The sequence below is a fragment of the Arvicanthis niloticus genome, chromosome 20 (assembly GCF_011762505.2).
Source record: "Arvicanthis niloticus isolate mArvNil1 chromosome 20, mArvNil1.pat.X, whole genome shotgun sequence".
Taxonomy (NCBI): domain Eukaryota; kingdom Metazoa; phylum Chordata; class Mammalia; order Rodentia; family Muridae; genus Arvicanthis; species Arvicanthis niloticus.
The window spans coordinates 6,214,466-6,286,554 of record NC_047677.1 but is presented as its reverse complement, the minus strand read 5'-3'; the positions used below and the strand labels follow the sequence as shown (position 1 = coordinate 6,286,554).

The 72,089-nt window shown below is 40.1% G+C and overlaps 3 protein-coding genes across 4 annotated transcripts in view; 2 read left to right on the top strand and 1 right to left on the bottom strand.

Moving 5' to 3' along the window:
* Positions 1–472, top strand: part of Dcbld1 (discoidin, CUB and LCCL domain containing 1) — a 97,159-nt gene extending 96,687 nt beyond the window's left edge. The window contains exon 11 of the mRNA XM_034524830.2: positions 1–472. This exon is cut by the window's left edge and continues 1,268 nt beyond it. The gene's annotated coding sequence lies outside the window, so the exon portion shown is untranslated.
* A 20,608-nt stretch (positions 473–21,080) lies between these two features.
* On the bottom strand, positions 21,081–57,455 carry Gopc (golgi associated PDZ and coiled-coil motif containing). 2 transcript variants are annotated; one of them, XM_034524471.2, is made up of 9 exons: positions 56,933–57,455; positions 37,259–37,423; positions 35,846–35,869; positions 33,100–33,275; positions 31,803–31,968; positions 29,010–29,105; positions 27,308–27,472; positions 25,033–25,213; positions 21,081–22,736 (listed from the first exon to the last, which is right to left on the bottom strand). In XM_034524471.2, exons 1-9 carry the CDS (start codon positions 57,218–57,220, stop codon positions 22,606–22,608), a joined length of 1,392 nt encoding a protein of 463 aa, XP_034380362.1. In that variant the 5' UTR covers positions 57,221–57,455; the 3' UTR covers positions 21,081–22,605. The 2 variants fall into 2 exon arrangements, with proteins under 2 accessions (XP_034380362.1, XP_034380363.1); XM_034524472.2 differs by lacking the exon at positions 35,846–35,869.
* Positions 57,456–70,232: 12,777 nt separating this feature from the next.
* The window catches only part of LOC117724890 (nephrocan), an 11,283-nt gene continuing 9,426 nt past the window's right edge, over positions 70,233–72,089 (top strand). The window contains exon 1 of the mRNA XM_034524864.2: positions 70,233–70,421. Coding sequence (XP_034380755.1) covers positions 70,233–70,421 — 189 coding nt within the window. The remainder of the gene's footprint in view (positions 70,422–72,089) is intronic.

Here is a 72,089-nt window from a genome sequence, read left to right as displayed (position 1 = left end):
CAAGGCAAGCCACACTGCCCACCCACACCTTGTAATGAAGGAGGCACAGGAATTGTAGCTTGAGGAATATCAAGTATTTCTAAACCTCAGATTGAAAATACAGCTGAGCCCAGAAGCCCTACTTCTTACAACTTTCTCCAGAAATAATGCATGTGGGTGGCTTCCACTGTCGCTGGAAAACAAATGCTGCTTAAAATGTGTTCGCACGTGTAGAAGCAGAGCGTTTTCAGTGGGGGGCTGGTAACTGTCCTAGTGTAACAAGCAGTTTTCCCCTGAGTATGTGCTTGTACTCATGGAGTAGCCAGGTCTCAGCTGTAACTCCTGTTTTGTGTTGTTTTTCCCTGAGTTTACTTTGCGAATGAACTGGGGGGATTTAACCTCTTTTTGCCAAAGAGGAAAAAATATGTGTCTTGTTTATTAAAAGAAAACATGGACCAAAAACAAACAAATAAAAAAATCATTTCCTTACAAAGTGTATTATAATCCTATTTGTGTGATTGTCATTTTCTGTGAATTCTATCTACGTTAAAATGGGGTGCTGAGAGCTCATGGCAGAGCATCTGCTGGCTATAGTGGAGGTTACACCATTTACGTTATGGAGTTTACATGATTTTGTGTGTATACTAATTGTAATAAACTATGCCAAATCATAGTGTCCCCGAATTCTATTTGGCCCCCACCTGCTGGGCTAGCAAGATGCTCTCATCTTGTCACTGAATTCCCATGATGCAACTTGCAAATTTTTTTTTCTTTTAAATTCAAGCTTTCATATTGCCCGGGCTGTCTGTCAATTCTCAGTGTGTAGGATGGCCTGGGATTTCTTATCCTCCTGCATTTGCCTCTCAAGTGTTGGGATTACAGATGTGCTACCTCACATCTGGTTTTTTTCTCTTGTAAGAGGGTTTGGTCATACTGTAGAACATTTAATGCTTGGTGCCCCGTCACCTTGGTAATGATTGCTTTTCCTAAAGATTTGTAGAAAGTGTGATTTAAACTGTCCCAGGGACAACTTTTGATGCTATTGGCTAAAAATTCCACCTATAATCTTCCAACGGTACAATGCCTAAATAGGCAGCAGTGGTTCACTGCAAGAAAATCAGTGGGGCAGATCCATAAGGAACCAAGGTAATAATATTGCAGACAAGGTGGAAAAGCTTATAGTGAAACCCCAGGCTCTTAGGAAGAGTATTACACCACCACATACACTTCTGGACCCTTGTCCCAGATTGTCCTTATTTCATCGACATGTTCGAAGACAAACTCCTCAGAAGTACAGGAAATACAGGACGAGTCACAGACAGATAAAAGACTTCTATACAAGCTTCCTAAAGTTGAGCAATGAAAACCCCTTAAACACAGAAGACAACCTTTTGTGGAAGGAACATCTTCTAGAACCTGATAGAAGCCACTCTCTCGGGAAAGGTACTTCAGAGAACTGTGAAAAGGTTCAAAGTGGACAAAGTTGTGTACAAAACAACCTCTTCAGCTTATTTTTAAATTTTTATTTTACGTGCATGGGTGTTCTACACACACGTGTTTGTGTATCACATGCACTCAGTGCCCACAGGGGCCAAAGAGCGAGAGGGACAACTTGGATTGGAGTTACAGACCATTGTACCCTACCTCTTCAACTTTGGTTTTGGTTTGGGTTTGTTTTGTTTTGTTTTGTTTTGTTTTGTTTTGTTTTGTTTTGTTTGTGAGACAGGGTCTCTCCATGTAGCCGTAGCTGTTCTGGAACTCTATGTAGACCAGGCTGGCCTCAAATTCATAAAGATCTATCTACCTGCCTCTGCTCCCAGTGCACTGAGTTAAAGACATGCACTTTACTTTTAAAGACTGTCTGATATTAGATTTCTCTACAACAGTAGTTCTTAGCCTGTTGATCCATTGGGGGTGGGGTCAAATGACCCTTTTCATTTCGATTTTTTTGCTTGTGTTTGTTGTATATGCTTTGAAGTTTGTGTTTTCCAGACTCTACCAGTCCAGAGTCAAGCTTCACCCAGAGCAGAGGCTATTCTTCTAATCTCGTTTCCATTAGATCAAATGTCCAAGGATGCTATTCTTACAGTATAGTGACAACAAACCATTCTGCAAACACTTCCAGAAGAGGGACCTCCACCCTTCAACACCCCTAAGAAATAGGGAGGCAGATATCCTTGCATAGAAACTAATACAGAAATTGGGTCCTCATTGGGCTAAGAGAGAATAGATTCTCACATCCTTAATCAAAACTTATTCACCTGTTTGCCGGAACCTCATTTTTCCTTTGACAATGTATGAAATATATATCTCTTATTCCATTTCAGAAGGAAAAAAAAAATAACCCTATGCAGTATAGGAAGACTATAGTATCCCCTAAGGATACTAAGGATAGCAGGTATCTAACATGGTATGCTGGTTTGAATTAATTTGGCCCCCACAGACAATGCTTGGTCCATGGGGATTGCCACTATTGGAAGGTGTGGCCTTATGGGAGTAGGTGTGGCCATGTTGGATGAAGTGTGTCACTGTGACTATGGGCTTTGTGGTCTCCTAATGCTCAAGCTCTGCCCAGTGTGAAAAGAGAGCCTCTTCTTCCCCACCATGATGACGATGGACAGAACCTCTGAACCTGTACGCCAGCCCTAATGAAACATTTGTCTTTGTAAGAGTTGTCTTGGTCATGGTGTCTCTTCACAGCAATAAAACCCTAACTAAGACATATGGGGAAATCTTTTTAAATGTTGAGGGAGAGGATTCTCACATACCATTCACCTAACTCATTTAAGAAGCATGAGAATGCTCCAGCGTCCCCCTAATAGCAGTTCTTTCCTCTGTCATGCAGACAGTCGGGACCTCCCCATGTTGCTCTCATTCCCTAACCTTATTTTTTTTTCTCATTAATATTGTGCCTGACAGTTCATTATTTTAAAAGTATTGTTTACATTATTTTCATTTTATTGAGACAGACTCTCAGGTACCACAAGATGCCCTCTGACCTTCTATGTAGTGGAGGATAACCTTGAACTGGTGATCCCTCTGCCTCAACCTCCCATGTTAGGACAGGTACATGCAACCATGTCCTAAGTTCAAGTGTGTTTCCATTTGTTGTCACTGGAATGAAAGCTATCTCACCTCCGCTGTCACTAACTCTGTTGATCTAAACTAAATAAGACTGCTCTCGACTTTCACATAGGCCCGTCTAGCTTGGCTAGAAGGCTTATCCTCAAACCACGTTTTTGAATTACAGTTAACTAAACAAAGAAACAATAACAAGGGAATCATAGCTTTGTATGTTAACTTAAAATTTTAACTTTACCCAGTGCAGTGGGTAAAGGCACTTGCCGTCAAACTTAGAAAACACCACACCTTTTCTCTCACAAAATAAAAGTTACAATGTGCCAGGAACTTATCCCAGCACCCAGTTTCCCGAGGAAGGCAGGGATAGGTATGGAGTCAATGATCCGGACCATATGATAGGGGCTAAAGCTGTTTTATTTTGGACAATTCCTTACTTTTTGCTATTCTGTGACTAAAGGCTACTTAACTTTTTGGTAATTCTTCTGTCCTTAACTCTGCCATTGTGTGGCCAATAGCTGCTTACTTTTGGTAATGTTTCTCTTCTGTTGACTCTGCTATTCTAAAGCCAGTTGACAGCAGTAGTGGAATTAGAAAGAAGGCTTAGTTTCTCTTTGGCTCAAGGGCCCCTTGCTGGCCAGGTGGGAGGCTTGGAGTTTTTCAGTTGTTTGTGAGACAGAAAAGAAGAGGAAGAAAGGGAGAATTCAATCACACACTTAGACACACACAGACACATAGACACACACACAGACACATACACTTTGGCTAGACCTGAACACCTGTCTCAACAATTCCACAAGTGTTGATGCACGTGAGGAGCAGGTGCAGCGGCACAGCCAGCTAAAATAGTGCCTGCAGAGTTTCAAGCGCCGTTTCTTGACTGTGTGCCACCCTTCTTTTCCTGACAGAGCCACGTCTGCAGACTCGCTGCCACGCAGAATCAGGCCATTTGAAGTGCATCAATGAGGCATGCCCACGTGGCAGGTTCTGAATGGGACAGGCATGGGGATAAGAGGACTGCCGTTAAGGGGATTGGGGCTTCCAGAGAGAAGATTGTAAAGGGTTCCTGAATAAACTGTGTTGAGAAGAACTCCAAGTTGCTTCGTTTCTGTCGCTGGTCGGATACAGAAGCGACAAGTGGTGGCCCATACGGGGAGTTCAGAACTCAGCACAGTCAGAGCAACTAGCTGGTAAGTTCCCAGGTAAGTGGGACAAAAGAAAGCTCTTGGCTCAGAGACTATAAAGTTCCCAGGTAAGCAGGACAAATTAAGTTCTCAGATTGGAGATGATATAAGTTCCTGGTTTTGGGACGAGTTGCACTAGGCTCAAACTGAAAGCGAAAGGAGTAGGGCTTAAGAAAGCTACTGTGGGAAAGTTCTTACAGGCCGTGGATGAGGTGTCGGTTTCCGGAAAGGATCTTAAGACAGCCGAGGAACAAGGGGTACTAGTCACGGGAGTAGGTCAGCAAAAGCTTGAATGTTTTTAAATTGGCTTAAAAATTTACTGGAGTATAAAGACTTTAATATCCAGAAGAAAGGGTAGTGAATTGATGCAATAGAATAGAGTGATAATTTCTTTTCCCCTCTTAATTTTCAGTATTCATATAGTAAAATTTTACAGTATGGAAACTTTGGTATATTCTTATTTGTGTTTGGAAGCTCTGTGTATGTGTGTGTGTGTGTGGGAGAGAGAGAGAGAGAGAGAAAGAGAGAGAGAGAGAGAGAGAGAGAGAGAGAGAGAGAGAATTTTGAAAAATAAAAGGCCCTTGTGCTTCTAATACTTGATTTCTTAACTTTTAAGACAAACATTGCATCAAGCAAGAGAGTGAAAGTTCAGGTCATGTGTTCATTATTAATACATTGTTAAGTCAGACTGTTGTAGTTTGGAAGTCTCACTAGTTTTAGGTTGTAAAATGATAGACAGTTTGTGATTTATCCAAGTTGACTTTAAATAAAGATGGACTAATGAAAACAGGGTCGGACGGGACTGGGTTTTTTCTAGGGGCCACTGAGGAAGCTCTTCCCATATTGTGGAAGTCTGAGGAGCCCATATGGGTTCTTCAGTGGCCACTCCCCTCAGAAAAATTACAAGTTGTACAAGAGCTGGTAAAAGAACAATTATTGTTAGGCCATCTGCAGCCATCTACATCACCTTGGAATACACCCATTTTTGTGATAAAGAAAAAATCTGGGAAATGGAGGCTTCTACATGATTTAAGAGAAATTAATAAACAAATGATTTTAATGGGACTTGTACAACGAGGTCTGCCTTTACCCTCCATATTGCCCCAAAATTGGCCTGTCATAGTTTTAGATATTAAAGATGTTTCTTTTCAATCCCATTGCATCAAAAGGATACGGCTAGGTTTGCTTTTAGAGTCCCTTCCATGAATCATGCAGAGCCAGATCAGCGATATGAATGGGTTGTATTGCCACAAGGCATGGCCAACAGTCCCACTATGTGTCAATTGAATGTTGAAGCCGCCTTGAAAGAAGTCAGACAGAATTTTTTGAAAATCAAATGTTATCATTATATGGATGATATTCTTGTTGCTGCCCCTACCGAGCAGATGCTTGATGAAGCCTATAGAGCCTTTGTGTTAAGTTTAAGAAAGAAACAGTTAGTGATAGCTCCTGAGAAGGTACAAAAGGGCTGTGTGGTTAATTATTTAGGAACAAAAATATCTTTAGGACAAGTAATTCCTCAAAAAATCCAGATTCACACAGATAATTTGCATACCTTGAATGATTTTCAAAGATTGTTGGGAGATATACAGTGGCTTAGACCCTATCTCTCATTGTCTAATAAACAATTACAGCCATTATATGATATTTTACCAGGTGATTCGGACATCAACTCCCCTAGACATTTAACTAATGAAGCTAGAGCGGCATTAACATTAGTCGAAAATGGCATACAAGATGCAGCCTTGAGGCATAGAGATGAATCCCAGGATATTACATTATGCATATTGCCAACTGAATGTCAGCCTACAGGAGTATTATGGCAAGGGGCCCCTTTACTTTGGGTGCATCCGAAAATTTCTCCTGCTCAGACACTCACTCATTATCCAACTGCAGTAGCCCAATTAGCCATGCTGGGAATTCATCAGAGTGTTCAACACTTTGGCATCCAACCTACAAGCCTAATTGTACCATATGCAGACGTTCAACTTGAAGTATTGACGGCCACTGTGGATGATTGGGCAATTTTGAGATGTACTTTTAATGGCACAGTGGATAATCATTTTCCAAAGGACCCTATATTACAATTGATTAATGCTCATCCTGTGGTCTTTCCACGGATCACCCATAGAAAGCCTTTGCTAAATTGCCCTACTATTTTTACAGATGGTTCTAAGACAGGATGTGGAGTGTTTTTGGTTGCAGGATTGTTCCCTGTCACCATCCAATTTCCTCCAGCATCCCCTCAAGTTATAGAAGTACAGATTGTGATAAAGGTTTTTGAACGATTTTCTCATTCCTTTAATTTGATATCTGATAGTCAATATGTAGTAAATGCTATTAAACAATTGGAAATTGTAGGTAAAAATAAACCTAAAGTCCACCATAGGAGAGTTACTTACTCAATTGCAATTTCTTATTTGGAATAGGGAACAACCCTTTTTTGTTCAACATATTCATGCCCATACTGGTTTACCTGGTCCATTGACTGAAGGAAATGATATTGTTGATAAACCTTCAAAGACCTGTTTTAATGTTGCAAATTTTGCACTCTATGATTCCCTAAAGTTAGCAAGAAACTTTCATAGCCAGTTTCATGTAAATTCTAAAACCCTATTATCTTACTTTGGCATTCCTCGTGCTGATGCTAGAGATATAGTGAAAGCTTGTCAAGCTTGTGCCCCATTGTTACCCCAGATAGGAATTGGGGTTAATCCCCGAGGCCTATGCCCCCTACATTTATGGCAAATGGATGTCACCCATTTCCCTGAGTTTGGAAGATTAAAATATATTCATGTATCTATAGATAGTGCTTCTGGAATTATGTTTGCCTCCCTGCATTCTGGGGAGAAGGCTTACCATGTCATTGCTCATTGTTTTGAAGCCTGGGGAGCCTGGGGAGCCTGGGGCATGCCTAAATGTTTAAAGACAGATAATGGACCGTACACGTCTATTTCCTTTGTGTCCTTTTGTAAGACCATGGGAGTTCACCTTAACCATGGTTTGCCTTATAATCCTCAGGGGCAGGGCATTGCTGAACGGGCACACTGCACCCTAAAGGAATGTCTTCTTAAACAAAGAGGGGGAATAGCCTCTGGCCGCACGCCTAGAGAGAGAGTGGCTATAGCCCTCTTTACCCTAAATTTTTTGACTCTGGATAAGCAGGGATGGTCTGCAGCTGATCACCATGCTGATCCCGATGCTACCCATAAAGGCATGGTAATGTGGAAGGACATATTGACAGGAAAATGGAGTGGCCCTGACCCAGTATTGGTGTGGGCGAGAGGGTCTGTTTGTGTGTTTCCTCAGGATCAACATCAGCCAATTTGGGTTCCAGAAAGACTTACCAGGGTTATACAGCAAGAAGACAGGAATGGAGATGCTAAGGAAGACTCTTCTGCTGATGTGGATGCTACCAGCGATAAGGAGCAATGCTAGTTTTTGTTATGGAAGCCTCACCTTTGAAAGCTCAGTACAAATTTTAAGTTCAAGACAAAATATTTCTTTTCAATCCACACCGGTATGTGTGTGTGGCCTCCTTTTACATTTGTAGTATAAAATGATAGTTTTAATGGTAGTGTTTTAATAGTTGTTTTTATTCATTATGTTGGAATGTTTCTAAATATCATTTTGCTATGATTGCCCGTGTGCCTCGATATCTTCCTTGGCCTGCGGAAGCCCCTTCAGCCATGATTTTATTTAGATCTAAAAGAGATTTTGGCATTACTGCAGCAATAGTTACAACCATTGCTGTTTCAGCCACCACAGCTACAGTGGCCGCTATTTCATCAACCACCACAGTCCAGACTGCAGCTGCTTTGAATAATATGTCTTTAGCAGTTGCCGAAGCCTTGGATACTCAAAGAAATATTAATAATCATTTGAAAGTGGGCATTCTATTGCTTTATCAAAGAGTTGATCTTGTTCAGGAACAGGTAGATGTATTGATGGAGTTGGCTCAATTGGGTTGTGTTACCTCCGTGCCTTTTCAGAATATAAGCCATGCTAGTAATCTTTCCAAAAGGCTTTCTCAGTTCCTTACAGGAAATTGGTCAAGAGACTTCGAGGGAATGTTGAGAGAATTACGACAGTCCATTGTTCACATTATCTCGAACAGAGTGGACACCTCCCTGGCCTCCGGATTGACCAGCTGAATTCTTCAAGCAATGTCCCACATCAAGGAGTGGGTGGGAATCGGGGAGGTTGCTATGTGCCTGGTCCTCATCAGTTGCCTTGCCTTTTGGTGCATGCTTCAGATGAAAGCCTGACAGAAACCATCTCAGGCCTTGATTGTACAAGTGTTTGCAGCAGTGGAGACAGGACAGTCTCCTCAAGTGTAGCTTGGCATACTAGAGAGGTGGTCAATGACGGGTAAGACTCCTTGGGCACGTTACCAACCTAAGACAGGGACCAAACCAAAGCTGTTTGACTCCCCATGACGGGTAAGGAGCATTGCTTGAAAGGGGCAACCTAAGACAGGCACTCTCTCTGCCAAAATTAATAAATAAGGGGGAATTGTGAGGGGCAAGTGTGGCCACGCAACCAGCTAAAATGGCACCGGCAGAGTTTCGAGTGCCGTTTTTTGATGGTTTGTGCGCCGCCCTCCTTTCCCTAACAGAGCCATATCTGCAGAACTACTATGCAGACTCGCTGCCACGCAGAATCGGGCCATTTGAGGTGCACCAGTGAGGCATGCCCATGCGGCAGGTTCTGAATGGGACAGGCATGGGGATAAAAAGACTACGGTTAAGGGGATCGGGGGCTTCCAGAGAGAAGATTGTAAAGGGTTCCTGAATAAACTGCGTTGAGAAGAACTCCGAGTTGCATCGTTCCTGTCTGCTGGTCGGATAGAGAAGCGACAGATGCATACTTACATTACAGATGTACACATATACCCACACTTCTATGTACATACATATAGACAGACAAATACATATATACATTTGGTGGATGAGGCTGAGCCTCAAATAAAGCCACACTTTATTTCTTCTCTATGGCCTTATTATAGATTCTTAGACAAAAGTTCTTCATAAAATTACTTCACAGATAAAATGTTACACAAAAGGGGAGTTACAGAAGGATGTTGTTTGTGAATAAGTTCAAAGCAGTGTTTCATTCTATAAGCTCATTATAAGTTCAAAGCAACATTTTCACATGGCCTTGTTTTATCATAGTGCACATCTGTGGCTTCATCCTTGGACCTGAACTAGAATGAATGTTTTTCCTAGCTAACAAATTTGTTTCAAGCCTGCTTTCTTATCCTAGTGCAATTAGTCCATGATGAGTGAATGTTTACATAGCTCTATTTGCAGCTTTATTCTATAGGGGGCTTGGGATCACTTGTATCAATTTAAGAGTTCTATAAAATCATTATCAGGAATTGTGAAATTATCAATTCATCTATACAGCATTATTGCATGAGAGTACATCTTCATGTTGCTCAGCTGAAATTTACCCAATATGATGAGCTGATGACCAAGAATCCTTAGGCTGTGTGATAGTGACAGGGAAGGCAAATCAGCAGTGAAAGGCAATCCTGGGATAAAGTCTCTGGTCACCTTGCCATCACAGAGCTCACCCATTGCAGGCTATGCAAAATGGTGGGCCATCTCCAGAAAACTTATTTGCACGCCTTAGTTTTTCCTAGATGGCTTCTGACATCAATGTAATGAAAAAAAAAAAAAAAAAAAAGCCTAAGCCTAAGGGCAGGAAAGACCTCTTAGTAGTTAATGTGGCTCTCCCTGACCTCGGGGATCAGCAGCCAATATAGTCAAGGAGGGCAAAGGAAGCAGAGGTGACAAACTGGGATGGGGAATAGGGTGGGGTTAGGGGGTTGGAAACCCTGTGAATGATCACAGCCCGACCAGCTGCAGAGAGACACTTACTTGGGGTGATTTAAGGCTTATATAATTTGGGAGACTGATGGTAGGAACATCCTGGATGGGCAAAGGTCATTGGCTGATTGATTAGGGTACTAAAATGCCTCATTAGCATGGGGAAATGCTTCTGAATGAATGTGATATTCCTTAGGTAGAGGCATCTGTGCAGGTTTTGAATTTCCCAGACAAGGTCAGAGAAAGAGAAGCCCTGCCAATGAGGGGAGAACTCCATATTATACCGATCTCAGAGGCTATCCAGTCAGTGGTAGACTTTGACCTTAGTTAGCAAAGTTTTCCCACAGTTAAGAGCACTGGCTGCTTTAGTGGGGAGCCTGAATTTAATTTCTAATACCCATATGGCAGTTCATAACTGTCTATAACTCCAGTTCCAGGTATCTAACGTCCTATTCTGACCTCTCAGGACACCAGGCATGCACATGGTTCATAGATATGCATATGGGCTAAATATTCAAATACACAACACTGAATAAATAAATCTTTCTAAAAAAATGGCCTACGTCATTCCTCGTCCATAGTTAAATGTTTAAAATCAACAAGAACATTCTTTTCAAAGTTACTAGAAGATGCTGAATCTAGATGCACATTAGCGTTACTTTAGTTTGGAGGTGTGCTGGGTAGTTTTATGTAAGCTTGTCATAGGTTAGAGTTATCTGGGAAATGGGAACCTTGACTGAGAAAAGGCCTCCAGAATATTAGGCTGTGGAAAGCCTACAGGGCAGTTTGGTGACTGATGTGGGAAACCCAGCCCATTGTGGATGGTGCCACCCCTAAATTTATGGTCTTGGATTCGGTAAGAAAGCAAGCTGAGCAAACCATGGGTAGCAAGCCAGTAGGCAACACCCCTCCATGGCCTCTGCATCAGCTCCTGCAGTTCCTGCCTTGTTTGAGTTCCTGCCCTGACTTCCTTCAGTGATGAAGTATGATGTGGAAATGTAAGCCAAATAAACTGGTTCCTTTCCAACTTGTTTTCCATCATGGTGTTTCATCACATCAAGTGTAAACCTAACCAAGACAGGGGATTTTATTTGTTTGTTTCATTTCTCATCTTAAGGCCAAGTCTCATTATATATAGCTCAGGGTGGTTTCAAACTTACTATGTAGCCCAGGCTAGCTTCAGACTCTCAGCAGTTGTCCTGACTTAGCTTCCAAGTCCTGGCTTTTTAGGCTTGAGCAACCATGCCTGGCTGATTGTTTATTTCTTTTGAGACAGGGTCTTGCTATGTAGCTTTGGAAGTCCTGGAACCAATCTGTTGAGTAGGCTATCCCCAAACTTGAGAAATCCTCCTGCCTCTGTGTCCCATCTGCTGAGGAATAAGCATTCACTACTAAGCTGTAACTGCAGGCTGTCCATCTATGCCCAAGTTCCCTGAAAGAGTAATTTTGAGACTGAATTGTATATGAAATGAATAAATGCCTAGGCCAATAGTTTTGGCTTGTTCTCCAACTAGCTCATAACTTGTTTACCAGTTTATTCTATTCTAAGTGTGCCATATGGCTTGATACCTCTCTTCAGAGTTCATGTGACCATCTTCCTCAAAGTTCTGGGATGTTTCCTTGATTCTGTTTTCCAGAATTTTTTTTTTCTTTCTCCCAGATGTCTCACTTAAACTTCCTACCTTGGCTCATTGGCCATAGGCTTCTTTCTGACAGGTGAATGATTTATACAGTGTATAAGAGATTCTCTCTATACTGTGAATGTTTAAAGCTGATTTTCACTAGGGATTTGAAGAGAGCCCTGTGTGGCTCAAACTCATTGAAGCCAAGGACTCCCTTACCTGGATCTGCAATGTTGTCTCTTAGACTTCCCACCTCAGATCATGCAAATGCTGCAATTGTCTGATACGGACACTATCACAAACCATCAACAGAGTTCACACATGTACAGACAGTGGATTTCTTGATTAGTGCTCATCTCTGTTACCTTTTCTCACACTCCAGACACCCTGTTTAGTTCATCTCATAACTCCTTTAAGTCTATGGGGCTGAAGAGATGACTCCATGGTTGCGAGCATTGGCTGTTCTTCCAGAGAACCCAGGTTCAATTCCCAGCATCCACATGGTGGGTCATAACTGTCTGTAATTCCAATTCTGGGAAACCTGATGCCCTCTTCCAGCGGTCTCCAGCAATAGGCATGCATGTTGTCCACAGACATGCATACAGACAAAACACTGAAAACATAAAATAAAACTTAAAAAAAAAAAAGTTAAAGAAAAAAAAAAGCCTTAGGGCTGGAGAGATGGCTCAGCAATTAAGAACACTGACTGCTCTTCCGGAAGTCCCGAGTTCAATTCCCAGCAACCACATGGTGGCTCACAACCATCTGTAATGGGGTCTGGTGCCTTCTTCTGGTGTGTCTGAAGAGAGCAATGATGGTGTACTCATATACATTAAAAAAAAAAAGACTCAAGCCCTCTAAGATCAATCCTTATAGAGACAGTTGAGTCCAGCACTCTACCATTTGTATTTTGTGGCTGCATGATGAATTGAACTCTTACATTTGCAAATTTATTTCATGATTAGCTCCTGGGCTGTGAAGGAAGATAAGCCTGGTTCCAATCAATCCCCCGGAAGACGACAAGGTGGTACAGCTTTACACTCTCATCTCACACAGGAGGGAAAATCCTTATCTAGTTACAACACATTGAATACCTAGTTCCTCGGGGTAGAAAAGTGGCCCCCTTTTTCCTGCAAAAGTCTTTGTTACTGTTCTATTGCTGTGAAGAGCACTATGACCAAGGCAACTTATATAGACAAAGCATTTAACTGGGGCTTGCTTACAGTTTCAGGGGGAGAGTCCATGACCATCATGACAGGGAGTGCAGCAGCAGGCAGGCAGGCATGGTACTGGAGCAATAGCTGAGAGTTTACATCTTAACAAGTTGGACAGAAGGAGGGAAGGAGGGAGGGAGAGAGAGAGGGAGGGAAAGAAGGAAGGAGGGAGACTGAGGATGGCATGGGCTTTCAAAAACTCAACAAGACCACACCTACTCTAACAAGGCGACACCTCCAACAAGGTCACATCTCTTCCAAGGCCACTCCTCCTCGAACAAAGCCACACTTCTTCCAAAGCCACATTTTCTCCAACAAGGCCATACCTCCTACTTTCTACAGTCCAATTGGGAACCAAACATTGTAATATATGAGCCTACGGTGGCCGTTCTAATTTTAAACCACCACAGTTACAGATAGGATTCTTTTTGTTTGCTTAGTTTTTTTTTTGAGAAAGGATCTCATTGTATAGTTCCAGCTGATCCAGAACTGTTCTGAAAACCAAGCTGGTCACAAAGAGTCACTTGCCTCTGTCTCCCAGGTTCTGGGATTAACAGCCTACCTCATCATGCATAGCTTCCACAGTCCTCTTTACACAGTACTTTCTTCACCCTTTACATTTCTTCTCTACACATCTCAGCTAATCTAACAAGAGAAAGGAGTTAGTGTTTTAAGATAGCACTTTTCAATGTGGCCTCACTGTTCAGAACAAGATGTGAAGGGTCCAAACTCTGCAAAGGACACACTAAGACCAAGTTCTCAGCAAATAAAAAAAAAAGATTTATTTGCCCCGTAAGGACAAAGAGCAAGACAAGCCAAGCGATAGAGGATGAGACAGAAGAGAAAAGGGGAAGGCTGTATCCAGATGCTTCTGGATAGAGAAACAGATGTGCCCTGTAAAATATAGCAGTTTATAAAGGGAAAGGGGAAACTGTAAGTTAGATGAGTTGCTTTGTTTTGATTGGGCATGTTAATCAGGTGAGTAAAAGGGGGCTTTTGATAGCTTCAATGCTTTGACTTAGGAATCAGGAGGAAGTGGCCAAATGAAAGAATGGACCTCGGCAGCTCAGTATGAAATGTAATCTAATGTTTAGCAAGAAGGAGGGAGAGTTAAGGCTGCAGCCTGCCAGAGACGTGTTTGTCTTGCTTGAACCTACTAGAGCCTTTCAGGGTGTGTGTGTGAACTGTTCTGATAAACTCTTCACAGCTAAGCCTTGACTAGCAAGTGAGCACAGGGAGACAATTTTTCTATGTTCTGAGTATTATCACAAATGATCAGGCAATGAATGGTATGACAAATCTGATTTCACTGGTACTACCTTATCATATGGGAGTATAGATTGCATTCTGTTGCTTATAATTTTGTCTATATGACGTGTGCTTTGATGAGAAACACTGACCCAACAACCTAGGCTATTGGAACCTCTTCCCTCTGGCCTTATTATTGTTGTTGTTTAACCTTTAATTAACACTTGTAATCAGTGTAGAAAATATCTAGAAATGAAATAGTCTAATAACTTCTTCTGGACTCCATAGGCACCAGAGTTCAGTTCAATTCCCAGCAACCACATGGTGGCTCACAACCATCTGTAATGGGATCTGATGCCCTCTTCTGGTGTGTCTGAAGACAGGTACAGTGTACTCATATAAATAAAATAAATAAATCATTAAAAAATGGTCAGGAGACTGGAGAGGTGGCTCAGTGGTTATGAATACTTCTTGCACTTACTATACTTTTAGAAAACATGAGGGAATGAGTTCCATTCCCAACACCCACATCAGATGACTCATAACTCCTATAGCTCCAGGTCCAAGGTATCTGATATGTTCTGGATTCTACCGACACCAACATATACACACATACCTATTCACACAAACATACATATTAATTGAAAAAAGTCCTCAAATCCAACTCAATTGGTATTTGTATATACATGTATTTCAGTATACACGAATGTGTGTGTGTGTGTTTCTTTGATAATGTCTCTCGTATCCCAGGCCTTGGACTTGGCTATTTAGTTGAGGATGACCTAGAACTTCTGATCCTTCTGCTTCCAGATCCCTAGTGCTCAATATGTGACTATGCTGCATATATGTGGTGATGTGTATTGAGCCCCAGTTGTCTTGCATGCTAAGCATATTTTTTGGGGGAGGTGTGGGTAGGGAGCTGGCCAGGGTCACCTACAGCCCAGGCTTGTCTCAAGCTCCCTATGAAGCTGAGATGGCCTTGAACTTCTGATCCTCCTGTTTCCAAGCTCTTCCTAATTCTGAAATTACAGACAAGCAGCACACTCATTGCTTTTGGTTTTGGTTTTATAGAGAGAGTCTCATATAGGTCAGCTGGTAGGGAATTCATCGTGTTTCTGAGGATGCTCTGGAATGCCTGACCATTCTGCCTTTATTTCATCCCCTTTGTAGCTATTGATTACCATTAAAAACATTAGAACTGTTTGAAACCTAGGCTCCGTCAATCCATGTGCCATTCATAAAAAAATGAAAGCATGTATGTTCATCTGTAGTTCCCTTTTCTCTCTTCATGGCTTATTAAAGAATGAAGAGAGGGACCTTAGTCATGACTGACACTGTGTAATCCCGAACAAATGGTATAACTTCTCCAGTCTTCAATTTATTAATCCTTAGAATGAATCTAGTTGTTTTATGCTCAAAAAGCCCTCCAATCTAGTGGGTTAAATGTAACTTTGGGGAGCTCTCTCCCCCTACTGGCGTTTTCTCAAATTGCACCTACCTTTCTACACTTAAAAGAAGTTTTAGTGTCTGTTTTACATTTACCCAAGTTGCCTTGTTACAGACCATTCATCCATCTTCCTAGTTAGAAACTACAGGTCTTTCTTTTATCAAATACAAAAAATAAAGCCATTACTTAAAGTTTGTAGCAAGTCTTTGTTCAAATCTTGATTTCTTCCTGTGTTGTGCTATAATTGCTTACTATGATGGATTTTTATACTTTTTTGTGGTTCTAGCAGCTTTCATAAACTGTACATGAGAAGTTTTTATTATTATTTTATGTGTGTGTGGTGTGTTCCATGATTTTTGTATGGGGATCGGAGTATAGTATCCAAGAGCTGATTGTCTTCCTCTGTTGTAGGTTCCAGATGTCTGCATGGGGTGGTGTGTGTGTGTGTGTGTGTGTGTGTGCGTGTGTGTGTGTTGCCATGTCATGAATTTTGTACGGTGGTTAGAGGATAGCCTTCAGGAGTTGAATGTCTTCCTCCACTGTGCGTTCCAGGGATCAAACTCAAGTCATCGTTCTTGAGGCAAGTGCTTTTACCCACTAAGCCATCTTGGTCCCTCCCTTTATAAATTTTGAGGCTATTTTAAGTAGGTGTATACAAGGTGTGGTGGTTTGCATATATGAGCCCTCAAAGATAGGCTCATATATTTGAGTATTTAGCCCCCAGTTGGTGCAATTGTTTGGGAAGATTTGGAGATGTGGCCTTGTCAGAGGTGTGTAACTGATGGTGGGCTTTGAGGGTTTAAAAGCCCATGCTTGTGAATCAGTGTACAAGCTCTCAGCTACTGCTCTAATGCCATGCTTGCCCGCTGCCATGCTCTCTGCCATGATGGGTACAGCCTCTAACTAAAATTGTAAGCCTCAAATAAACTCTTCTGTTGTCTTGGTCATGATGTCTTTATCACAGCAATAGAAAGTAACTAAGTCACAAGGTTAGAATTATTTTAACTTTGTAGTAAACTGAAAAAGAAAAAAACTATTCCAAATGCTTTTTGTCTTAATCTGTTTATTAGCATATCAGCTTGGGGGGGGGCAAAATTATACCCAGTGTATCTTCCCTTTTTTTCTCCTCTGGGTTTTACATCTTTATGGTTAAGTATGCCTCTCATAAACATCCCTTTTCAGAGTCATTCGATTCCTTCATCTCTGCAACTAGGATTATATATATATTCCTTGATTATATCCTTTCATCTTTGAAGTACCCCATTGGCTCTTGCCAGAAAATATTAAATGAGGCATTGGGTGGTGAGGGGGACAAGGTTTTACTCTCAGGGCTCACAGGCTAGGCTGTCCAGGAACTCACTGTGCAGCCCAGAACTTGTCCTCCCTCCTGCCTTCCTAGTGACGGGCATGCCACCATGCCAGCTTAATCCTTACACTTCCTGTGACTTAGTATTCTCTTACACTGAGTATCTCCAGTTAAGCTTTGTCAGACATTATCCCTAGTTATATGCCCACTACTGTTTCAGAATATGGGGTGGTAATAACAATCTCTAAGTGCAAGGTTTTAATAGGAAGAGTATTAATGTATTTTTAAAATTTTTTAAATGTGCATTGGTGTTTTGCCTGGATATATATGTCTGTGCAGTGATATGGGATCCTTCGGATCCCAGTTATGAACTGCCCTGTTGGCGATAGGAATTGGTCTCAGGTTCTCTGGAAGAGCAGCCAGTGCTCCTAACCCCCGACTCATCTCTCCAGTTCCCAAGGGTGAGTTACTTTTACAAGAGGTTTTAATAGAAGGCATGGACTACTTTACAAGATTGAGCAGTCCAGGAGGATCAGCAGTCACCATCCTCAGGGGCATCCATTCAAAATATCTCCATGTATTTCCAGGCTGTTTCCCCATTGGCTTTAAGGATTAGATGTTCTTTGAAAGCTCAACTGCATGCCTTCTTTTCAGTCCTCTCACTGTAGGAGGGAGGCTTCCTCCAAACTCTGTCCCCTTCCTGAGGAAGCCTTCTCCTGTTAAAGTACTGGCAATCTGGCCACAGCCTCCCCACCTGTCCTTCATCAGAAGTTCACCAACACAACCTAATGGGAACAGCCACCTCTGCTGTTGCGACACTGTCATCATATTTCCCTAACACCCACATTGCTGAATGTCCTAGAGAATTCTTTATGGATCTTTCCCAGTTATACTACCTGAGGAGCCCCCAAGAACACCCTTCAAGCTATTGCAAAAGGGTCACAGGTCCTGAGTATATGAGCTGGCTCATAACTATGATTTAACAGGGAATGACACAAACAAAACCAGTATAGAGAAAAGGCTCCTTATGCTGCTCAACAGGCTTGTACCATTCCACTTGCAAAGCACTGTTCACCAGGGAAGCCTGCCTGAGCCTATGACCAGTTAGGGTTAATACAGATTATTTTAATATGAGCTTAAACAAACAGAAAGTGAGCTGATGACAGATGCACCATACATACAGTATAAGGGGCAGGATCTCAAAAATTTGCTCAGAGCACATTTTATAGGGTCAGCTGGTAGGTACCCAATGCCTAGCATGTACTAAAATTCCAAATGCCCAACAGGTGAGCAACACAAATTCTGTTGTTTATATAGACATTTCCGGTATGTGAACCTCCTAACTTAAACATGGCGGTATCCTCCTGAAACCTGGTTATATACTAACCAGAAGCCACACATAAATGGCCCTTAGAATGACATTGTCGCCCTACTATGCTCATAATTTTCTGTATATGGTCTTGGAAGCATTCAGCAACCAAGCTATGCTCCTGTGTCAGCACTAGAGGTATCCAGCTAAGAGGCCATCTTGCTTCACTTTTGGGGTAGAAGATGAACAGCTCTATTTATTCTTATTATCTTTTATCCTTTTTACAATCTAGTCACTATCCCCCCTTCCTGGTCCACCCTTCTACAGCTCCTCATCCCATTTCTAATCCCCCCATCCCCCTCCCCACCCCATCTCCAAGAGGATGCCCCTACCCACTCCTCCACACTACCAGGCTTCCTTACTTCCTGGGGTTTTTAGTCTCTCCAGGGTTAGGTGCACCTTCTCTCACTGAGGCTAGACCAGGCAGTCCTCTGCTGTACATGTGTTGGGGGACCTCCAACGAGCTAGTGTATGCTGCCTGTTGGTGGCCCAGTGTCTGAGAGAACTCGGGGGTCCAGGTTAGTTGAGACCGCTGGTCTTCCTATGGGGTCACCTTCTTCACCAGCTTCTTTCAGCCTTTCCCTAACTCAACTACAGGGGTCCCCGACTTCAGTCCATTGATTGGGTGTCAGTATCAGTCTGGTCGGCTGCTTGTCCAACAGATGTGTTAGCTGGTGAGAAGAAAACAAGTGAGGAGGGTGGAGGCGAGCAGACCCCAAAGCAGGTGGATACTGGAGGAGGCCGGACTGTGCGAATGCAACTTCAGGTAGAGTTTAGGGAGTCTTCCTGGCAGCCTCGACTCACGGGCTCAGTGGCCAACCATCAAGCCACCCGAAGAGGCACAGCTTCAGCCTGAACACAGACAATCCCAGACAGAGGCAGCTGAGCTAAATGTCCCGCTCGAGACGTCCAGATATGTGTTCTGCTACAAGGGCGGTTATGGCTCAAGACAACCTGAAACACATTTATTGTCAAACAAAATATTTATCACCAACAACACATGGTTATCTGTAATACGTTTATACTTCTTTTTCTTCTTCAAGGTAGACTGTAAGTTCTCTAAAATACAACACTGATCAATAACAAAAATGCAGCTCCCTTTTTATATCTCACAAACCAAGCAACAGCCTAAGGGGATGAATTTTGGAAGAGATTTTTTCCTTAGCTTCAGTTGCCACAGGGCACATAGATTTGAGGACTAAATCACAGCTACCCAGTGGCAGGAGGCAAGTATTTGTAAGTGCTTGTAGTCAAAGGCAGTTTCTGAGCTTACAAATGTTTACCAAAATGATCTCACATGTCATTTAGAAAACTCTAAACTGCATCTATATAGATGTATATGAAAGAATTTCCTTTCAAATACAAGGATTCACATTATATTCCTTTCAATGCTGTCCCCATTATATAACTTTAGCTGTCAAGATCTATAATACAAAACCAAGCCAAAGAGACCAGAGTTTCTGCCATCTGCTAAGTTTAAAACAGACTACCGATCCCAGAGTTGTTCCGACGGTTTCTAACTACCATGTTTCTAACTAACTCAGATGAAACAGTTAAGACTAAACAATTCTTACCCAACCTATAATATTCTTCCTCAGCATCTGGATTCAGCCTTTGGGTATTTCATGACACACTGTTACAAGTCACAGGAGCGACTCAGAACCCATAATAAATCAAAATATTTAATGTGAATGAAAAAGAAAACATTTATTTTCCTTCAAATCTGATCAATACCACTTTAATGGGAAATATGTCATTTTTATTTACAGGCTAATTAAGAATATGAAACTCAACTAGATATAATACAATTATCATAAATCATCTTATATGTGAATCAATATATTTTGTTTTAAAATATGAAAACAATATAAGCCCACTGCTGTGGGGACTATTCCAGCACCATGGACAGGTTGTGTTATTTGTTTAATCCTAATCAACAGACTTGCAAGCTCTTCATCTCTCTTAAATTTAATTAAACAATAATCCCTCACCCAAATGTGTCACTTCTGTCATGTCTAGATCAGAGAACTGCAGAAGACAATTTTGCACAATAAATGTGAATATTCTGCACATACCCCTCTCATGCTCTATTCAACACGTTTCATTGTGATGGCTTTATAACAGCTTCCCCCACCCCCATCTTTTGGCTTTGTTCAAGAAGATTCAGTGTTATATGGGCATCTTTCCTATGAATGTGAAATATAAAAACTACTTTTCACTTAGCACTCTGGGAGAAGTCTGACTACCTTGTTTATCCCTAGAGAATACACATTCTGAAGTGAACTCCCAGCTGGGCCTGGGGGAATACCAGGATGCTCTCAGAGCAGCCACTGTGTTCTCATATGCTTCCAAACCAGAAAGCAGAGCTGTAAAGACTGACCTGCAGAACCATAAACTACTCTTCCTAAATATATTCGGTACCCATCCCACACAGTCCCTCATAGCCAATGCACAAATTGTGCTTCCACATTTGCTGTGAAGATCTTGAAAAAAACTCAAAGGGTTACAGCTTACATTTCCTAGTGATTCAGTCATACTATAGAAGGCATATAATCTCTGAAGAAAAGGGAAAAGAAAATGGCCATGGTCATTCCCAGGCAAGGTTGAAAGCATATAAGCACAACATGGCTTCAGGTCAGAGCAAAAATGTTTTCAGATCTGTTACCATGGATATTTTTTTCTTAAATAAATACACTGGCTACCACCTACTTTGAAGGTCCCAAGTCATGCATTGGGGTATGTGTTTGGAGTGGGAGGAATACATGAGGAAAAACAATTTTTCTTTTAAGAGGCCTAGCCTGTTAGGAGCAAACAGTAATATGTAATGTGTTTATTCGTTTGTACAATACTAACCTTGTTTACAGGCAATGTTACACTACAAGGTATCTCAGCATCAGTAACAATATACATACGAAGTGCACTTCTAGTTACCAGTTACCATGGTGATTCTATGAAGAATGAAACCACCCATAGACCAGAAATGAGCAACAGTTAAAAAGTAAATTTATAAATAGCAAAATCACAAAATAAAGTATATACAATTTATAGATTTAACTTTGAACAAATATATAATGCATCTGGGAAAAACAAGCATACCAAGACAGAAGATACTGCTATTGTAAAAGCCCTATATGTGTAGGCTTTTCCACTTAAGATTCCCTTAGGTATAAACCCTTTAAAACAGTGACTTAGCAAAACTCACACCTCTTTAAATACAGTATTTTGACTTTGCCCAGCAGGGTGCAATGGTCAGGAAAGAAGGGAGCAGGTCCTTTGTGCTTAGTTCTGATACAAGAGAACTAATACACTTACAGAGTCTGCACACGAGTATTGCTTTAAGTCAAACATATACTGATATGAAAATCAATAAGCTCAATGTATCGAAATGTCTTTACCTCAACTTGCCCACCTTGACCCCCCGGCTTTTTGAATGATTGGCAAGTCAGGTACTTAAAGCCACTGCTGTTTGAATACAATGTATTTCATGACATAATAATGTTCCTGATATCACAAGGCAAAGCCTGGGAACAACTCAAACATGTGGATTCCAGATGATTAACCCTTGGGACTAAACACTAACAGTGTAATGCTCCAATACCATGCACACAGATCAACATAATTGAAGACAGGCATTTTCCACTCGTCTGCGTTTCCTTTAAAAATCCAAAGTCAAATGCACAGTAACTCTTCTCAAACCATTTCTAGAGCAGCACTGATTGATGCAGGATTGCCTAAAGAAAACCATTTTGTACTGCAGTTGAGTAAACTGGAGAATGAACTCATCATAATGATTTAGATAGTAATTAATTTAGACATCAGGAATGTACAATACACTTAAAAAAAAAACCTGAAACAAAATTTTCAGTTAAGCAAAAATGTCAACCTAGATTTTTGCAATTCACTGAGTCAAGTTCTGTCATCTGAAATTCCACAGTTATCCTTAGGGAATATATGGTATCATTTACTCTGCTGTATTTAAAGGGTACTTAGAAAATTCCAGTTAGCACGGTCCTGTTAAATAGGAAAAGGAGCCAAATGAAACAGCATCCACTTGGCCTGTAAGAGCCTAGTAATATCCCTTTGGGAAACACATGCTTTGGTGCTTAGATTCCAGGAAACTCAAAATTGCCTTCCATGCAATAGCTAATTAAGGTATACCACAGACAACAGGGGTTTATGCACTTAGAATTGTTCACATGAAGCCCTGAGGTTCCCGCCTTTCTCTAGGCAACACACAGCCTCCCTGATCTTGTGCAGTCTTTGTCACCATCTTCTCTAGTGCCCCACATTCCACGAGTCTGACAAGCAGTGTATCTGGGATAGATTAGTAGGCCTTCTTCTGATGCAGGCTGTGCAGATGAGCCGCTCTCGCAGCAGTGTCGTCCAGAGGGCTCTCACCCGAAGCCCCCACGTCCCCATTCTCATGTGCATCTCTCACTGTCTTCTTGTTATACCCTGGGAACAAGAACAGAAGAAACACCACATATTTCTGGCTGAAAATATATCTAAGTTTTACAATTTTACTAAGAAAAAATGTTCAATGAAATTATTAGCAGTGATATAAGGCAAACTAACACTGCTCTGATCAAATTAATAGTGCTCATAGGAATTCCTTCAGGTTATAGCAGATAGAAAACATCATATACATGTTTAAAGGATTAGCTATTGAAGCTACCTGGAAGTTGTGAAATAAATCTATCCAGTTTTCTAAAAAAATTTAGGGCTGACATACTAGGTTATAAAAATCCAACTGTATTTATACAATTATCTACTGAAATACAAATATTTTAACTTTAAAATTTTGCTTCCATATTGTTTTAACTTTAGTTCATTGAACTATATGCTAGTTGACTACTAAACAATCCACTAGCAAGATAATGTTTAGCTAAATATTAAAATAAATGATGGTTCATTTACCTAACATCTGACAGGGTTGTAGGTGAATACGATTGACTGTGAAGCCCATTAAGTAAGCTTAGGAAGAGCTGTATTAAACAGTCATCAATAGCTGTATTCTAGCCATGTGTGGGGGTACATGTGTGTCATTTCAACGTTTGGGCAGCTGAGGCAGGAAGATCCCGTGTTCAAGGACAGCATGGTCTACTCAGTGAGTTCCTGGCCAGCCGAGGAGTCCTAGGAAGACCTCAAACCTACCAAAAATAAATGTTTCCTTGTCTGACTCACTTAATAGTAATATGCTGCATGACATGCTTTTTTGCTGAGTTATACTTCATGTTTTAAGTGTTTGCAGTTTACATAGGTAAGAAAATTTCTCTAACCTCAGCTATTAAAAAAAAAAGTAAGGAATTTTTTGTTTGTTTGTTTTCCAGAAAGGGTTTCTCTGTGTAGCCGTGGCTGTCCTGCAACTCACTCTGTAGACCAGGCTGGCCTTGAGCAGAGATCCACCTGCCACTGCCTCCTTAATGCTAGGATTAAAGGTTTGTGCTCCTCACCCCTGCCCCACCCCTGCCGCCCCACCACCATCTTGGAACAGGCTTTTTAATACCCACGACAGTAAAATGACAATGGGGCCATGGGAGAGCAGCTCAACACTATAGGGTTCTGACAAAAATGTGACAATAACCCACCCCCCTATCCTCCCCCCTCATCTGAGACAGAATCTCACTGTGTAGTTCTGGCTGTCCCGGAACTCACTTTGTAGACCATGCTAGCCTCAAACTCAGTTTCATCTACCTCTGACTTCTGAGTGCTGCTTGCTATTTATTTTCTGACATACACGTGCTTTGTGCAGTGTGCTGGGTCAGTGACATACACGTGCTTGTATCTCATCAAGTGGAAGAATAAAACAAAATGTACACAATCAACTGGCATTGGGGCGTAGGCAAAGAACACTGAAAACATAAGGATGAAAGAGTGGGCAGGGCCCGTGATGTATGCCTGTGAAGGCAGCACTTGGGACTGAGGCAGGAAGATTTGTAAATTCAAAGCCAGCCCAGGCTATACAGTGGGATCCTATCTCAAAAAAAAAACAAAACAAAACAAAAACAAAAAAAAACCAAAATAAGCAATGTATTTAAAATTTAACATTTAATAATAAAGTATTAAGTTTTATAGCTTTATCCCCAAATGCCAATTTTATCTAAAAATAAGCTGGTACTGTTTCATCATGGTATTACCAGGAAACGCTCCTCACCCCACAGCCTCTCAAAAGGTCCCAGTGACTCCCAGTCACCTATGATAACTTGAAAAACATTGCTCTACCCAAAGGAATTTGGTACTTTTATAAGTACCAAATTAAAAATCTTGAGGGTCCTATATTATAATCTGGGTAATGATCACAGACATCAATTTAACCACTAACCCACAGTTCCTATACTATAACTCCTCGTGATATGAGAGAAGAGTCTTCATTAAGACGTCTGTACTTTAAAGGGATGTTGGGTTTTGTTTCAGAGTATAGAAAATTTGAGTCTTCTTTGTTTTTCAAGCATCTTAGCAAATATTAACTAGAGAACATGTAAACCAGTGGAACACAGTAAAATTGCAGGACTTTTGTTCTATATCATTTAACGTTACTGAAGAACACTGAGGCTTTTACATTAAAATATTATTAGTAAGCCAGGTGGTGGTGACGGCTGTGTATACCTTTAATCCCAGCACTTACGAGGCAGAGGCAGAGACAGGCAAATCTCCAAGTTCAAGGCCAGCCTAGTCCCTGTCTCTAAAAACCAAAGGAAAAAAGACTATTAATAATCAATACATTCATAATAAAATTTGGAGTAATTTTTACCTTGTAACACTTTCATTTCGCCACTGCTGTCTTTGCAACTAGCACCAGAATTACCACTGCCTTCTAACTCGTCAAGATACAGACGGTAGCGGTGTCCACTCTCATCTTCATACTCTACATTTTCATCATCAGAATCCACTTCAGGAGCCACGTAGACTACTTCAAACTCAATCTCTCCTCTCTAAAACAGGATGGACACAGAAAGTCAAGTCACTGTGATCACAACAGAATCCCCAGGCTTTAGGAACAGGCACTGAGAGCAGGAGAGGGCAGGTACTGCTCCTTTTCAGTCAGGCAGGAAATTCTAGACTCTTAAGAGGTGCAGAAAAGGGAGGCCGCATGGGCCAGACCACTTCATGGATCTCTACAAAGAAGTTCCTTCGACTGATCAAGGCATCCACTCAGACAGGTCTGAGGAGACCAGGCTAGCCTTGAACCCGCACATAGCCAAGCATGAGCTTCAGCCCCTCATCTCCCTGCCTCCACCTCTTAAGAGAAGGGATTACAAAGTGTTTAAAAATAAATTTCTTTTTACTGACAACAGTGTTATTAAAGGTATTTATTTAGGAATAACAGTAACTACTATATTTATTGTATAAAAATCATAGCTTTTTTTCCTCTCTGCAGAGCATCCCATTTGTCTCTTTTTAAAAGTGAGAAGCCTTGATGAGCAGGGACGAGAAGAGGCAGCTTTCCCTAGAGCCCGAGCAAGGACAAAGACACTGCTGTGGCCGGACATTCTTTATTCCTTTCACTACACTAGGCTAGATGTAATACTTTTACTGTTAGCTCCACTATGCTCATGCAGCCTTGTCTGTGATAGCCAGAAGCTGGAAACAACCAAGATGTCCCACAACAGAAAATGGACACAGGAAATGTGGTTCATCTACACAATGGAATGCTACTCAGCTATTAAGAATGAGGACATCCTGAGTTTTGCAGGCAAATGGATGGAACTAGAAAATATTATCCTGGGTGAGGTAACTCAGACCCAAAAGGACATGTGTGGTATGTACTAATCGGTAGATATTAACCAAAAAAAAAAAAAAAAAAAAAAAAAAACCCAAAAAACAAAAAACAAAACAAAAAAAACAACCAACCAAACAAAAAAACCAAAACAAAACAAAGTACACAATACCCAACATACAGTCTACAGAACTCAAAAAGGTCAACAAGCTGAAGGGCCCATGTGAGGATGCCTCAGTCCCACTTGGGAAGGAGAAGAAAGCAATCACAAGTGGGGAGGGAGGCACCTGGGAGGGAAAGTGGACTGGGTTGGGGAAGAGTGAACATGATGTGGTATTGGGTGGGGAAAAAGGACTGAAGTCCTGAGGCCAGCAGAAAGAACGGAAACAGGCAACCTTGGGAGGCAGGAGGTTGGGGCTACCCTCTAGAATGTACCAGAGACCTGGGAGGTGAGAGACTCTTAGGACTCAAAGGGAGGGGCCTTAGATGAAATGCCCTACAGTGGGAAGAGGGAACTTGTAGGGCCCACTTCCAGCAAAAAGACAGGGCATCAAGTGAGGAAGGGGGTTGCCATCCCACAGTCAAAGGCTCTGACCCATAACTGTTCCTGTCTGAAAGAACTGCAGGGATGGAGAGGAGCCTGAGGAAAAAGAAGGTCTAGCGAAAGGCCCAAAGTGAGATCAAGCTCAAGGGGCATCGAAGACAGTGACTTAGACCAGCAGACTTTCTTTCTAGAAAAGACAGGCTATAATTTTCAGAGTCATAAACACAAAGCTAGGATGTGGTGATTGTAGTCTCAGTAAATGACAGTTATAACTTGGAGACTTTTTTAACTTAAATGGTTTATAATTCTGTACTTGAGCAATAAGTTGGGTTTTTTTAATCTTTTATTTATTTATTTTTTACACTCCAGATTTTACTCCCTCCCTGTCTACCCTCCGACTGTTCCACATCCCATATCTCCTCCCCGCCCCTTGTCTCCATGAGGATGTCCCCACCCCTGACCCCCACCCAACCAGATCTCTAAACTCCCTGGGTCCTCCAGTCTCTTGAGGGTTAAGTGCATCTTCCGGCAGTCCTCTGCTGCAGCGACTACTCTTGAGGAATGTGCTACAGGCCGGCTCTGGTTTCTTCAACACTCCACACTGACTACCTGCAGCTCCTGTACCACAGCTGCCATTCACCCAGTTCTCCTGCTATAGGAAGGAGTGAATGTAACTTTTCAGCAAATATGATCAAATAACATCTATAACCTTCAAAGAATAGAAACAAGTTCGATATCAGTTTTAACGATATAAAGAGAAATCACCTGCTGGGAAAGTATGGTTACAGCTTCTTTATGCTTTGTGTCCCTTAAGTTGACTCCATTTACTGCCAGAATAGCATCTCCAACGTGCAGCCCTCCACATCTGTCGGCAGGCTGGCCTGGATGGATCTCAGAGATGAGAATGGGAACACCATGCTCCTTCCCACCCTGGCGATACCAAAGGAAGTAAGTTACTTTATATTTTATAAAATGATTGCAAATCATCTTACACACAAAACATCTTAAAAATTCATCACAGCCAGGCAGTGGTAGTGCATGCCTTTGATTCTAGCACTCAGGAGGCCAAGGCAGGTGAATTTCTGAGTTGGAGATCAGCCTGGTCTACAGAGTGAGTTCCAGGACAGCCAGGGCTACACAGAGAAACCCTGTCTAGAAAAACCAAACCAAACCAAACCAAACCAAACCAAACCAAATCAAAAAAAAAAAAAAAAAAAAAAAAAAAATCATCACAATAAACAGAGAGTCTTTGTAAGAATGGGGGGAAATTGTACTCACTACCAAAGAGGCACCTCTGAGTACAATGACTAAGATCATAGGGTTTTCTAAAATCATTATAGACCCTAAAACTAAAAGAGCCTAAAACAACTACAGTAGCTTCATTTCTTAAACAATAAAAACAAGTTATATACTAGAGTTCCACAGCACTTTGAGCCATCTTGTGGTCCCTTCCAAAGCACTTTTGTTAAGTCTAAATTGTTATGTATTGTAGTGGTTTGAATAAGAACGGCCCCATAGGCTCATCTATTGAATGCTTAATCCCCAGGGAATGGAACTGTTTGAAATGATGAGAAGGATCTGCAGGTGTGGCCTCTGTCAGAGTAGTGTGTTACCAGAAGTGGGCTCTGAGTTTTTGAAAGCTCAAGCCAGGCCCAGTGTTTTTCCCTCTCTTGGCCTTCAGATGAGGACACAGGTCTCAGCTAATGATGTAGTGCCATGCATGTCACGATAATGGACTAAACCTTTGAAACTATAAGTCAGCCCCAGCTAAATGTTTTCTTTCTTAAGAGTTGCCTTGGTCATGGTGTCTCTTCAGAGCAATAGAACAATAGAAGAGTGACTAAAATATGTATAATAAGACCAATACTTTATGTACAACCAGGATTTTTTTTTTTTTTTTTTTTTGGAGACAGGGTCTTTCTATGTAGCTCTGCCTGTTTTGGAACTCAGTATGTAGACCAGTGGCCTTGAACTCACAGATATCCACCTGGCTCTGCTTCCCAAGTGCTAGAATTAAAGGTATGTGTCATCATCACATCTAGCTTTAATGAAGATAAGTTTGCAAGAGAAGTACCAATTTCTGAAATGTAAAAAAATGTAATATTGAAATGAAGAAATACAATAATTGGTTGCTGTCACTTTATACAGCTTATGTATGTTATTTCTACTTTAAAGGTTTTATTTTATTTTATATATAGGTGTTTTGCCTGCATGCATATCTTTGTATCGTGTTATTGTCTGCTCCCAGTTGTATTGAAATGTTAAACTACACTTCCCAAAGGGACACTAAATTATAAGCTTTCTTTATACACAAAAGGTTTTATGCAAAAGTACTGCTGCTTAAATTTTGAAAAATTCAGTTATTTTGAGCTATATCCAGACACTTTGTTCCTCCAGATGATGCCCAACAAAGGAGCCAGTTCCCACCAGACAAGCGCCATAAGGAGACAGAAGCACTACTTCTTACTGTGATAGAAATGCCCAGGCCTTCGTGATCTTCCTTAAGGAGGAGGACTTTCCTAATTGGACCAACTCCCTGGCTTTTCTTCAGAGAGTCTTGATCCTTATTGCAGGGAAAAAGAAAAAAATAGTATTATTTAAATAAATAGCAAAGCAAGCAGAACGCATGTTACTAACTTGCCTTTAGAAACATTATTAATCTCCTGGTACAGATATACACTACATCAATTAAAATGCTAATAGAGTAAAATTTAGAGATGATTTTTTCACCTTTTGTAAATACACACACACACACACACACACACACATATATATATATACACAATAAGACATTATAAGATTACCAGGAATCTATTAATAAATAAGTATTTTCAAGGAATAAAGTAGTAACCATGTATCTTCACTAGAAAATATCTTTAGAGATTTCTATAAATGTTAAATGATTTTCAGAACTGACAATTTTTTATCGGCCTGAACATTAATTACTTTTTATTCCCTAGTGTTCTACAATCTACCTGCTAAATAAAGTACCTTATTCCATTAATTGTTCTTTCTTTGACCTTCCTCACCTTTTTTATTTTTAGTTCAAACCTAAGATTGTTTTGCATGCTAAGCAAACACTCTGCACTTGCACTGACCCCACTCAGTTCCCTCTGGTATCTTTGATCTTTTTCTTTCTACTAAACTCCTTTTCAACTCAGCAAATAAATATATTCTAAGCATCTTCCAATTTTAAAACTCTGACAAACCAAATCCCCAAACCCAAAGTAAACCAAACAAAGAGAGGACTCCACTCAGCATCCTCTCATCTTCCCCTGTCTTTTTAGTCACTATCTTCTGTCCTTCACACATGCGTCCTTGTCTCCCACATTACTTTACTGTGGTTAAGACTTTGTCCCAAGCCTGAAATTTTCTTTATGGTCACATGTAAAAATATTGCTGAATCCAATGAACACTTTTTAGTCAACTGTACTAGAATCCTGCAAAAGGTTGACAGGGGACAATAAACACCCTGTGAAGCTCACTCTGTTCCTCTGTTGTTCTTACCTACTTTCTCAGGTGATCTAAGCTGACCGTACCAGGAGTCTTTCTTTGTGAACTCTCTTCCTCCACACTGAGTCTCCTCCTTGCCTCCTATTCCTGGTTAGTTTGTGCATGCTTTCCTTGGCTACTGACTTCCATCATTTCAATGACACCAAAGAATACAGCTTGCCTAATATTTCTGCAACTCAAGACTTCTTTCCTGAATTCCATTCATACACCCAATTGGATGGATTTTTTTATGTCACACCCAAACCTCAAACACTGCCTGTCTAGAACTGATGCCATCTTTTCTCCTACAGACCTTCATTTTCCTGTACTTCCTTTATTAGTAAAAGCCAAAGTACACTTGGCTTAGCCAAAGCAAAGCTTTCATCTTCTCCTTAACTGTTAGTTGTGAAGAACTTAGCTCAGTCAAGCGCCCTCAATGGAATGCTCTCCATGCTGCCCTTCCTTCCCAATGTTACTTCCCAGGCTTTTCTCATTGTCTCCTTGGATCACCACTACCCTTCTGACGGAGGCAGCTGGGCACATCACCACATGACTGTGTTCACTATTTTATTTAAAAGGCTCATAACTACCAAATTAATGTAAGACCCCTATAGTGAATGTAAAATAACTCTGATCTTCTGGCTGACTAGTTAGCTGCTGTCACAAAGCTATCTGAATATGCTTTGTCACTCTGATATGCTGCCATACCAACTACTGTGTCCCCCTCCTAGCCTGTTTCTCAGACCTACCAGACCTCAAAGTTAATAGGGAGCGTCGGGCTCTGGAAGACAGTGACATATCTATGCACCGTGACCCTGTTCTTCACTATGTGCTATCATTCTTCTTATAATAACTTCTGTGGAGGCAACGCATTACTGTGCTATTTAAAGCTGCGGTGGTTTGAATGAGAATGGCTCATGTATTTGAATGTTTGGTTCCCAGCTGGTAGACTATGAAGGAAGGATTGGGAGGTGTGGCCTTGCCTCTCTCTGCTTGCTGTCTGTAGGCCAGGACGCAAGCTCTTAGCTACTGTCTCGGTGCCATGCCTGCCTGTCCACCCTCGTCCTCTCCATCATGGTGCTCACAGACTAATCTTCTTAAACTGTGAACAAGCCAATCAAATGCTTCCCTTTCTAAGTTGCCATGAACACAGTGCTTTACCACAGCAACAGAACAACAGTAATTAACATAAAGGCCATGTGTATCTGATATTAAAATACGTGAATACGTGAACCACTGGGGAAAAGTCAGCTTCTTATAGTAAACTACTATGGTTAAAGTCTGTATTACCTAATGAGCATTTACCAAAGCTCCTTTACAATGGTGGCTATGGAATGGAAAACTGAATACAGATTTTTAAAAATTCTATCCTAATTGAAGGCCAAATAAATGTAAATGTTATTTCAGAATCTGTGTTTGGGGGTGGGTACCAAAAATTCCTTTGAAAACTTCTCCCAGATATAACTTATCACAGATAAGTTTATCATAAATTTAAGCACGCTCAGTCATGATAGAGGAAAACTTTGAGATATGATCTAAAGTACAGCAATCTGTGTTTGCTGGGTAGGGCTGTTTGAAGAAACACCACTCTTAGAAAAGTCTGAAAAAAAAAATTCTTTTGGGTAACTGAACCTCTTAAGTATGTAACCTGTAATTAAGCCAAACTCCCTTTTCCCTCATTAATTAAAGGTTCAAACACTAATAGAAGGAAAGAGAACAGAGGAGAGGAGATCAAGCCAGGAGGAGGCAGAGTGGGAGGGGGACATACATGGCCTGGGGGTGCTTGCATGGGCCGCTTCAAGTCGTTGCGCCCTCTGCAGGCTCTGATGACTGTTTTGTGGCGATGCAAGTGTATTTCAGCTTCTAACTGGTTCCAGAGCTTATCGTGAGCAGGCCCCTTCATATCCCGTCCCAGCAGTTGTATTTGTTGGACCCTTCACATGAGGAAAAGAGAGTAGTTTAGATTAACCTTATATATTTGAGATGATTCAAAAGAATTACTAGCTTAAATAGCTGCTGATTTTTTTTTTTTTTTTTTTTTTTTTCCGAGACAGGGTTTCTCTGTATAGCCCTGGCTGTCCTGGAACTCACTCTGTAGACTTAGGTACTTCCCAATGTCTCTCAAATTTGTACAGATAAACTGAAAGAGACAGATATCTTTTAGGGGAAAAAAAGCTAAACATTTTTTAAAATAAATAAATGAGAACTCCTTTAATTATATACTTAATTTAAATATACCTAAGAAAACAATTGTTTGAGATTAATGGCAACATATTTTATCTCTTATATAACTGAATTCAGTGCACTATTAAATAGAAGCAGTTAGATAACACCGACCACATTAAAACATTTCTTTTAATGATAGTTTATTTTTATAAAGTGATTATTTAAGTAAAAAAAATCATCAAAAAATTTGTATTTCAAAATGATAAAAGGTACTTGCTTCAGGGCTGGAGAGATGGCTCAGTGCTTAGGCGCACTTGACGCTCCTGAGGAGGACACGGTTCCGTTCCCAGCACCCACATGATTACTCACAACCATCTGTAACTCTTGTTTCTGGGGATCTCACCCAGTCCCCTGACACCCAAGGCACGGAACACCCAAGCTGTATATACAACACACAGGCAAAATACTTGCACATGTAAAATTTAAAAATCTAAAAATAATTTAAAAAATCTTTTCTTCATCTCAGTTTTTAATAGAATATTAAAATGAATATAAAATGGTTTGATACTAGCACATCATCAAAGTTTGTGACTATGTCACCTAATAAGATTAAAGCCAGAAAAGGGGGCCAGAAAAGACCAAAGAATTCCTCACTGTTGACCACATGAGCATCGCCTGTTGCAGAGTCAAGGCAAGAAATAACAGAAAGGCGCTGCTCTGCAGAGTTTCAGGCATCTCACTGTAAGTTAGTATCAGTTTGTACGTGTGGATAAACATATCTGCTCTAAACAATGCTGCTGACATTAAGCCAACGATGTTAACCTATAGGTATGCATAAAAATAAGGGTGAAAACGTTTCACTTGTAAAAGCTGAGTCAAGCAGAGCCATTTTTACGCACCTGCCGGCCAGCTCCTTATCCAAGTACTTGGCAGCCAACCTCGCCCCGTAGACTTCGGCCTGGAGCACGGCGATGTGCCTGCGAAGAGCCTCGTTCTCCTTCCTCAGCAGCTTCACCTCAGCTTCCAGTCGAGCTTCTTTTACCTTTTCTGTTTTATTTGCTTCAAGCTCTCTTTCCTATTGCAATTTTAAGAACATAATTTTATGACAATGTCTTTATGATTCTACAGTCAGGAGACTATGCTCCTTAAAAATACACATAAGCACAGCATGTAATACAAACAATGAAAACATGGGAACCAGGGCTGGGACACAATGGATCTAGCCGTTTGTTTTATTTGTGTGTTTGTGTGTGTGTATGTGTATCTGTCTCTGAGTCTGAGTGTGTACCACATGTGTGTGGTCTGTCCACAGAAGCCAGAGAACAGACTGGGTCCCTGGGAGCTGCAGTTACAGGTGGCTGTGAGCAGGCTGATGGGGAGCTCGGTCCTTTGGAAGGACAGCAAGTGCTCTTAACTGCTAAGCCATCTCTTTAGATGATAATTCTTTGGTTTTTTTTTTTTTTTTTTTTTCCGATAAAGCCTTGGTTCAGGCTGGCCTGGAACTCATTATATATATAGCTCAGGCTAGCCCTGAACCTGCAATCTTGCATCTATCTCTCATGTGCTAGGATTAGAGATATAGAAAACAATGGCCAGCTGAATTTCCTTCTTTAAAAACAATGTCTTTGACCTTCCTTTGGATAGCTGCATGCCACAATGGTTACTGACATTGAGAGAAGCAAGAACAATCTTCTTTAAGCAGGACACTGAGACTACTTTCTAAAAATGGCTGAAGAAACCAGAGTTCTATAAAAATGATAAGCCACACGTGGCAGCAGGAGGCTGAAGTGGGAAGGATGCTACGTTCCTAGTCACCTTGGCTACACACAGAGTTGCAGGTTAGCATTTACACACTGGCCTACCTCACTGTCCCATTCTAACCTCTCAGAAACACTGTTCAGCCGTGTGGAGAACCTGCAGGTACTATGTTAGAGCTAGATTTTAAGGGAGACCATCTTCCTTTTGCCGCCTATGATGTAAAATAGTCATCCATTTTCAGCTCTCATAAAAGAAGCCTTCTATGTGAATCTACAGTATTAGAGGACACACTCCCACAATCATCACCATTAAGTTTTTACTCTAAGTTCACAAGAATTAATGTTCAGTTTTCCCTGAGTTTACATAGTGTGTTTATGCTCACAGACCATGGGTTCAGGATTCAAGTATCAAACGGGCAGCATCAAGTCAAAGCAAGAGTGCAAAATGGAAGGCACAAAGTCTTGCCCAAAGAAAAGCAAATTCCAAATCATATACACACTAGGTGTGGCCAAGCGCACCTCTTCTGAGAGTGGACTAGAAGCCTCACAGGTGTTAGTTCTGAATCAAAATCAACCAAACACATCACACTAGCATTTATCCTGATCGGGATGCTCTTGCTGACTTACTGACCTACAGAAATCCATAACTTAGAAAAATATGGTTATATTTTCACACACATTTCATGGGCTCTATCCATACTAGCAACTTTATTAACTGAGCTTCATTCCCAGCCTGAAGACCACAATTTCTTTGGTGTACAGGTATAGAAATATTACTGTATTGAGCTAGCTAATGAAATCTCAGATGCTTATGAGGCCACCACTTTTTTTTTTTTTTTTTAATAATTCAGACTCTTAAAGAATCTGACAGTCATTGAAACTTACAACTCATGAAGCCAGCCAGCCATAGGGATCCACACACCTTTAACCCTACTACTTAGGGGACAGAGGCAGGCAGATCTCTGTGAGTTCAAGGACAGTCTCCCATGAAAAAAATGTTGGGCTGGAGAGATGGCTCAGAGGTTAAGAGTGCTGGATGCTCTTCCAGAGGTGCTAAGTTCAATTCTCAGCACCCCACATGGTGGCTCATAACCATTTATAATGAGATCTGGTGTCCTCTCTTCTGGAATGCAGGCATTTATGCATATAGAACAGTGTACACATAGTAAATCTCTAAATAAAAATATGCAAACACAAATATGATTAAGGCAACTGATGAGAATTACTTTAAGATTTAAAGATAATTTGTAAGTTTGTTTCCTGGTTAACTTTTTTGTATTAGGTAATAAGCAAGTTTATTTCAAGTTTCAGACTGATGTATCTTCAGAAGTGGTAGAGTCCTAAGTCAACTGGAATTTGATTAGCCTAGGATAATGGGAAATACACAAAGAATTTATATATTGTTATTGTCTAAAATACTTTCTGATAAAACATTTAAAACCCAGTGTTTTTAAGACTATACCATCATTTTCACACCTACCAAGAGGTCCTAACACATGCAATGGATGAGTGAATATGCATGCACACTCTATTAATGGGAACAAGTTCAAATAGAAACTTGAAGGGGCAAAACCCAGGTCTGTTTACTACATCCCCAATAACCCCATGTGGGTATGTTTGCCAAAGTATACATGGGAGCACGTTACAAGTCCCAGAAGTTGTCAGAATTGATGGGCTCTGCAAACAATGGCTGTAAGTCACAAATGAAAAGTAAGTCTTTAGGCACATGCAGTGAGGAAAGCACAACGGGCACCCCATTTTCAGCTATCTGAACCCTGAAAACTGGCATTAACATCACTACCAAATACAAAGTGTGACAACAGCTAATACATAAAACATCAGAGCATTTCAGCAGGACACATTAAGGCAAGAGAAACGACAGACTTACCAGATCCTCCACAGAGTGGACAGACTTCAGATACAAGAAAAAAGTTTTATAATTAGAAAACCATCGAACAAACAAATTGTCTAGTGGTATTATCATTACAAGGAAAATTCCCTCATATTGAGTATCAGTTGGGTAAAGCTCATTAGCATAAATATACTTTCAAATCTATAAACAACAGTTATAATAATATTACACTAAAAGTTTTAAAGTTAAAATTAGTCAATACAATTGGCCCAATATTTATTTCTCTATAGCATCAATGAAAAGTTAAGGAATTCTTTTCTAGTGAAAATGTAAAATGTTTCTCAATGTTAATCACATAGCTTGTCTTAGTCAGGGTTCTCTAGAGTCAACAGAACTTATGGAATGTCTGTGAACACAGATTCATGGCCTTCAGTTTGTGAGGTCCTCAGGAGAAGATAAATGCTGAAGCAGAGTCCAATGAATCAGTACATGAAAGCATTCAAACAAAATTAAGAGCAACTAAGTAAAACTTAAACATGTCTTACACTCCATGCTGTCTCATGGTCTATCTCTCCTAAGCTTTATCTTTCTTATTGCTGACTTCACATATTTAGCCAAATGTCCGGCACACAGAGTACACTGAATCCATAGGTGGGACTGAAACAAGTCTTACAATGTTTTTTTCTACGTAAACAGACAGTTCTAATTAAGATGGTTATGGCTAGTGAGAGGGACCTCACAATGTGGAGACGACAGAATAGTGCAGCAGTAACGCTTACACCGTACTGAGAGCTAAGAAACATGGCAGCACCTAACTACACTGTCCCTTTCTCTGTATTATCAGCACTCCAACCTACCCAGATGTATGGACTAACACAGAGCGAGGGGCTGACAAAATTACTAAGGAGATTTAGTCACTGAACCTTGTTTACAAAGGCTAACACAGTGAAGAAGTTTTGTATCCCTCTTTAGATTCTTCCTACTCCTAACTAGACACATACATGAGGAAATCCCAAGGCTGGAACTCATCTGCTAAAAATGGCAGAACACAACCAAACAAGAACCTCAACTCCTAGTACACATAGAGTGGTTGCACCAGTGTTGAGATGACTGTCTCAGGGTTAGTTGAGGAAGAACCAACAAGACTATTCGAGAACAATCTCAATGCTACTAAGGATTTCTGCTACAGCAGCTAAATTTAACTCCAACAGACAGCAGAACAAAAACTTATCTTTAATAACCTTTAAATATACTTACACACGTATTTGAAACTAGAGTATTTTTCTCTTCTATCAGGTGGGTACTGATCTTATCAGAGGCTAGTGGTGTATATGACCATAAACTTTCTATGGCCTGAATTCTCCCCATAAACACATTTTATAATTGTAACTCTATTAGAAATCACCTCTCTATCCTCCAACACACACATTCACATCCTGCTTTACTTACCAATTTTGCCTTAATGGCACCAGAGTCAACACTTGGTCCGGTTTTGGCATGAAGCTGAAGCTGAGTGGAGTGCAGCTGTAAGAGCTGGTCGTGGACTTCTTTCTCCAGGACAACTTTCTCTGCTTGAGTTTCTGTCAATTCAGATCGCAGATCCACCAACTGTGCCTTATAAAGCAATAGAAAACATCAAGGGTTCTTAATTTTCTTTATTATTCAAGAAACAACAGATAATCCTTGAGATGAAAACCTAAACACTGACTGTTAGCACACCAAATTGTCCATCTAAACTAACAAGGAAGACTGTCGAGACAGATGTTCGGAGGGTAAAAGCACATGCTGCCACGCCTCTGATCCTCAGGATCATGTGCACACACAAATAAGTAAATAAAAATGTAATTAAAGTTAAACTGACCAGAAACCAAGAGGGAAAACGTAAGTGGGCAGAGAACCCTACTCTAAGTGTCTTCCACTAACACAGGTTACTTCCACTTTACATGGCTTACATTAACAAAGCCTTTCAAAGCTGTCTCATCTTTATCTTCAAAGCTTTTAAATTACAGAAGTGTGGGACACAAGTTCATCTGCTGGTTCAGACAGTATGTATTATGGTGGTTTACTAACATGAATACGTTAGTGAGGTTCTGTCTTCAACCCAGAAACTATCAGCCTGCATTAGACTTCTTAACTTTTCCCACTAGCAAAACTCACTCATGCAAATAGTTTCTAGTCCAAGCTGCCTTGAACTGGCTATGTAGTGAGGATGGCCCCCGAACTACTGATCCTTCTGCCTCCACTCCCTGGGTGCTCAGATTGGAGGTATGTGTCCATGCTCTATTTATGAGTGCCTAGGGACTGAATCCTGGTCCTCATGTACGCTTGGGCAATTCCTCTATCAACGGAACTACACCACCTGCCTGGTTTTCTTTACATTTCATTGTGTATAGTCCCTGCATATGGCACTATGTCATATCAAGACATTTTCCTAAAGCATGTATTTATCATGAGCTTATGCCTGCCCTCCACTTCTCTTTCTTACAACCCTTTTCACTGAATGTTTACACAACCTGTCACATAGTTATAGAAAATAAATACACTCTTCCTAATAAATAATAAATTTATTTTAAAACAATCATTATGATTTATCATTAAAGATCAAGAATAATTTGCATAACCAGGTATACTTATTAATTTTTACATAATTCTTGGCTGAGGGTAATATTTAAGGCACAGGTAGTATACTTAAGCGTAACTAGGAGTCCATGGGCCCCGTGTGGTTGAGGACAGCTATGAATGCAGCCCAACACAAAATGGTAAACATACTTAAAAAAACACAAGGTTGGTTTTTTTTTCATGGTTCTCAACTGTGAACTTCATAGATGACAACATGTTTGTCACAAGGTTGGCCAAATCTTAGGTAGAGCACCTTCAACATTTTCCATAATTGATTTGGTAACTGTCGATGCAGAGACTAAGGTTCTGCACGCAGAAATATGCTTAGGACTATTTCAGAAGTTGTTGGAAATTCTTTCCTAAGCCAAAATTCATTTAATGATAAAAAAAAATCAATAATAATTATTATTATTTTTAAGATTTTCATTTATGTGTGTGGTCTAGATGTGTATATGTCATGTGTACGCAAATACCTGATGAAGCCAGAAGGTACTGGATTCCTGGGAGCTGGAATTACAGTTCGTTATGAGCTACCTGAAGTGGTGCTAGGAACTGAGCCTGGGTCATCTGAGAGAGCTGCAAGTGTTCTTAAATACTGAGCCATCTTTTCAGCCTCCATAATACTTATCCGTTTATTTGTGTATATGTAAATATCTGTGTGAGCACTGCAACCTGTGTGTGGAGGTCAGAGGACAACCTTGGATGTTAGTCCTCCTCCCCTTGACCTTGAGGTAGTGTCTCTTGCTTGCTGCTGCATTGCATATTCCAGGGTATCTACCCTTGAGCCTCTGAGGAATTCTCCTGCCTCTGCCTCACATCTCACTCCATAGACACACACCACTATGTTACATTGGTTCAAGAGATCTAAACTCAAAAGTTGTGAGGCTTACAGCAAGTGCTTTTCACCTGTTGAACTATCTCCTTGGCTCAACATTTTTTTTTTTAAAGGAAACTAAAGTCAGAAACTCAAACAGCAATTTCTGAGCTCTAACAATCCAACACAATCAAACCAGGGATATACTAATGTGAGTTTTCCATGCTAAAGAACATATCACTCCTAACCTGCATCTTGGCCTGCATGCTTCTATCATCAGGACTGTGTGTTGCAACCGTGTGCTCAGTGTAAACTGCATGTGGAATCAGAATCAAGGCTGCTATGAGGCTGTGTGATCCAAGGGCAGGCACTGCCAGAACACCTTGGATTCAATGTGTTTGGTTTTGAATTAATTTTTGGTTGCTGCACATTCAGAAGCCGTTTTTACTGTTCTCCAATATTTTGGGAACCTCACATTCAGTTACATGACCTCATATAGCAGCTCAAACCTCATTTTAGGGAACTGTGGCTGTTTTTTTTTTTTTTTTTTTTTTTGTCAGAAAATTACCCTTTGTACTGTGTAGCAATTGTTTTAAGGGCCAAGTGCTGAGATCACAGTGCGCTTAAGCATCGAAGCTGACTGCAAGTTTTCAGTTATGGCAGAAAAGCCCCTCAAGACGGCTTGCTTACTCATTCCACCGAAGCGTTCCATTTCTGCACAGCTGACATTGTTTTACCAATGTCAACTGCACACGGCCATCATGTTTGCTCTGCCCAAGCGCCTGCACTTTTCTATTCAACTCAAAAGAATTTCAAACTTTAACTTTCAATTTAAAAACTAAAAGGCCAGAGAACTATACTGTCACAGAAAAAAACAAATATATGTAGTTCATACAGAATTAGCTTAGCTCCAAGGAGTCAATTTACAGGAACAGCGATTGGCTGCCACGATAATTTTAAAAATGGAAATAAAGAATTTTATAATGTTAGAAACATTATTAGGAAGACTTGCAGCATTGTGCAATACATTCAAAAATAAAGTGTAAATCAAAGCAAAAACCTTTCCGAAGTGAAGCCATTGATGCAAATGGTTAAGATTAAGATAAGAGCTTACTTAGGAGGAAAGAAGACAGGTCTTAGGTATGCTGATCTTGGTTGTAAATTACAGTATTACCTGAACAAGAACTGTCTCGTAAGAACACCAGAAAGAAAGAAATACAAAGCTGAGGTTTGCACTGGGACTAGGAGCAGATATACATGCATTAATACCCTAACACAGAGCTCCATGGAGAATGCCAAGGACATGGGCTTGGGAAATGACTTGTCAGGGACGGTTGAAGAGAGAAAAGAGAAAAAGATACTGTGCAAGGACATCAAATCAGAATGTGTAATGACAAAACTACTGTCACATGTGATGGTTAGTGTTAATTGCTAACTTGACAGAATTTAAAATTACCTGGGTGAGATGTATGTGTGTATGAGTGATCTTGATTATGTTAATTCATGTGGGAGGACCATCATAATTGTAAGTAGAACCATTCTCTGGGTAGAGGAGCTTAGAGTATAAAACGAAACAAGCAAGCAGAGAACTGCTACTTGACTGTGGATGCAGTATGACCAGCTACCTCAAGCTCCTGCTGTTATGACTGCCCCACAATAATGGGCTATAACATGGAAATGTGATACAGATGAGAATCTTTCTTCCTAAAGTTGCTTCTGCCAGAGAAGAAATTTTTAGTTTTTATTTTGCTTATTAGTAGTATCAGAGGGTACGGTTATGTGGAAGGAGGTCAGAGGAAAACTCTGCCAGTTGTTTCTCTCCTTTATCTGACATGAGTTCTGGGATAGAACAACATCAGCTCTTCAGGCTTGTGTGTCAGGTGCCTGTACCCTGTGAGGCTTTTTTGTTGTTGCTACTGTTTTTAGACAGAGTTGGTATAGTGCTGGCTGGCCTGGAACCAAAAGACTAGGCTGGTCCTAAATTCACAGAGCTCTACCTGTCCCTGCCTCACCAGTGCTGAGATTACAGCCCCATGTGTGGCTCCTGTCAGTTTATTTTATCACAGAAAAGATCAAAAAAGAAACAAAGGCATTGCTTTCTTTCCGTCCTGTAGATGCCTCTATCAGTCAGGCCTTCTCATTCTCTGTCGTTGTCACTGTTGGTGGTACTGAGGCTAGAACCCGGGGCCTTGTGTATGTCAGGCAAACACTCTAACACTGATCTACGACCCCAGCCATCCCTTCCTTTTTATAATTTTATTATAATTTTGTTCAGTATAGTTTATATCAGAGCAATGCACAAATAACATATTAGCAAAAATAAGTGTATCTATTTATTTAACAAGCACACAATTTTTTAAAAGAGCAGTCTTTTTCTTTTAATGTTATACAAATGCAAATGCAGCACACATTGACTGTCTGGCCTTTTACATCGAGAGTGTGTTTAAGACTCATTTATACTGTATTTTCATTTTATGTGATTTTCACTAAGACACAATTTGTCAATTTCTTTTACTTTCAATGGGTACCCCTTTTGATGATAAACATGATACTGTTAAATACTGAGTCTACTTTTCTTGACTGTATCTAGGAGGAAAATTCTGGGTTACAAAACGGAAAGTTGTTTTGTGATTGGTTCCAAGACTCTTGTAAATGTCAAGCTCTTGAATGCTCTCAAGTCCCTTACATAAAATGACTGATATTTACACATAACCTATGTACTCCATATACCTTAATTCTCTAGATCAGTTATGTAAATGCTATGAAAATAATTGTAGTGTACTTTTTATTTTTCTTTTAAATAAACTTTATTTCCTAAAACCAAAACAATATAAACAAATCAAAACATCACACACCCAAATTAACTAGACTCAAAGTCTACACAACTCAGTGAACTTAAGAACTGATAGAAACTGGCATTAGGACAGAAGTTGTGAAGGTTAATGTTAGAGTACACACTAGAAGTGAAAATTCTGGGTTCTGTGATATTTCTACAACTGACTTTTAAAGGAACTACTGGTGCGTTGATTTCCATACTGACTTCACAGAGGTGGCACCATTCTGTATTCCCGCCAACAGTATATGTAGACAGGGTAGAGACAGGAGGATCCCTGAAGCGGATTATCTGGCCAGCTCAGCTTAATTGATGAGTTTCAAGCTCAATGAGAGACCATATCTCAAAACCAAATAAATAAAGACAGAGGGCTGGGGAGATGAGCAGGTGTGTAGAAGTGTTAGCTGCACAAGTCTGATCTGGGAGTTTAATCTCAGAACCCTCATAAACAGCCAGATGTGGAAGAATGCAGCCACAATCCCCGTACTCCTGAAGAGAGAGAGGAGAGAGGAGAATCACCTGTAACCTAGAGGGAGAACTAGCTCGGAGTACGTAACAGCAGCAGAAAGAACAAGACAGAAATCTCCTCAAAACAAGGTGACAGCAACCTGATTCAGGGGTGGCACATGTCGTTAATCACAGCACTCGGCAGAGGCAAGCCAAGTTCTCTGAGTTTGAGATATAGTGAGTTCCAGGCCAGCTAGGGCTACACAGTGAGACCCTGTCTTGAAACACAAACAAAAACCAAGGTGGGAGGTGAGACCTTCCAAGGTGTTCTCTGACCTTCAAATGAAGACCATGACTTGTGCCCACCTATCCATAAATAGATGGTATGATTTTTCTTAAGATGGAGAATGGTCAACACCACACACACACACACACACACACACACACACACACACACACACACACACACCCATACCTAACTCATACATACAGAAAAGGAGATTTGGTTGAAAATTTCTAAACTCCTGAAAGTATACCCCTGACATTTTGAATCTTCAAATTGTTTGGTGTGACACCCACACCCACACTGATCTGTCTAGAGTCCCTGTAGCCTAGAAGCAGGTCTCTGGCCCGTGACCTGCCTGCTTCAGTTTTCCAGTCAAAGGAACAGTCTCTCCCTTTGCCATTTGCTGGTGACTTGTGTCTGGCCTCCTTGGAAACGCTTCTGCCATATGGGAAATGTTCCACACGAGACATGGGAAGGTCCTGCTATTTCAGCCCACCATATTCTGGAGTTTGTGAGGGTACCTTCATACATAGTTTTGTTGGAGAGTCTGCCTTTAGGTTTTGTTTGTGATTTCAGTTTCCCTCCTTTAAGTTAAGGTTCTTTAATCAGTCTTCCTTAGATCACAAATTCTCACTTCCTACTTTTATTTTAATAGGAAAGCTGTGATATTTTAGACTAACACTGTGCAACAGAAGCAGCCAGACATCTGATTTAAATTTTTCTGAGAACTACATTAATAAATAGTGGCCAGTGAGATGGTCCAGTAGGGGTACCTGCCATCAAATTGATAATCTAATTCATACCAATTTACTATACTAATTTATACTAATTGATAACATCTGAGGGACCCACATGGTGGAAGGGGAGACCTGACATGGCACAAAATGTAAAAATATTTTTTAAAAAAGTCAGGTCTGGGTGTTTGCACATGAGTAGGAAATAGTAACAATTAGGGTCTGGAGGTCAGACACAGACAGACACACATACCCACATATCCACACACCCACAAGTAAAAAGGTGAATAAAATACATTTCTGTAGTATGGTTTATTTAATACAACATATATAAGCATAATGGCTGCAACACTTCTTTACTGAGTTCTTACTTTCTATGCTATCATTAGGTCAATTATGTAGCTACGTGTGCAGCATATCTAAATCAGAATCTGCCATATTTCAAGTACATACAACAGCCATATCACACTAGTGGACAAGACAATGCAGTCAGATCTAGACTATTCTTACGCAAAATTTGAAATTTCATTATGATTTAAATACTTAAAGATAATAGTAGGGCTGGAGAGATGGCTGAGCAGTTAAGAACACTGTCTGTTCTTCCAGAGGTCCTGAGTTCAGTTTCCAGCAACCACATGTTGGCTCACAATCATCTCTACTGGGATCTGATGCTCTCGTTCTGGTATGCAGGTGTACACGCAGATAGAGCACTCAAAGAAGAGATTCAAATGAAAACTAGATCTAATTACCTCCAAAAAGGACAAAGAAAATAGGGCTATGAATGAATGGGTCTTCAATTTGAAAGTCATGTATTACATGGGTTCAATTAAGCAAAGTAATTACCTCACATTTGGCTAAACATAAAAATACTAAGGCTGGAGAGATGTCTCAGTAATTAAGGTCACTGGCTGCTCCTCCAGAGGACCCAGGTTCAATGACCAGCATCCACACAGTGACTCACAACTATCTGTAACTTCAGTTCCAGGGGATCCTATGATCTTTTCTGGTCTTCACAGGCACCAGACATGCATGGTTCACAGACATAAAAGCAGACAAAACAACCTTACACATAAAATAAAAAACAGAAGATGCAGGTATTGAAATCTGAAGTGCTATTTTATACCTTGGGAATAAGACTGCTTGAAATTTACTCTAAATTCTATAATAGTAACTTCTTTCTTGCCTAAAATGTAACTTAGTTATTTAAAATTTCTACATACTATTTAATGGTCACCTTTTAACAGTGCAGAACTCTAGAAAGGGACCTACCAGAACACAAAGATGATGATTCCTATGACTATGACAAGATTTAGGTAATACAATCAAAGCTGCATATTTTCTAAGATTATCTAGGTGGTTGGTGGCCAAGGGTATTCAGGCATCCGATAGCAATCTCCAGAGCATCATGGTGGAAGTGTCAATACCAAGGAGGCAATCAGAGGAAAACTGCGTCTGTGTCACTACAGTATGTGGTTAGTGTGCCGATAATATTCACACTCCCACAAAGCAAGCATCTACCTACCATATGGCAGGCATGTACATTATCTCTACTTATCATACTTACCCTGTTTTTTTTTTTTTTTTTTTTTTTTTACAATTAAGGAAATGGAAATCAGGATTTAAACAGTTCAGCCAAGACACACACAGCCACATAAACTTGAAACTAGTTTAAACGTTAAAAAAAAAAAAAAATGCTTGAGGATCCTTTCTCACTGTTGTAGACCATACATTTGTGCCCTCTCATATGAAACCTTTTATTCAGAACAATTTCATTAAAGATATTTACCAAAGAAATAGTATTCCATAAGTTTTCCTTGTGCGTCACTACTTTTTTATTCAAAGTGAAATGATATTCCACAGTTCTGCTTCAACTGTGTGTGTGTGTGTGTGTTGCTTGAGTGCATACAGTACTGTCTGAGGATTCTGTACAGGCATACAGTAGGTTTTAATCAAGCCTATTCCCCAGTCCCTCTATTACAATTCCCCTCCCATCCTCCATCATTCCCTCCCCTCCCATCTTTGTTTGTTTTTCTTCCATCCATCCACCCATCCACCCACCCACCCAATCAATCAATCAATCAATCAATCAGTCAATCCACTGAGTCTATTTGGCACTCCCAGAATGTGGCTGGGTGTAGGGCCATCCATGGGAAGCATGGACTTCTCAGGGCTGCACACTGGAGAAACTGACTGTCCCACTCCCAGCAGCCATGACCTGCTCCTCAGTTACCCTTTAACTTTTATTCTGAACAAACAGTAAACCACTGAGAATTAACTACTAAGTCTTTTTTTGTACTGTTCACTTGGGTCAAAGAGCCCTTTCTATAATGTCAGTACATCTATGAGAGGTAGAGGAAGAGAAGTAAGGAAAAGAAGAAAGGGGAGGAAGAAGAGAGGGCACGAGTGAATAAAAGCTCACTTTTAGTAAGGAAAACAGATCATTATGAATTCTTTGTATTTAAGGTGACCAATAATTGATATTAAAGTAACTGGTGGGAATTAGTAGATTATACTTCACCTATTGAGTTTTTTTTTTTTTGTTTTTTTTTTTTTGTTTTTTTTTTTTTAAGAAACAAACAACAGCAGCTGATTTCAACCTCCAACTTTAATTAACACCCCAAAAGTATTTTAAAGACACAGAACACAGGTTGTGGTGGTTCACACCTTAAATCCCAGCACTTCCCTGTACCATTTATTGAAGATGTCTGTCCGTTACCCACTTTTGTCAAGAGTCAGTACACAGTAATACATTTTCTTCTATAAGTTGCCTTGGTCTTGGTGCCTCTTCACAGTAATACAAAAGTAACTAAGAGAAATGGTAGCAAAACCAAAAATAGACAAAGGAACTGTAATCCACTAGAAACAGTGAAATAAAACCCAACAACCAGAGACACAGGATACAATGTGGAAGAATGTATTTGCAAACTATGTATCTGATAGGGAGATAATATCCAAAACACACAAGGAACTAGGACTACCTCAACAACAAACAACTCAGTTAAAAATGGACAAAACATGAGTAGACATTTCATAAAATATTTAGAATCAGGTATATTTTAAAAAGTTTAACAGCAGGGATTACTGTTGAACTAATAAATTCAAATCTATAACAAAATATCAAACATGCACACACCCTGTTAAAATGGTGCCTATTAAAGGAACCAAACCAAGAAAAACACTAGCAGGAATAAGAAGGGAAAAAAATAAACCTAATAGTATAGTCATCATAGAAGACAGAATGTTGTTTCTTCAAGCAAAGAAGCCAAAACACCAAAGAAACAACTGCTAGCAATCTCACAATTTAGGGATATATGAAAACAAAATCAGTACATCCAAGAGATATATGGAATCTTATGCTTACTGTAGCACCATTTGTTATAGCTAAGCTAAGGAATCAGCCAAGGTACCTATTAATGGATAAAAGAACAAAGAAAATATGGTCCATGTGCACGCACACACAGAATATATATGGACATGATGGGTAGTATTCAGAAATAAAAGAATACCATGTAAAGTGACACGGAGGACACAATGTTAAATAAGTCAGACACAGAAAACTGAATATTGCATGATCTTACCTAAATGTAGTACCTAAAAAATTGTTTTCATAGATTGCAGAGGATCAAGTGGTTACCAGAGGTATGGATTTGAAGAGGCGAGGACTGGCAAAGATCAATTACAGATATAAAGTCACAGGAAGAGAGGAAGAATACATTCTGGTGTTCTATTGTACAGTTAGATGCCTGGACTTAACAATAATATGTATGTTTCAAAATAGCTAGAAAATACTTGTTTTTAAATGTTTTTACCATAATAAATGTATCAAAATAATGCTTATAAATAAGTATAATAATTAGATATATTAGATAAAGGCAGTGGTGACGCACGCCTTTAATCCCAGCATTTGGGAGGCAGAGGCAGGCGGATTTCTGAGTTCGAGGCCAGCCTGGTCTACAGAGTGAGTTCCAGGACAACCAGGACTATGCAGAGAAACCCTGTCTCGAAAAACGAAAAGAAAAAAAAAAAATTAGATGTCAATCATCCATCGTAAATTACATTAAAATGTTTAAAATATACTGCACAAAGTAAAAATGATATCTTTCCAGAAATGGAAGGAGATACAGGAGGCATTTTACCTACAGAGCACTGTAGGATTACTATCAGCCTTCACTGGATGAGTCCTTACAGTGCCATTCTCCATCTTAGTCTTCTAAACGATTCTATCAAGACAATTCCTGGGGCTAGAGAGATGGCTCGATGCTTACGAGCACTGGCTGCTCTTGCAGAGGCCTGGGCTTCCAGCACTCATATGGAGACGCAAAACAGTTTTTAATTCTAGTTCCAGAGAGCTGGATGTCATTTTCTGACCTCTAAAAACACTAGGTATATACACGTTGCACTTATACACAACAGGCAAAAACATTCATACATTAAAAAAAACCTTTTCTATTTTTGAGATTATGATGTAATTACACTATTTCTCCCTTTGCTTTCCTCCATCTAAACCCTCTCCTTGCTCTTTCAAATTCATAACCTCTTTTCTCATTTACTGTTATGCTGCAATGCACGCACACACACACTCACACACATACCTATATTTATTTCTAAATAAAACCTGTACAATTTTACTTGTATGTATGTTTTTATGGCTGACTATTTGATATTTGATAACTGGTAAAATCTTTTTAAAGACAATTCCTTACTGATATGATTCTTTTCCCCACTAATATAATTCTTAACCATTGAACTCACCCTTTGAAACATGAGTCCATAATTCTAGTGCTGGAGCAGCAGAATCAGGATCTCGGGCTTGGTAGCTCAGCCAGCCTAACTGAATCAGTGAGCACCAGGTTCAGTGAGAGACCCTGTCTCAAAAAAGAAAGTGAATAGCAACTAAGACACCCAACTAAGACAACCTTGACCTCTGGCCTCCATGTTCATAAACACCTGCATACACTTGCATATACACACACACACGTGTGCACACAGACACAACACACACTCATACATACTACATACACAAACTTATTACAATGTACTGTTAATAATCATGTCTCAAATAGGAAGAAAACCTTTTATGCATTATCTGCTTCTCCTACTAAAAGATGCACAGTCATCCTGTATGTCATCGTCTGACCACCCAACAAGTACATTTAAAAGGATGGACCATGCGATCATTATATAAAGGACTGTCATCTATCTGACGGAAGCCCAATCATTCGCCATAGGCCTTTTCACTTGTGGCAAGAGCCAAAGGGATAATGTAAGTAGCAGGAGTATTTGGTTTTATCCCCTTTCTTCTTATTCAAATTATCATTTAACTTACCCTTTACATACAGGAGCTTCCTCTATTTTCTTTCTCCTCCCTATGCTCAAAGTGGTATCTTTCTTACTCTTCAAAACTATAAACAACCAATGAATCTCATTCTAAAACACATGGCTAATATAATACTATACACTGAAAATACATTCAGTGGTCAAACCTGCTTTTCAAAGCAGAAAATAAGACCTTCCTACTTCACGTCAACCTTCAAACAGTTTGCTCATGTAGTTTAGGAAAGTTTTGTAAGAAAATGTTAGCTAGTCATGACCACTAACTTCATTAGTCACTTTTTCTTCCCAAATTGTTCTGCAATCTAGATAGGAGAAGATTTTTTATTTCTAGTCTTCCACACCATTACACATCCACAGAATTCCAAAGATATATCTAACTCAGGACTGGGATCTGAAAAAACACATACATACATACACACACACACACACACACACACACACACACACACACACACACACACACATACAAAACCATGTCTCTTGTTTGTCTTGGCTAAGGTTATAGAGGCCTGGTGCACAGCATGGACCTACAAGAATGAAATGTATGCTAATTGATGCCAGGCATTATTTTCAAAAGTATTAGAGAATCTTCTGAGAGGCATTTCTGAGTATCTTTAAAAAACAAAACAAAACAAAACCAAGAGTTAAGGTAAAATGTTCAAGGCCCTTATAAATCATTTTAACACATTATTATTTATATATATTACACATATATGTAGTTAAAAACTATGCAAAGGAAATTAAAAGACTCAGTGGGATAGAAATGTGTAACTACTTTTTCTTTAAAGAGTTTCAGCCATTACTGAAGCATGCGTTTCCTCTCAAGTCCCATGGGACACTCTCACAGGTGCAAGCCACTTTCATGGTACTAAAACTTGGCTTGCTTTTCTACTAGGCTGATGTCTGCACTAACATGCAAAAGCTCTGGTGAGCACCGTGCTGGCACATGAGCACAAGCCCAAGCATGAAGGGCACAGACTGCACCAGTACTTGCTATTCTCTGCATCACTGCCATTCAGTTTCCTCATAATGTACTTTATGAATAAAAAGATCATTAATTCTTATAGTTTCAATCTCTGTGTACATGTCTGTTTAACCTTCTATGTGATAAGACAGAAACAATGCATATCTATTGTAAATCAACATATGCTATCTCAAAGAAAAAGCACCTAGGCAACTGACTAAACACTAGACTTTTTTCCCTTTGAAGAGCATCTTTACTTGGGAGAAGGATCAAGTAGCTGAGTGTGGTGTTGCACATCCAACCCCAGCACCCAGGAGAAGACAGGAAGACCATGAATTAAAGAATGGCCTGGACTGCATAGTGAGCCCCTGTTTCAAAAGTAAAATATAAAAAAGGGACAAAGCACTAGATTAAGATGTGGTAGATACATTCTTGAGAATGAATATGACAGTATGTGTTACTAAAGACAAAACTGGAGTTTGTGAGTGAAAATTGCAATCCTGTGAAAGCTGGAACTCATTGCTATGAGCCTGATGACTTCCCCAACCCTAAGGATGTTCTTGATGACACGGAAAATGATAACAAATATAACACTTAAAAATTCTGTAAGATAAATGAGGAGCTAAAACAAAATCAGCAAACCATTTCAAAAATGATCCATGCATGATATTACATAATCGTCTCTGGATAAAGAGCTACTCAACCTGTTAGACAGACCAATATTTATTAACAAACCAGTGGGGGAGGGTGCAGGAAGGTAGACAGGTGGCAGAAATAAGTACAGAGATGTAGGCAACAGAGAAAAAAGTACAAAGATAAATATGAATGAAAAATGCCATACGGAAACCCATTATTTTATGCCCTAAAAATAAAACAATTTAACGACAAACCCATTGTCTGAACAGTTCATCCTATTGCTTTAGATTCTACATCACAGCCAACCTTTAAGAAACTATCTCACGTCTACAGCCACACACTCAAACACACCCATCTAGTCTAATCTCCAAAGAAACTATCTCTTATCACCTCTTTAAAAAAATTGTTTGTTTTACAACAGAGTGTCACTGTACACCCCTGGCTGGCCTCAGACTTGCTTTGTAGACCATGATGGCCTGGTACTCAAGAGATTTGCTGGCCTCTGCCCTCTGGGTTCTTGTCAACTTTTACCATCAGAGAATAAGATAGTTATCTGACAAGGGTGTCAGAATACTCTTCCTCACTTTCAAGCTACAGGTCTCTGCCTGGTCAAATTTTCTTCCTAGCAACAAAATGCTATCACAATAAAACTGAACACAAAAATAGATACGAGAATCCAACTATTACCCATTAAGCTAGATGTTAAAAGATTTTAAAAATAAAGAAAACAATGTTGATCTGCTAACTCATTTGATTTGATTTTGGAAAAGCTATTTTAAATTTAAGATGGTATCAACATTAACAATGTGGTTGCATACCTTCCATCATAATACTTGGGAGGCTGAGGCAGGAGGATCCCAAGGGGCCAGCATAGACTACATATTGAAATTTAAATATTTATTATCCATCCCCACTGAAATTAATATATATTAATATTTACAACTTTTAGTTTCAAGTTCTAAAACCAACACACACAAAGAGAGAGAGAGAGAGAGAGAGAGAGAGAGAGAGAGAGAGAGAGAGAGAGAAAGAGAGAAAGAAAGAAATATCAAGATCTCTTGTTTCTCCAAAATTTAAGTGCCAAGGGTCCTGAAATAAAAATGCCGAGAATATTGTCAGTGCTTTTGCAAGGTCTATCCACATCTGGGCCATAAAGAATAAAAATAACGAATGGCCAGATTCATCTTCCAGAGGTCAGATTCTACAGAGCTTGTCAGTCCTAAATAAGGAACTTGAATTTTACTCAATTTGGACGACACTATTTCTCAGCATCACTTTGGTGAACATGAACTGGGGCTGGGGTTGATTTAATGACTACAACACCAACAAATTCATTTTCCTACCAGAAATGTGATCCCACCTTCCTGGGAGTCTGTGTCTTGGCCACTGTGTCTACACCTCCTCACCTTGAATGCCTCCATTTCTTCACCATTACTACTTTCATTTCAATGACTTCCTCGTCCATCTAACAAAATTCTTTGCTTCAGCACTGGATGAATCTAAGTATTACTTGCATGAATGTGCCACACTGGCTGTCATGATGTTTATGATATGGGGCACCAACTAGGTCCTTTACTGCCTGGCAGGTTCATCTCTCTGGCCAATGGGCTTTCCCCTGATGTATATCTACAACAGTCTCTTCCACTCTCTTCAAGTCCTTCCTCTTATTTCAGCAACTGACCTGAGCTCCTATTTTAGACAAAAAAGGTGAAAGAAAATCTTACAGAATCCTGGCAACCCCCTCACCTCATCTATTCCTGACATCTTTCATTCCTTGCTATATAAATAATACAAAGTCACTTACTGTGTCAATTCTTTGTGTCTTATCTGTACCCAGCATCTTAATATTACCTGTCTTAATATTAGCTCACAGTATTCAGCTTTTCCCTTAAATAGAAACATGTCCAAGTTTATTTTTCCTTGAAAAACTCAATGAAGTAAGTAATACCACCCGGGAAGTCTACCTTTTCCTTTCTAAGTTATGTATCCCATTTCTTCTGGATGCTTCTTCCCAATCCCCCGACTAACATACATTTGTTTATATAGAATGATTTCTTTAGCTTAGTGTGGGCCTCTTAGATCTTTTCTATAATATAAGAAAAATCATAACTATAAACTTTCTTAAGGAACTGCTGTGAAAATGAGATGAATATGTAAAAAGCAAACAAACAAATACATTTAGGAAAGAGACTAATCCATAGTAACTGACCAATAAAGTTAACTATATATCATTATTGCTAATAATGTCACATATCCATCTGTCTAGACAGCCTGCTACACAAGAGCAATGCACCATAGAGTCGCCCTAAATCTCTTCATCCCTCCCTCACTCTAATCCATCTCTGGACTCTGTTGACTTTTACCTTTCAAGGTTCTCTTGCTCTGAACACTTTTCTCTATCTACATTATTTCTACTACCATAATGTCACATGTATACTTTGAAACTCCCGAAGAGTTTCTTGCATTCACTCTTATTTCGTCAAACTTTCTGCCAGGAGAGCCTATTATAGTAAAACCTGGATATAACCAGGAAAGTCTATTCTAATCTCATATCTGAAACACTCATTGATTTTAGAAATGCTTGTTCCTGTTATGATAAAACCCAAGTGTATGGCACAGCCTATGCAACAAGGCAAGTCTGGTTCCTACCTCCCAATACACATTGATCTGGCATTTCACTTGCTGTGTGCCTTCAACTCTTCCCCAGATTTTCAAATGCACCATGAGCTCTCACCCATCATCATACTTTCCACTTCCCAGTGCACCTATTTTATATAATGTGAAATAATATTTCTGTATCTTTTAGCTTAATTTCTATTTGTCCACTACAGTCCTGGGTTAGGAGTAATTCCTTCAGGGAGATGGAGGTAGGAGGAGCAGAGATTGAGGCAGCAATGACAAGGGATCCTGTTTCAGAAATAAAAATAATGGAGCTGGAGAGATGGTTCAGTTGATAAAATGCTTGGATACAAATATGTAGATTGGGGTTCAGATCCCCAATTCCCAAGTAAAAAGCCAGACATGGAAAGGCATCTGTAACCCCAGGATTGGGAAGTGGAGACAGGACATGCCAGGGACTTGCTGGCCAGCACAGTGTCTCCAAATCGGTAAGCTCCAAGTTCACTGAGAGATGCTATCTCAAAACAGGAGGAAGAAACCTGATGCTGAACTTTCTCCTTTACACACACCCACGAACCAACCAACCAACAAATAAATAAAACAGTACAAACTTAAAGGTGCACAAAACAAGTCTATCACCAATTAAATATCAACACAACTTTTGACCAAGGCTTAATACTTCTCTAGTAATGATTTGAACAACAAATCACTTCAAAGAGACATTAACTAGTCCAGCTACTGTGGAAGAAAGACATGTAATAGAAGGTGTATTTTTTTTTTTTTTTTTTGATTTTGGAATCAGGGTGTCATGTAGCCCAGGATGGCCCTGAATTCAATGTATAGCTGAGGGTGCCTTTGATCCTCTCCACTTCCATAGTGTTGGGATTATAGGCAAGGACAGCCATGTCCAGTCTAGGTGTACTGTTTTGCTATTATTGCTTAAAAGAAACAAACAGCACACATTCCAAAACAGAGGTGAGTTATTTTAAGACACTGGCTCACGGCCTTTGCTCCTCTATGGCTGTTACTGCCATTGTTACTCTTATTTTATGGGTAATTCTAGCTGGGCCTCAACCAAGTGTCTCACCATAGCAGGAGCTCCCCAGCAGGTACACAGTTTGAGAGATTTATATGAAACCAGCGCCACCTCAAAATAGTCTGATTTTTTCCTTCAGTCGCAGCCCTGTATACACATCTCTTGCCAAATATAACACACTATGTAGATGACATTTATATTAATTTTAAAGGGAACTAATGATTTTTTTTTCAGTAAAAGTGTTTTCCCAACTACTAGATTAATTTGATGTAGTATTACCTAAAAACAGAAGGACAGGGTATTAAATTTAAACAGAAGAAAGTGGCATTTAAGAAGGATACTCAAGTTCCATTTGCCTGGGTTTTATTCATTTATTTATACCTGTTTTCTTGAGACAGGGTTACATGTGGCCCAGACTGGCCTTAAACTTCTGATCCTCCTGCCTCCACCATCTGAGATTACAGATATAAATTACCCACATTGGAGTTATCCATGTCTTGAGAATATAAAAACGTTGTATTATAAGATGGTTTGAGTACTAATCTCCAAAACAACTAGGTATACATTTATTACCTAAATGCAGCATCATATACGACTTCAACATCCTTAAAGAATAGTCAGCAGACCTGGTTTACTTGCTTATTGAGACAAAATTAAAACAGACTAAGAAAGCACCAAAATCTCTTATAAGATTTCAATACTGACGGGCAGTGGTGGCACATGCTTTTAATCCCAGCACTTGGGAGGCAGAGGCAGGTGGATTTCTGAGTTCGAAGCCAGCCTGATCTACAGAGTGAGTTCCAGGACAGCCAGGGCTACACAGAGAAACCCTGTCTAGAAAAACCAAAAAAAAAAAAAAAAAAAAAAAAAAAAAAAAAAAAAATTTCAATACTGAGAATCTCAGTAGATTGTCAACAGTTTACAGAACATCGCCTGAGATTCTGTGTACGGCATGCTAGGTCTATTTTGAAAGTTGTGACTAGCCATAAGTCTTTTCACAGCAGCACACAGTATTCTACGAAAACTATGTAAGATGTTTTATGTATAAAAAAATTGACACAGGTGAATCATGTATAGTTGAATATATATATATATAAGCAGCAAAACCCAAATTATCCCCCTCATCATTTTCTAAGGTCTCTGAATCAAGAGTTGCATCCACACTGAAAAACACAGTCACACTGTGATATGCTAGCATTCTTTAACAAATAATGCTACTTCCTAAGATGGGATATGTAAGTATAGTTTCTGAAAACCACATAAGTTATTACATGCACAGTCTATTAGAGAAATATTTTTAAAAATATATTTTAAAATTATAAAAAACAGAGTACCTTCTATTCATAGAAAAAAATCCTTTTTTTTTCTTTTTTCAAAATCAGACTTTATTGCTAACATCAGAAAGTACTATGGTTTAGCTTCCTTAGGTCATTTAAAAAACAAGTTAAAATTATTTTATGTTTTAAAAGCCATTTATCTCCAGTATATGGTTAAATATGTAGAAGGTATGTATGTTATTTGGCAAAACCTACTCTTAATCTTTGATCTTTAAAGCTAAAATACTATTTTAAAAGCCACTAAATACTACCTGAAAACTCATCTTTAGAAATTACCATTCATTGAAAAAAAGATCAAGAGACAGTCTTATCTACACTTAATGCTTTTACATAAGAACTTGCATCCCACTGTTTAAAAAAAAAAAAAACCATAACATCCTGAATATGTAAGGTGTTATTAGTGGCTAATGTTTTTCATGGCTAACTAATATGAAAGACTGCTGAGCACTAAGCAAGGACAGGAAACCAATCTAGCATACACATTAATCTGTACACAACTGGCACTATCATTATTAGAGTTAACAGTAATGAGGAGCTCTTAGGAAAGCTACGGCACAAAGAACTTCACATATCACAGAGTCTCATTTTACATCCTTTTTAAAATGAAAGACCTAATCTCTATTTAAATTGTCTATTTCTAAAACGCCTTCCATATAATGTTAGTGCACCATGATTTCTAAACCTTGTAATACTGGCCTAGTTTAATTTTCCACACAAAATGGGAGGTTTGGAATTTCTGTTTGCAATCACACTCCCTTCACTCTGATTACAGACCAAAGCAAAGGACTGAGTTTACATAGTCTCAAAGGTCTGAAATGAGGGAAATACTGTAAAGTACAAACACATACCATCGTAATGCTAGAAGTTACTTGAATATTGACAGAGAGCTCTAAAGACACAGCTGCCCGTAATATCTGCCAACTGTGGATGTAAACCGAGAAGGAAGATAAGAACATATATATTCCATTACATTCTCTAAGAGCTTTGATCGGATTCCCCTAAGTTCATGGATGTTTCGGTGTACAGACACGACGTAGATCTGGGTTACTGGATGAAAATAATCAGAGCTGCATCTGTCTGAAAATCAGTCTAGCTTGTCATTATCAAAGCAGAAGAGGAGAGCTGAGGCATTTATTCTCCGACAGAAGATCTTGCTAATATCTGTTAAAGTAATAGCTACAAGGCAGGTAGTGTGATTAGCTCCTGTCCCCACCGCATGAGATGCCCGGAGGTGGATGACAGGACATCGGGAGACCCACACGTCGGTCTCCATCCTTTTCCTCCCCCACCCGCTCCGCACTCCTTTGCTTCACTTACGTATAAAACACACTCTCCATCACACTCGAAGCTGAGGTGTCCAATAGGTAGGTTTTTAAGGATCATTTTCCTAGTGCGTTAAATGGGATCTAAGGCCCTCGGACAGCCTGGGGTTGAATGCCATTGCTGCCAGCCCCTTAGGCTCACCTCAAGCTTGTGGTTGATCTGGGACACAGTCTGGGCTTTGTGGCAAAGCTGCGCAAAGCAGGAGCTAAGGCTGGTCATCTTCTGACGCCCCTCATAAGTGATGTCTGCCTGGTCCGGATCGATCTCGCCCAGAAGCAGATCCACATCCACGAAGGCCTTGTCGAACTCCTTCTCCAGCACCTCAAGCCACCGGAACATAGACACCCCCCCAGGGGAGACCCCCACAGGGCAGGAGGCGCCCCCTGGGCCGCCGCCGGCTCCCGCCGGGCATGGACCGCCCGCCGACATGGCGCCGTCCAGGGCCTCGCCGACTGCTGCTCACCTTGGCCGCCCGCCCCGCGCGAGGGGAACTGCTAGCACCGCGGCGCCCCTCGTGCGCGCACACACACGCCCCGCCGGTCCCCTCCCTTCCCTCGCGCCGCCAACGCCGGCGGCGCAGCTCCAGAGCAGCAAACGTAGCGCGGCTGAAGCAGCGACGGCGACACACGGAAGACCCGCCCGCAAGCCGGCCCGCCCCCGCCGCGCATGCGTAGCGGAGCCGCAACCCAGGGGGAGAAAGTGGGCGGGGCCGTACGAGAGCTTGGCCAATGACAAGCCTTCGCCTCCACGAGCCTGTCTGCGGCCATTTTTACGACTGGCAAAACCCTGCGAAGCAGAGGGCTGAGGTGGCCACTTGCAAGTGGGAAAGACCGGAGGAAGGGAAGGGAAAGGTTCCACGTCGCAGAGAGGACTGGCTTCCGCCAGTTTGGCTTTACAGTGGGCGGGAACCGGTCCACAGACGTCTAGCATAACTGCGGTGGGAGCGGGGGAGGACCCTGTGTGCATGCGCAGTAGCCACGTTTTCCCTTCGGATTTCCAGCTCTTCCTTAGGGCGGGATGGGTGTGGACACTGCTGTTTTTGGTAAACCGGACGGTGCATTCCAGCCAGAAGCTGCCCGAGGCAGCTACTGACCAAGTTTTGTTGAATCAATGGTTCCTCCTTGTATGATTGACAAGCCTGGGTTCAAGGCCTACACTTTATCGCATACTACTTACCCCACCTTAGTGACGTTACCTTGCTTGGGAGCCTCCTTTTCAAAGTTTACTTCACTTGGCAATTAAGGTAAAGTGAAAGTGTTAATACTTGGCACGTAGCACTCATCTTACAGCATCACAGATCAGATTATATATTTCTAAAGCAACCACTTGGAATGTTGTGATCATCTTATAAAACTAGTGTAGTGCCCGTTCTCATGTTATTTTCATATGTTCATAAACATTTGAATACATGTCCCGGTTGAGGCACTGAGGACATAAAATAAAACGACCTCATCCAAGCCGAGCTAGTAAGCCAGTGAGGCTCTGACGACTTAATTCCAGTGTTGTGCGCATTTGGGGGCATTTAGCAAGAGCTTTCTTTGCGTCCTGCCTCTCATCTCTTCCATTTCTCTAACTCCACCCCTGTCTAATCCAACAGTAGACAGTCCGGAAGGGAAAGGAGAAGCCAGACTAATTAGAGTAGGCAGGTAGGAATTGTGCCTCCTGCCTCGCCTACGGAGTATTTGGAAAATTAGTCCAGAATCTTTCGGAAGTTGTTCTTGGGACAGACCTTTGGCACTGTGTGCCTCTCATCAAAGCGGTACCAGTAAGAATTATGAAACAACAAATTTAGTTTGCACTCTGGTTACTCCAATGCAAGACTGGTTACCATCAAGCAAAAACTATTATGACTTCAGCAAACAGTCAAGTAAAACTAACCATGCAATTCTTCCCTTGAGTGTAGTCAGAGACTGTCTCTTAGCCTTAGTACACAATAGTATAAAGCATCCTCTTCCAATGACTGGTTGTATTTTATATATATATTAAATAAAATAATTTATATATTTATACACACACATCCCATTATTAGACTACTTAGCAGCTGCCACATCCTGTATGCTCGTTATCTTGTTATTCAGTGATGACTATAAATGTTTATAAGGTTTTCTAATAAAACATTTTGCCCAATGAAAAAGAGGCTTGATGGGTGTTTGGCCTAGATGTATGTGTGTGTATATATATGTGTGTTTACCCTAAATGTATGTGTATGTCTGTGTACCACATACATGTGTGGCTCGCACAAAGGCCGGAACAGAGTACCAGATCCTCCGAAACTGGAGTCATAGATGCTGTTAGCCACCATGTGAGTCCTGGGCACGAAACTCTTCTTCAGCCAATGCTGTCATCTGCTAAGCTCTCTCTCCAGCCTCCTTCTCTTGCCAGCCTCCTTGCCTGCCACCCTTCATGCCAGTCTGTTATATTTTTGTATTCAATATTTGCAAGAACATTGAAGAAACTCCAGGCCATTTTCTCTAATGATACTTCCTCCAACCCCTGAGGAACATGAAGTAAATAAATAAAAATTACTGTGTGAGAATGGGGAAATACTTAAAACAATATCAATAGCTTTCTATTAAGAATGTTCTGGACTGCAGAGATGGTTCAGTGGTTAAGAGCACTGACTGCTCTTCCAGAGGTCCTGAGTTCAATTCCCAGCAACCACAGGGTGGTTCACAACAGTCTGTAACAGAATCTGATACTTTCTTCTGGTGTGTCTGAAGCCAGCTACAGTATACTCATAAACATTAAATAAACAAATCTTTTTTAAAAAAGAATGTTCTATGTATAGAGTTTTTTCTTTGATTCTCAAAACACCCTGCAGTAAGTATAATTACTCTTTTAGAAATATATTGTAGACAGATTAAGCATTTTAGTAATGCCACACAGCAGACATTTCAATGAAGGTCTTTCTTACTTGTCTTTGGCATTAGCTATAGGATACAGAAGAATAGGGAATCCATTTCATGTTGCTAGTATGAAAAATTAGCAGTTCTTCCCTAAAAGCTTTTTTGCGACAATATTTCCCAGGTGTATACATACAAAACTATAACAACATGTAGAAATGCATTTCCCATTGTAACACCTTCTAAATAAATCACACAAGTGCAAATTATATTTCTTTAAAATACCAAACTTACTACTAATTATGTGAGAGACTCTGAGGTATATTTTGCGTTTATGTGACCATTGTTCTTATGGCTGGTGAATATCCTAATTTTCAGCATGAAAGAACCCAGCTTCATTTTTTGCTACAGCCTTTACAACTTCAAGTCATGCCATGTCATACCTTGAATGTCTCAGGTTAGTTTCATGTCACATGGTTCCTTCCCATTGTTATATTGTGTAGCAGCTGTCATATCCTATGGGCTCATTATCTTGGTTTTCAGTGATGACTTTAAATGCACATGAGGTTTCCTAATAGAACATTTTGCCTACCTTAATTTGGAATTTTGCAGTTGTAGAAGTCTCAATAGAACATGAAAGTGGAAGGGGATTGTAACCCAATAGGAAGAACAACAATATCAACTAACCAAACCCCAGAGTTCCCAGGGACTAAACCACCAACCACAGAGTACACATGGAGGGACCCATGGCTCCAGCTGCTTATGTAGCAGAGGACGGCCTTATCTGGCATCAATGGGAGGGAAGCCCATTGGTCCTGTGGAGGTTCTATGACCCAGCATAGGGGGGGTGCTAGAGCAGTGAGGCAGGAGTGGGTGAATGGGTGGGGGAGCACCCTCATAGAGGAAGGGGAGGGGAATAGGTTAGGGGATTTTCAGAGGGGAAATCAGGAAGGGGGACAACATTTGACATGTAAATAAATAAAATAGCCAATAAAAAAAAAGACACTAAACCCAGATGTCCTTCAACAGAGGAATGGATACAGAAAATGTGGTATATTTTACACAATGGAGTACTACTCAGTTATTAAAAACAATGAGTTCATGAAATTCTTAGGCAAATGGATGGAGCTCGAGAATATCATCCTGAGTGAGGTAACCCAATCACAAAAGAACATACATGCCATGCACTCACTGATAAGTGAATGTTAGCCCAAAAGCTCACAATACCTAAGACACAATGCATAGACCACATGAAACTCAAGAGGAGGAAGGAAGACCAAAGTGTGGGTGCTTTGTCTTTTTTGTTGTTGTTGTTTTTTGTTTGTTCGTTTGTTTTTTGTTTTTGTTTTGTTGTTTTGTTTTAGAAGGAATAGCAAAATATTCAACCAGAGCTCCCAGGGTCTAAACCTCCAGCCTGAGAACAGAAAGGGAGGGACTCATAGCTCCACTTACATAGGTAACTGAGGGTGGCCTCGTTAGGCAACAGTGGAAGTGGAGGGCCATGGTCCCCGAAAGACTGGATCCATAGTGTTGGGGAATGCGAGAGCAGGGAGGCAGGATTGGGAGAATGGTGGGAGCACACCCTCATAAAAATTGGAAGAGGGGGTATGGGATAAGGGGTCTTGGGGGAGAAAGGAAGAGGAGATAACAGTGAAAGGTAAATACGTAAAATATCCAATAAAAAAACAGATAATGGGTCTGGCAAAAAAATTAATATTCTCAAGAGAGATGCAAATCCTAATTTCCCTCAACAATTAATTGACAAAAGAGGAGTAATTTTACAAAAGGTAGAAGAAGCTCTCATTAATTTATTATATAGATTAATTGTTGGCTGTTTTATAATAGTCCTTTGATAAAAGAAATTATTAACAAAGAATTATATTTCTTTAAATAGTGTCTTCATGACTCTCTGAGGGTGCAAGGAGAATGCCTTGTTTACTCTTAACTTTCTAAAACTGAAAGATCATGGCAAATCTGCCGCTGATTGCCTCTGGCATTGCTGAGACCAATAAAAACTATGCCACAACTATGTGGAAGGACCCTTTTACCCTTAAATGGAATGGCCAGGACCCAGTTCCTATATGGGGCCCAGGATTGATATGCCTGTTTGATACCACAGAAGGCACAGCTAAATGGCCACCAAAACGATTAATGAATTAAATAGATACCCCTACAAAACCAGGCCCAATTATAAATAAGATGAATAACAATTGATATCCAGGGAAAAGAAATTTCCCCAAGAATTCCCTTCTTTTTTTCTTTTCCAGGTAAAAATTAATTACCTATGATGTCTGCTGTTAGAAGTTCTAATCCTGATGCTGGCCTCTGGACTTATACTACTCGGACCTCCAATGGGCCTTTGACAAGGACATCAAACAGCTATAGACTGACATCACTAATTTGAAGAAATCCCTCATTTAGCTGTCTGATACGATCCCCCAAAATTATTAGACTTGATTTTCTCTTTTACAATAGAAAAGACTGTGTACAGCTCTAGACTGTGTTCAGCCCTTAAAGTAGAATGCTGCTTTTACATAGACAAAACAGGGATGATTAAAGACAGCATGAAAAAGGCCAGAGAAGGTCTTGAGAAAAGACAGAGAGAGAAAGAGAAAAATGAGAGCTTATACAAGAATTGGTCTTCAACCTCTCCATGATTGTTAACCCTACTTCCTTCCATCTTGGGACCATTAATTAGGTTATTTTTGCTTATTTCCTTTGGTCCCTGGGCCTTAAATAGGCTGACTAACTTTGTGAAACAACAGATAGATAATCTGATAGCAAAATCTATTCAGATACATTATCATAAGTTAGCTATGGAGGACCATGAGACTCTAGATGAGGATGTTACTCTATCCAGGGTGCTCCCAAGTCCCATCTCCACCCAACCTAAAAGAGGGGACTTCTGCCCCTAGACCAAGCAGAGAGGGGCCACCCAGAACCCCTTCTGTCTGGAAATCTGAATTCTTGCTTAGGCTGCGAGGCTAAGCACTGCAAGGGAATATAAATAAAAGTTAAAAATATGTTTCTGGGTTCCCTGAGGGACAAGCCTGATTGCATAGGGGTTGATGTCAAAAGTGTTCCCTCTCCAGGAAAAAGACATCAGGACGGGTATGGCTCTCATGCCTCACTGGACAACAACAGGAGGACTGGAGCCATTACAAGGTCCCCTTTAATTACTGGAGGTCAGGCCTCTATCCCCGCCTTGGCAAGAATAGAATCGCCATAGCCCTTCTATACTTGGAGGTGGGAGGAGATGTCGGGGCAGCCCTGCTTATACACTGAAGGCCTAAAATCAGCCATAAGCCTAAAATCAGCAATAGGCCTGACATACATAGCTGCTAACACAAAGTCTTGGGTCTCTATGGAAAAACACTGAAACATATGGCTATAAGCTATTGTAAACAGGCAGCTTTTGTGGAAATCTACCAGCCTGAGTAGTCATAGACCTTGTAAATAGGCAGCCTTGGTGGCTAGTACCAACTTAGATAAGGACAAGTCAATCATAGGCAGAGTCATAGTAACCTGACCCCTGAACCTTCACCCAGCTGATACCTTGTTCTGAAAGATATCTGTAGTCCCCCTGAACACCTATGCTCCTGTGTCATCCCCTCCCCACATCCTGCATTTTTGTGTTTATAACCTCTGTGTTAAAAAGTAAAAATTATGATTTGATAATAATAAAAAAAAGAAAAAAAGAAATAACACACAGTGTCCCCCGGGCTCTGCTGACTTAGCTTCTGACAATCCATTTTCTTGTTCTCAGAAATATTTTAAATTATAAAACGTTATTGTGGTTTTTGTTAGTATGGTGAGTAAAATAATTTTTACTGATTTCATTTTAAACTTCAAAGTTTGTAGTGAGTTAAAATGTCCTTCAACATAATTATAGGTCATATTTATTTTCATATTGTAAAATGCTAGTTAATCTGTTGAACATTTTAAAAAACTGGATTCCTTTTTGAGAATTTCATATATTGGTACTGTATTTACATAATTTTCCCTTTCTCTCCTTCCTCCCACTCTTCCCAACCCCCCATACTTTTAAAATACATCTTATTATTTAATTATTGTTCATATATGGATGTGTATAAGTATACATGTATAAGTATATATGTATATACAAATACTGATAAAGTGTTTTGAGTTAAAAAAAAGACCCTAAAAAAAAGAAAAGAAAATATATCTCCCATTGTCAGATGAAAATACTATCAAGAAGCCCAGAAATGGAGGTGTGGAAATAGGAGGAAAGAAGTTTAAGGTCGTTCTTGGCCACAGTGGGTACTGCCATCCTTGGCTACTGAAGACTCTGTCTTAAAGGCCAAAAACACTTCAGTGACTTTCAAAAGTTATACTGTTCATGTGATTTAAAGATTGAATGAAAAAATGGTCTTGGATTTAAAAAAAAAAAAAAAAAAAAGAATGTGGAGAAAGAGGCTCAGTGGTCAAGTGCTGCCATCTGTTGTCGGTGTGCTCTATCTGCATTTGTTGCTTTGCTGGAATTTGGACTTGGATGTTTTGTATGGTGACACTTGTTTTCACATGGCTTTAAAAAAGTACGTTGGGTTAGGAGATATTTCCAACCCATAAATCATGCTTGTGTGATTTAAAATAAAATAATACAACTAAAACCAGGCTGACTGTAATTCGTCATCGTTGTTTTGAGACCGGGTCTTGCTGTGTATCTCTGGTTGGCCTGAATCTTGCTGTATTAATCAGGATAGCCTAAAACTTCTTACAGTCATCCTGTCTCTACCTCTCAACGACCGGCATTCAGACATTCAGCTTGACAATCTTGTCTTGTTCATACTGAGTTTTACCACTAAAGACTGAGTGAAGACCGAGGAAACCTGGAAAGAGGGAAGATGCTGGTGTGTCCTTTGGTAGTTAGTTGGTAGCTGTGAAGTTAGGGAATTGTGCAGATTCCCCTAGTGCACTAACAACCGTAATGACACTGGAAACTATGGAACCCCTGCCTTGTACAGGCTAGTGAGACCATGAGTTTTAAGCTCTGCTCTGTTCCAAGCTTTATACTAACTGTTGCGTCTCCACTAATTTCCTGTAGCCCTGCTAGGAGTAAGAAAAGAGAGTAAGTTCTCTGGGTAGTTTTAAACAGTTGTATGATGAGTTAAGAAATGCCAGGAAAGTCTATTGCCACTTCCTTTTAACAATGTGGGGGGAAGCCTCAGAATATTGTACTTATTTTATAGTTACTATATTTATTACATGAAATTGCTACAATTTATAAATCTGAGAAGTTTATTCAAAGGAAGTAAATTTGAACATTTTGGGTGACTTATTTAGACTTATTCTTATTCCGTTTCTTTTAATATAAATGGAGAAACTGCTTGTTGTTTTATTTTAAAAATGTGAGAATTTTAGTAGAGTGACAGGATTAGCTCAGTCACCAGCCTTGCTCTTTCTTCCTCACGTGAAGCTATGGATTCCATTCCCACTTAGGCTTCTACAAGTATCTGCTATAGTTCTCTATGGTAGCCATATAAAACTCCTTAGGATGGAAGCCCTAAGATAGAACCTGCTTATATTGAAATCTCAGGTGCTGGCCTGGGAGATGGCTTGGCAAATAAAGTACTCAGTGTCCAAAAATGAAGGACTGGGCTGGGACACTTAGCACCCTCATAAAAGAAACCATATGTGGTGGTGTGTGCCTATGATCTCAGTGCTTTGAGGCAGAGACAGGAGGGTTCTGGGGTCCTGCTGGTCAGCCCATCCAGCTGAATCAATGAGATCCAGTTTCAATGAGAGACCTTGCTTCTAAAACTAAATTGTGGAATTACAAAAGACACTTAAGGTCACCCCTCTTTCTTTATATGAACATGTGTACTTTCATACACACACGTGCACACACAAATTTTTAAAAGAAAAATCTCAAATTCTATGGACTATGAGAGGAATGCTGTAACTGTGGATGACTTTGATGGTTAAAATAGTCCATTATTTACCTAGGAAATTCTGAAAGCAGTTGCTTTTCAAACACCTTTGATACATGCAACAGAGCATATCAAAATAGATTTTTATATTGTCCAAGGGGTGCACATATTTCTAAAATACACATTAGTCTTTACATTTTAAATAATATGTTTCCAACATAGGTTTATTTAGCAATATTCTGTCTTGTTTATTACATCCAGGATTATTTTAAGGTTTAAAAATTGTTTCTCCTGTTCCACAATTAAAGGGTCTCAGATGCTATATTTTATATGGTGTATACAGAATTAAAGCATGACAAAGGTTTTCAGTTCCCATTTCTGTATCTGTATTCCTTTGCACTGTTAAGACTAACTTTAAGTTAGTCTTTAAGCCTAATCTACACTCTTCATTTATCTTCCCCCACAGTCCATTATCTAAGATCACTATCTATCAATGGCTATCAGCATTTACTGGCCATTGATTCTTTCTCTTTATTCACTGTCAACTTACTATTTACTTCCCAGATTGTCAATCTTCACAGATCAAACACAAACTCCCCCCCCCCATTAACCGTCTTCATTTTGTTTCTAATGATTACTTCTTTAAGACCCTCCTGCAAGAGGTACATTTCTAAATACATTTTCTTTTCTTTGTAGTTCAATTTTAAGAATACGAGAATGCGTTGACAGAACTATTTATGAGACTTGTTTTATAGCCTAGGTTCACTATTCTGCCTCAGCCTCTTAAGCGCTGAAACTGTAAGGATGAACCACTATTCCCAGCTATCTTCATTTTATAGAAGAAAACAAGACAAAAATAAAAATAAAAATAAAAATGAGGTGTATTTTTTTTTGTTTTCCTTTAACACCTGCATTCAACATGTTTCAGAATAAACAATTTTGAAAGAATTGTATATACACTTAAAAAACCCTTAAAGTATTTTTTAACCTAAGAAGTCTATGTGCTTTTATTTTTCAAAAGCTTTCTGTTAACTGCTTAGCTAGTCAGTTTTTGGTCAGACCATGAGCCAGAATAGGCCTGATTTAGTAAATCAATTTCTTTTCTGGACTTCAGTTTTCTATGGATAATAGGGAAGAGGTTATTGAGAATATTATGTCTAAGCTTTCTTCTCATGTGGACATCCTGTGACACTAATTAAAATTCATCAGAATGTCAGAAACAAGAATTAACCCCTCCCTTTAACACACCAGGAACACTCATTGAAAAGCAATTTCTACAGAGTTCTTCACGGTGACTTTTGTGATAATGGCTCCAAAAATATAATTTCAGAGTACAGGCCAATTATTTTTGATCCTTAATTTTTAATAAATCAGGAAAAGTCAATATTATTTGAATTTCCTGCAGTTTTTCTTTCTTTTTTTTTTTCAACAATGGCAATATTGACATTCTGGACTGTAAAAAGTCCTTTCATGGGTGACATTTGTCCCCGTAGGGTGTTTAGTAGGAGCATCTCTTCTTGTTACCCACTAGAAGCCAATAACACTCTCTCTTCCCTTATAGTTTCATGACAATCAGAAATGTTTTACTTGGCTGGCTGTTGCAGGAAAGGCCCATATGCTATTGTTCTTGATTCTGGTCATAACTTAAGGAAAACGTTCACACCATGCCTGGAGCCCTTGAAATCCTGCCAACCAAGGAGGAGGAATTCCTTGCAGCAGGAACCTACTTAGGTGGCACCTACCTTGATTTCTACACAGAACAGTCACATCTATAAAGGAAAAGTGATGGCACCTACATCAGAAATCTGAATAGGACCTGGGAGAAGCTGCTGCTGCTGCTGGATGCTCAAACCATTGTTGCCAATGACAACTCTGCCAATGTTAGGCTCATATCTTCTAGGAATAAACTTCCGTGAGCTTTATGGAAATTTACTAACTGCCACCAGAGCCATTCCTATTGCTGGTAGCATCATTCCTAGGCCCTTCATTAATTTTATTCAAGCAACTTTCCATGACACATGTCTTCTAGTAGTGACAGGTCCCAAGATGGACCAGCAACCCTTCACAGAGGCATCTTTTGTGCATAGATTCGCTTTTGCAATGTGAACATGGCCATTTCATGCGGCAAAAGAACTTCCTCAGCTGCAGTGATGTGGTGAGTGATTGCTTGGGACGTTGCATACATCCATAGCACCATCTCCTGTAAATACTCATGAGAAGTCATAACTGATGCAGATGAGACGATAAGGGGAAGGGAATTACTCCCTGCTGAAAAGGCTATGATCAAGGAGAAAGGCCAGGGTGTAGGGTCTGTGTCAGCTCCCGAGTTTGCTATGGCTCATCCAGAGGTGGAAGACTGATCTAAAGATATGGAGGTGACTGCTGGGCCTATCCACTGAAAACTGGAAGGTTGAGGCACTGACTGGGCTTGGGGACTGGCCACTGAGCATTGTAACTCTGAGTCTGTAACTCACTGCTCAGGCCACTAGGTGACTTGGAACAACCATGAATTTAGTTGCAAGCTGCTCTGCAAACACTTAAGCAAAATGGAAAGAAAGTAGATGTAAGAAAGTAAAAGAAAAATACTTTCTGTGTAGGAGAGTAAAGATAAGTCAGGAAGGAACCTGGTTTGAGAAGCTGAACCGAAACTTCAAATCCAGAGACAGTAAGTTTCTTGAGACTGTTGTTTGCTGTGCTGAAAAGATTAGACCTAGAGTTTGGTCTGCATAGAGCCGTTGGGTAAATTATTGTGTTTCCGTGCTTGAGAAAGACATCACATTCCTTTATCTGCATTTCTTTCCCCCCAGGAAACCCGGTAAAAACATCAGAAGTGCTTGGAATAAATGCCTTATTCTTGGTCCCAGGCACTCAAATTCAATTACTAGAAACCTGAGCCATATATGGCTAACCGTTGGTCATCATGCAGAAGCTCCAGATGTCAGTAGAAAGGAGCTGAGCCATAGGGGACTTCCTGTGGCTATTTCTTTTTGACCAGGGACTTTCTATATGGAATAGACTCCCCTAGAACTCACAATCCTCCTGCCTCAGTTTCCTGAATTGAGATTATAATGTTTCACCATACCAAGCCTACAGCTATTTCACAGCACAACAAATACCGAAAAAAACCTTCAACTTCCAGATTAGATACTACAAAACACGAAAGTAACTTAAAGGTCTCATTTTATGTGCAACATCCAGATGCACATAAAATGTGCAGTGAGCATTTCTCTTGTCTTTTCAAAGCCTAAGCATAGAAAAGGGCTAGAAAAATAATGTTTAACTTTGTGATATGACTAAAGCTGACTGCCCCGCTGCCTTGCTATCTTTCTTTCTTAAAGTTTTATTACGTTTTGCTGTGTGTGTGTGTATGAGAAAGGGGGAGAAGGGAAGGGAAGGGGTGAGGAAGGGCACTTGGAGGTCAGAGGACAGCTTCTGAAAGTCAGTTCTCACCTATGGCTCTCAGGTATTGAACTCAGATCATCAGGGTTACAGGCAACTGCCTTTGCCCAAAGAGTCCTTTTTTAAAATTTTCTTCCGGATTATTAAAATCAGTTATAGACTTTTTGCTTTGAAACCTTAAAAAGTAACTATTATTAGACAAACATAATAAGGTATTTCAAGGCAGAATAATCAGGAAAATATTTTCTCATTCTTTGTCTCTGATAAAATAAAACCTAGCAAATAGACAAACAAGTCAGAAAAACACATAGTACCAGGACCCTGAAAATCAACTCAGTTGGTCATTAAGTCAATGAAACTGGTTTCAAATGGAAATTGCATCAAAGGAGCTGGAGATTGCAAGGGGAGCTTTTCTCTGGTAAAGGTTTTCTATGGGGCCCTTGTCGAGGTACAGCAGCACGGCAGAGCTCAGTCAGCTGCTGAACACTTCCAAAGACCCCAGCACAGATGCCCTGTGCAGGACAAAGAGCCATGACAGACAACCACCCTGTACAAGATGACCCTGTACATTTACAACTTTACAAAGATTTCACAATCAGCATCTCTGTGAAGAAAATAAAGAGCCGCTGTACCATCGTCATGGGAAGTTAAATGAGGTCACTAAGTGTTTCGTTTTTAATAGACTTAATATTTTTGAATGAGAACGGTATTTTCCCAAAGCGTTGTGTTTGGGTGTATTAAGAGATAGATAAACTAACCTCCTTATCTGTGGCTCTAAATATTTCTCATTGCAACCCATTGTTTCATCTAGCAATAAAACATTACCGAAACAGTAACAAATAGAGAACCTGCCTATTTCCCCTTAATAATTAATGTGAGAAGAAAACACCTGCTTGCTTAGGTTCTGCAAAAATGGTTTTAATATAGGGTCACAGAAAATGCAAAGGATTTATGGCCCACTATAAAACAGCTCTTTGTCTTTTCCCACTAATTCCTTAGTGTCACGTTTAACAAAACTGAGGAAACTACAGATAATAGAAGTGTTTGCAGTTTAGACTTGCAAGCCATAAATAACATAGGGTTTTGTTCACCTAGAGATATTAAGGCAGCTTATCAATGTTTACGCCTTTCCTCTTTGTAATGATTGCTAACCCAGACAAATGGAGCAAATGGAGTTCCTCCCTACCCTCTGTCTTCTCACACGGACAGAGTACACATTCGAAAGATTCTGTTATCAGAGTCCATGGTATAAAAAGTAAGGTGCCACCTAAACAGTTGCTTGCTACCTGCAAACCTCTGTGTTGGACGATGCACCTGCTTTGGGCTTTTCTTTTTTGGCTCTCTCTTGGCAATGGCTTCAGTGCTAACTGTCCAGGACGATGCAGCTGTGATTCTATGCAGTCTGTACAATGCTATAGGCTCATGGAAGTCCCATCAGGCATTCCTTCCACCACCAAGAGACTCTACATTAGCCACAGCAGAATCCAGCACCTTCAGGTAATCATGTCATTCTCTATTGAAGTTGCTACAGTTTTATGCTTGGGGCAGAGTGTGGGATGAGTGTGGGGATTTTTAACTTGAATCATTCTAACTGAAAAGTGCTAATTCTCAAGTTGTTGTACTACCTGCTTGCTAGGCATCAGTGAGATGTTCTATGCCTCTGAATATGTATTTTTAGGGAACTACTTGCCCTGAAAAGACAGGATTTTTTTTTCAATTTTTATTCAACAATTTAAAAAAAACTAGGCTGTGACAAAGTACACAAGCTCTTTCTTAAGGAGCACAATTGCCCTGCATGGAAAACAAGTCATACGAAACAAAAAGCTCTTATTTCACCCCATAGGTAGCAGAACAGAGTGTCATAAGACTATTAAGATGAACTGGCACAGCAGACTCACTCATACAAATCCACACCCAGTCAGGTGCCTGATCTTTGTGAGGACCTAGATGGAGATGCGTGGTTTTAAATTTGTCAAGTTACAGTTCTCAGAACTTGAGGTAGGCCTTGAATTATAATTTCAGTTATCTTGCTTCTGTATCCAGAGGACACTGGAAACAGTACTACAGATTTTTCTGATGTTTATAAGTTAAAAGAAATTTACTTTTGATCTCTGGTGTTTTGGAAGGCGTCAGGAGACAAGGGTTCTCTCTAGCTAGATACACAACCATCTTAGGGAAGCTACTAGATCTCTGTGTCTCATTTTTATATCCTTGATGATGTGGGACGGCTGCAATAAATGAGTCCTCTTCTAGATAGAAAAGTCTATGGAGGTTCTGTTTTCCCTTCAGGATTCACTGTTATTGGCTCAGATGTCCAAGGCCCAAGATAAGGAGCTAACTCTCTGAAAACTAGAGAGCTAGCTTCTCTCTGAGAGGCTTTAGGTTAAGCTATCTCCCCTCCAAATAGAGGCATGCATGCACTTTCATTTGGTCGAGAATTTTTCATGGGAATTTCTTAGTTTAACATAAATGGCATGGTGTTACTATCAAGACTCAACAAGTACAATCATCCCCTGTGTTTGCTTTTCCCTTCTACTCTAATGGTACCTAATACCAGAGAGCAAATCTGACCTTGCCTGTTCAGTCTTAGCATTTAAACAAGACAGCTGGGTAAATGGGAGATACTTAAATATTTGTTCTGGGACCTAAGCTGCCTGCAGACTCTGGTAATAATCTTATCCTGCCACTTTGTTGTGAATTGATGACTTGTCAAATTCCTTTATTGAATGAGTCAATTTGTCACTTGTTTGAGCTTATTGAACAGTAGGATTGCCGTTTCCATGACTTTAACTCTGTCAGTTGTCTCTTAGAAGGGCAGGTCACATCAGAAAGATTGGTGAAAGAGGTTGTTTTGTTGAAGAAACAAAAAGCTCCAAGGGTCCATATTTCACTTGTATTCAGTGGATACAATATATAGTAAATACAAGGTATATTCTACTTTTTAAATTTAGACTTAATAGAACTAGTGCCTGTATGTAAAGAAAACTATCTTTGAGTAAAGCCTCAGAAAATTAGTAACACAAGTTTTATATGATTTAATTATTAACATTAATATAAGCAGCATTTTAATGGATTTATGACTTGTTCATAAAATATAACTGTTTAGGATTATGTCAGTGAATGTCATGTTTGAGATTCAGGATAAAAGCTTAAAAATTCTGCTTC

Excerpts from the sequence above, each read along its gene's own strand:
- Gopc (XM_034524471.2), bottom strand. The coding sequence starts at position 57,220 with ATGTCGGCGGGCGGTCCATGCCCGGCGGGAGCCGGCGGCGGCCCAGGG. Across the intron at positions 35,870-37,258 it reads GTGCCATTAAGGCAAAATTG|TCTGTCCACTCTGTGGAGGA; the intron begins GTAAGTAAAGCA and ends TTGTATCTGAAG. Across the intron at positions 25,214-27,307 it reads TAACCATACTTTCCCAGCAG|AGAGGAGAGATTGAGTTTGA; the intron begins GTGATTTCTCTT and ends ATCCTGTTTTAG.